This window comes from Podarcis gaigeae (assembly GCF_964106915.1).
Source record: "Podarcis gaigeae genome assembly, chromosome: 14".
Taxonomy (NCBI): Eukaryota; Metazoa; Chordata; class Lepidosauria; order Squamata; family Lacertidae; genus Podarcis; species Podarcis gaigeae.
Window position 1 is genome coordinate 11,677,494 of NC_139690.1, and position 51,475 is coordinate 11,728,968.

A 51,475-nucleotide genomic window follows, 5' to 3' on the forward strand; every position below is an offset into this window, starting at 1 on the left:
ATCCCAAAAATCAGCAAAACCTTTCACAGGAACTCATCACACCAAAGCAGTGTGAATTCAGCTTGAATTCAGAGCAAGAGCATGAAATCATACAAACAATCAGTTTAGGCATACATATTTGCATGCAGAATCAGGAAAAAAACACACCACAAGAATAAATCACAAGAACTAGAAATCAGTCCTGCAGAGCTCAGCAATAACTCTTTGAAATCATCTGGTATGGATGTGTTTGGTCCAGTTCATCAACAAAGAGCGAAAACCGCAAGGACCTCAGAGGACGGTGCCAGAGTTCTCCCAAGATTGGCCAGGTGGGGTCACTCAAGGGATGATCAGGCAAAAAAAAAAAAAAGCAAGTTCCATTGCTGTCAAGGCTGATGGATAAAGGTGAGGGAGAGGTTCAACTCTTGGACCGAGCAACTTGCTGTTCCTTGAGCTTCGTCCTGGAAGAAGGAGGTAAGCTGAGTTAAGACTCAACACATGGAGAGAAAAGGGGAGGCAGAGTTGAAGCCAAGAGTGAAGAGGCCGAGGCTTGAAGCGGAAACTCCTAGTTCTTCTCCCATTCTGAGGTATTCATGAACAGTGTCTTCTCAGTAGCTTGTATATCCCTTTTGAATTTGAGCCCTGAATGGCTGCTGCTGAGAACATAGCCCATGGGGGGTACCATGTTGACTAAGCTTGGCCGAAGGCTGTCATCACGAAAAGGTGGAAACTCCGAGCCAGGAATCAGACGTAGCAAATGCTTCTGTGACTGCCCAGAGAAGTCCCACCACAATCCAGAAACCTTCATAGTCCTTCTAGATGTGAGAGAGCCAATGGACAGCTGACCCAGAAATAGTTACTTTGGAGTCCTGGGGAAATTTGCTGCCCAGGGAATGTTCCAGCCTGCCATTTCAGTGGTGGACCAGAAAGGGCAGGAGAACACAGATCTGTGGCCTTCCAGTTAGCCCAGGCAGTTGCTGAATGCCCATGTTGCAGAATGTGGCAGCGTTTGGATTTTTCTCCCCCCCGGCCATTGGTCATGATGCTTTTAAAAGAGCAGTGGCAAAGAAAAGATGGCGGCCGTATGCTTCGCTGCAAGCAGACGCCCAGCTCGTATTCACCCAACTCATACTCTCAGCCTGGAAAAATAGTTCTGTGAAAGTAACCCGAACCCCCACCCCACATACATGCACCCCACAACGTACAAAACAAATTGGAGAAAGTCACCCATCGAGTCCAGAGAGAATATGGGTGCTCCTCTCTTTCAAATCAAACAGAAGTAGAAAACCAGTGCTTTGCTGTACCCCAAAGTGAATCAGGATGGCTTGCCATGATAAGACAGCAAGCACAGCCGTCAGTGAAATCTTCATGACTCCACAGTAGAGTTACATTGTTCTGTTGCTTTCAAAGAAGTCTTATCTGTGCATGTGCAGCTCAAAATTTGACTTCTGCTTCCTAATCAACAGTGGTGCGAGAATCCAGCTGCTGCCTCTTGCATATTTCTTATCTTATCTCATCTCCATGGACCTACATAAATGGGTTCTTCAGTGCTTCTTGCAGAACGGAATTTCCATCACACAATTTCAGCTGCCCAGAATAATTTGCAAAGATACTTGTAGGTCCTCCTTGAATGAATGTTAACTTCTTCTTTTTTTGGTATACCAAAAAAATGGTGCTCCATTCTGAATGGCAGCCAGAACCTGAGTTCTATCAAATGGCCACTTGCACCAGCAATTTATTCATTGGATGAGTGAATGGATGCTCCCCAGATGGATGAGAATTATTCATTTGAGCAGAGTAGTCCAACCAATCAGTTTTCATTAGGGTAGCCCAAACAATCAGTGTTTGGAGACTTCATGGGCTGTTTTATTAATCATGATGGTTGTTGCTCACATTATTTCTTGGCACGAAAAGCATCTGCAGCAATGGCTGGCTTTCATCTGGATGCATTGACAAGTCATTGTTTTTTGGAATGTGGTTAAGACCTTGGTCTTTTAGAGTCCGGATACTGCACCTTCTCAGGAAAGTCACCAGGATAGCCTTCATCATCACCATGGCAATAAACTTCCCAACACAACCACGGGGACCAAATCCAAAGGGCTGAAAGTAACGATGGGGGACCTTCACAAAAAAACAATTTTCGAAGAAAAGTCAGATTTTTAAAATTTCATAAACAACACCCCAAAACACTACACACCAAGGGAGATCTGTTCATCCTTATTCCACAACTTTATTTTCCTTTCAGTTCACTCTTCCCTGAGTTCCACTCCAAAATTCTGGAGAAATTAAATTGGGAAATTACTAAAAGCAATTCTGGAGCACATGCAGTTTGCTGCAGTTTTTGTGTGACTCCCTTCCCATTACGAATCAGTTTCTATACACTGATAAAACACTACAGAAAAAGAAATCTTGGGTCAAAATTCTTTTTGGACGGTGTTTTACTGGTGGGCACACGTGCTCTTGTGGCAAGGTTGAATTTGAACTCATATCTAAGTCTGCCTTTACCTATTAGACTTAATTTTATCGCCAATAACTTCCCTGTCCTATATAAGACAGGACCCAGATCATATGTCAGCGGTGAGGTCTCGGGGCCCTAGCAACTACTTGAAGAGACCAGACACCGATGCCAGTGAAGCAACAGCCTCAAACAATTAAAAACAAACAAACCCCAAACTTACGTTTTTCTCAAAGTTGTCAAGTGAGAATTCATTTGGCTTGGGGAAGAACTCAAGCTTATGTATGCGCCCGATGTTCAGAATGATGTTGGTTCCTTTCTTGACAGGATAGCCATCAATCACATCATCTTGCAAGGCTTTGCGCATGACCAAGTCCACGACTGGCTGGTATCTCATGCTCTCGAGAATAAAATTCTCCACCACTTTTAGCTTTGGGATGTCCTCACTTTGGATATCTCTGTCACCTTTAGAAAGCATGTAAGATAAAACAGCTGGTCTATGACATCACCACTGAGAAAGAGCTGAAATGACATTTCTGCACAGATTTGGAATACGGCAGAACTGTAGAATTCATTTGTACACTTTTAAAGCCAGCTTTTGAATTTTGCTTCAGTATAAAAACCTAAAACTTGAGTCTTGCTGATCACTTCTGAGAAACAGACTATCGAGACTACATCCTCGCTTGATGTCTCTGTTGTGGGACTGAACCGCTGCAGATAGCAGGTGGGAAACAAAACAAAACCAACTCCCTGCAAAGTCCAAACTAACAGAGCCATGGCGCTGAAGCCCTGAAGTTAAGCTGGCTGTTGGGGTTTCAAAGACCCATACATATCCCTCTGCAAGCACAAACAATCAGCGATCCTGTAGAGAGACCCTTGAAATGATGATCAGCTGGTGGTGCTTGCAGAGAGCAGCATTGAGCACTTCGAAGTTCCAACCATCAGCTTATTGTCAGGGCTCCAAAGTAGCAATAACTGATCACCCAATGTTGTTGTGATGTGAGGTGACCTACAGCTGTGTAGGAGACCATTCCCAGTTCCCCACTCCTGCTTTTGTTAGTTAGCTATAGGACAGCAACATTTCACACCAATGGACGTTTCCAGAGTGCTTTGAATGCCACAGAGAGATTATCACAATAAATAATCCAGTCTAATTTTTTGAACATCCAGCAGTTATCAAAGGCACAAGAGCTATTCTATTCCCTGTCTCCAAATTAAAGCGGCAAGCCTAGTGTTCAGTGGAGTTTTACAGAAAACTTTTGGATCATTATCTTTGGATCACTAATAGTTTGGACCCTTTTCAAAGAATATTTGAAATATAAATATAGTAGTTTAAACTCTGCTGCAGCATTCAAGGAACTTCAGTAATAGTTGCAAGACAGATATAAGGATTAAGATATATTAAGAAAAAGTTTAATTATGATAAAAGTGTGTGTTGGCAATAAGTAATATGAAATCGAAATATGGAATAGACGGGAGGTTGGGTCTTTAGTGTTAAGACCAATTTATGTTTTATTGTTTGTTAAGAAAATTCTGTGTCTATGGTTATTCCTGTGTGTAATTTGGTATTTGTGTTTTCTCTTTTTTCCTTTTTTTGCTGTATCATAATAAAAAAAAGAATGCCACAGAGAGAGTATCCCAATAAATAATCCAGTCTAATTTTTGAACATCCAGCAGTTATCAAAGGCACAAGAGCCATTCTATTCCCTGCCGCCAAATTAAAGCAGCAAGCCTAGTGTTCAGTGGGGTTTTACAGAAAACCTTTGGATCATTATCTTTGGATCACTAATAGTTTGGACCCTTCCTAGCTCAAAGTACATATTTGTTCATCATTCTCTTCCAGTGTCACTGAGTGCTTACCCATCACAGCCTCTATTTCCTTCACCATCTCCTTTTCCACCTGAGGGTGTTCTGCAATCAGCACCAGCATGAAGAACAGAGTCACCGAGAGAGTATCTGGAGCAGCTATCAGCATCTCCAAAACACACTGGTTGACCATCTCACCAGTTAGGTCCCCACGGCTCTGAAAGATTGAACGGGCAGATGATGGCTACTAGACTTGGTTGCCAACAACAGCATTAAATTCTACTCAGACCAGTGAGCAGTGAGAAAATAAACTCAGTAGGGCAGTGTGTCTAGGGCAATGCATCAATGCATCAGAGAACCAACAGCTGGTTGTGTTTTGGAAATGTGCAAATCACTCAATTTTGGTTTCTCTCAGGTTCTCATTTCCCCTTCAGTCTTAACTCTAGCTCCCCACATTTCCACATCAGCATGTGGACGTTTTTAAAAAGCTCTCGTGGAAATTTACCTGTAATTATGTGTAAGGTTCTCCTAATATACATGTGGCGTAATGGTTAGCGTATCGGACTAAGACCTGGGAGACTAGGGTTCGAATCCCCGCTCAGCTATGAAGCTCACTGGGTGACCTTGGACCAGTCACTGCCTCTCAGTCTAACCTACTGCACAGGATTGGTGTGAGGATGAATGGTGAGGTGGAGAACCATGTACACCACCTTAAGGTCCTTGGAAGAAAAAAGGTGTCATATATATGTCATAAAACAAATAAATAAACATTTCTAATATGCATACTCTTGCAAACCAGTTTCCCCAAATATAATGCATTTTTGCATGCAATTTCTGTGCACACTTTACCCTAGTATATGCCTTTTTGTACACATTACTTAGCAAGAGAAAAGTGCAAATAGCTGTCAACTTACAGATTTGAAAATAAGGGATCAGCAGCCAAAATAAGGGATTTTCAGAGCACAGGTATGTTCGACCTCTGAACCCCTCCGAGCCAAAGGCAGAAAGCCCAGCCAGCAGCCAAACGAACCCTCAAGCGGTGGTTCTCACAGTGCAGCAACCCGGCAAAGGGGATGCAGCAAGGAAAACCACCGTCATCTCTCCGCTGGGAAGCGCTGAGCAAAGGCGAGTCCCCAGGCAACCCGGCTGATTTGATCGGCACAAGGCATGCAAGCTCCACCTCCCAGTCGTTCTTAGACTCCTTATTGGAGCCTCCCTCCTCCCTGGCCGGCAGGGAGGGAGGGAGAGGAGCTGCTTCCTTTGAAACCCGGGAAATTAAAGGGACATCATCAATAAGGGACAGCAGCGGGACACGGCGCTAGGATAAGGGACTTTCCCGCCAAATAAGGGATGGTTGACAGCTATGCAGCTGTGTTTCAGTTTGCATACTGTTTCTGAAAGTGTGGATTGGGTAGGTTTGCCAGTTTTGCTGACGGAATCTCATCTCTCTCGCATCCCTACTGTGTTTGTGGTGGGAAAAGCCAGGAATAAATGAAGCAATTTGCTGATCACAGGTGGGGAGAAGTCATAAGTCCATGGCAGAACACATCCTTTGCATGCAGAAGGTCTCAGGTTTCATTCCCTGGTGCTTCCAGGCATGGCCATAGTCAATAGGGCAGGCCCCACTAGATCCACAGAAATTACTGAAAAGCATGCCCCCCACCACGATCCCTCCCCAAAGCTTACAACTTTGATGGGTCTCCTAAAGAAAGCTCAACAACTACCTCCCCCCAACAAAAATCCTGGCTACGCCCATGTTTCCAGGTAGCAGATGAGGGGAAAGCTCAGTACTTTGAGAGCTGCTGTATGTCAGAAGAGATAATACTGAGCCACAGGCCCATAGGATGTAGCGATGGCCACCAACTAATTCATGGAGGATCTGGCTATCATTGGCTACCAGCCATGGTGAGGAGCAGGACTCTTCATGTTCTCATCTAGCAGGATGCTTCTTAAGTTCTTAAGATACATGAACTATCTGTTCTATTACTTAAAAAGGCACTTTCTATAAAAGCAGCATTTTTTGTGCCCCAATGTGAGGTGATCAATTACAGTTCATGCGTTACTGATTTTTTAAAAAAAATCACCTGAGCAAAAATCAGCTGTGATGCAAAATCCATGTGGTCCTCCAGTTTCTCAAGTTTGAAAAGCTCTTGTCGTTTCTTCTCTATTAAGATTTCGATGACTTCTTTCAAATCCTTCCTAAAACAGAAGGAATCCAGTATATTGCTTAGTACCTGCAGTACCTTGGAGTAAGAATCAGACAGCCCTGTGTGTTTCAACCTACACTGCAGCTGAACAGGATGTGACATTTGTCTACTGCAGACACAGATGTGCACACCCAAACAGACACCCCCCAACCTTTCACAACCTGTGGAGACCATACCCTTCGATTGTCCTGATTTTCCAGGGACAGTCCTGGAATTACAGAAGCCATCCTGGTTTCTGATTTGATCCCAGAATATCCCACCTTCCCTTTTTCCTCCCCTCAACATCTCGGGGAACAATTAAAAGTGGTGTGTGTGTGTGTGTGCAGATGCAAAAACAGAGTCCTGTTTCTGCTGGAAATAAAATACCTGCACCAAAGGTAAGAAATGGTGATGCTGACGTTCAAAGCCTTTCCTATAATTTTGAAGGAAAAGGTCACCAATCTACTTTAAATTATTTAATTGCAATGCTTTCTTAGGAAACGTGGAGCATTTAGTCCTTGATTGTAAGTGGAGTCTTACACTGTCTACTCAGAAGTAAGTCCTGCTGTATTCAATTGAGCTTACTCCCAGGTAACTGTGTAAAGACGGTGCAGAATTACACTGCAATCCAAGCACTTTTTACTCCTCCCATAAACGAAAACTCTAGAGTAGATGTGTAGGCAAGGCAAACCCTGGCCCACTCTCAGTAAAATTGCTGCTGTTGCTGGTACTTACGCAGACTTCTCATATTTTTTATACAGCCAAGAAATCTTAAAGTAGATGTCAGGTTTCAGGAGCAGCGCTTGCCAAGCATCAAAGTAGTTTTGGATTTTAAGCACAACTTCGTTTTCTGAAATTACACACAAATGACAAAGGAAACAGAAACATAAATGGAAAGAAGCTCCAGCACCATGAACAGCAACCCATTGATGGGGCCAATCACAAAATTGTAAGGCTAGGTTCTGATTCATGTATTCTTTTCCCCCAGAAAGTCTGGATTAGGGAAGTTTGGTGAGAAGTGAATCTTAATTTCTCGACCATTCCAAGCAGGGAATTACATCCGGGCGTAGAGGGGGTCTCCTGTAGCTATCAATTCAGTCACTTATTTAGGAAAATTACATTGCTTCCTATCAGTGGAGAAGGGGAAAAACAACAACCCAGAAGTGGCAGCAATGAATAAAACAAATGAAGGAAAAGGACCTCATCAGGCAACTTGAAATGGTTAATTAGGAAGGAAAACTGAGACCCAACTCATTTCGGTGGGTTCAGCCAATCTAAGATCAGCCAGGTGATACGTTAAACCAGCTTTCCCCAACCTAGTGCCCTCCAAATATTTTGGACTACAACTCCCATCATCCCTAGCCAGCATGGCCCGTTGCCAGGGATGATGTGAACTGGAGCTCAAGACATCCACAGATCCCCAGGCTGTGGAAGTCTGTAGTAAACGCACAAGGATTAATTGACAATCTCACACATTAAGTGGGACATCAAGACTGTGCCCACCCACCCCAAAGGAGACAATGGGTTGTAGTGAACAGTCCTACTCAGAGTACACCCATTGAAACCAATTAACCTAAGTCATGTCTATTAAGTTCAATGGGTCTACTCAAAGTACTACTTCCAGTGCACTGGAAGAAGCAAAGATCATGAGTGTTAAAGCAATGATTCTTCAGCATCAACTTCGCTGGACTGGTCATGTTGTTCGGATGCCTGATGATCGTCTTCCAAAGCAACTACTCTATTCCAAACTGAAAAATGGAAAGTGTAATGCTGGTGGTCAACAAAAGAGGTTTAAAGACTCTCTCAAGGCAAATCTTAAAAATGTAGTATAAACACCGACAACTAGGAAACACTGGGCTGCGAGCGCTCCAGTTGGAGAACAGCCTTTACCAAAGGTGTCATGGGCTTTGAAGATGCTTGAACTCATGACGCAAGGGAGAAACGTACTAAGAGGAAGGCACGCTTGGCGAACCCTCACCATGATCAACTCCTGCCCAGAAACCTGTGTCCCCACTGTGGAAGGATGTGTGGATCCAGAATTGGCCTCCACAGTCACTTATGGACTCACCGTCAAAACTGTGTTCATGGAAGACAATCTTACTTGGCTATGAGTGATCGCCAGAGAAGAGGAGACTCTGAATAGGGCTTGCACTGAATGGCTTAAATGGGTGCATTCATATGTACATAGCCTGACATCCCCTCCCCCCACCAAAAAAAGATTTTGTACTTCTGCCTTCCTTGGGGTTCCACCACACCTCCCCAAATTTCCCTCTTATATGCAGATAGTGATGATTTGGCTAAATAAGCATCCACACTCATCAGTGGACTTTGGAAATAGAGGGGATGATTATGGAATCATGGCGAAGCCTAAGAAAGATAATTTCAGTACCGTCAAGAGGAATCCCAAGAAAAAGTCTGTTTGATGTGTCCAGCATGATACGTCTCATGAGATTCAGGCTGTTGAAGTATTCAGGCTTGGGAGCCGATTCCGTTAGCTGGTTCAAATGTTCAGCCGTTGAGTCAACACAAATAGATACCATCCGCATGAGACCCGGGCCAGAGAGAGCTGCAATTTCACAAATTTCCTTATAGTCTAGACAGTTTGGTACTGAGCTATATATTTCAAGGGGAAGTGCCCAAACAAGGAAGCAAAATGGAAGTCTCCAGGGCTAGCACTAGGCTCCACTAAGCCTTTAATTAATATCACACACAATTTTATACCCCCTCATGTAATAAAAATCTCTAAGAAGTCTCCAAGCAACCATATGAATACAACTGTGGCCTTCAATACACTTTCCTAAAAACTACCGTATTTTTTGCCCTATAGGGCGCACCGGCCCATAGGGCGCACCTAGTTTTTTTGGGGGGGGAATAAAGAACCCCCCCCCAGGGTTTTGAGCTGCAGGCTGTGGGCTCCCAAGGCTTGCGGACATTTGCCCAAAGCCCGGGGTGCGCTGCCTCGGGCTCTGCGGCTCCCGCTCCCTGCATGGCTTCTTCAGCGGGGGGCTCCCCGACGGCGCATCCTTGCTTCGTTGCACAGCGGCGCCCCACTTCCTGGGGCAGCAGGGCAGAGAGGGAGCCTCGGCCGGCTGCTTGCCGGTATCCCCCGTTGAAGAAGAGCAGCCGCAGCAGCGCTGCGCCAGCCGATTAGCTTCCCAATCTGGGGCAAGGTTCCGTGGCGACAGGGGAGGGGCGATTGAAGCTGCCAATTGAAGCCAGCCCAACCCGGAGTGCAGGAGTTCCCGCCAGGCTTCGGGCTGCAGGCTGCTGTCCGCAAGCCTTGGGAGCCCGGCGGGAACTCCTGCGGGCTCCCCAGGCTTGTGGATAGCTTCCTGAAGCCTGGAGAGCGAGAGGGGTCGGTGCGCACCGACCCCTCTCGCTCTCCAGGCTTCAGCGAAAGCTTGCATTCGCCCCATAGGACGCACACACATTTCCCCTTCATTTTTGGAGGGGGAAAAGTGTGTCCTATAGGGCGAAAAATACGGTAGGTAGAAACAAAGCACAACTGTCCAAATTGAACTAAGCAACAGGGGCAACAGGGGATTAAAAGCGAAGAGGCAAAGCCCAGGAAAACTTTGGAATATATACACAATTTTTAATTACTGTCTCTGCCTCATGAATTACCTAAGGGAAGGCACGCCAGAGGGAGGATGGTCTTGCCAAGAAGGAAGTCTTCTGCTTCCTCACCAAGTGACAATAAACAAGCCTTGGACTGACCAGAAGGGTTTCATCAGAAGATCATTAAAGATCAGCTTGGTCTGCACTAGGGGAGGCAGTCTGCTAGCTATAATGGTCCCAAGTTGTTTAGGGTGTCTAGTGTCAGCAGACAGAGCAAATCCTTCTGCACCAGTGTAATATTTGTAAAAATGGGTGACCCAGTAAGCACCATGGCAGCTGCATATGAAAGTTGCTGCATCTTCAGAACCTGGTGCAAAGGTGGACCCACACAGAGGACATTGCAGTAGTCTAGCAGTGAAGTTATCATCACATGGACCTCCATGGCAAGGCTATCCTGTGTACGAATGGGCATAGTTGGTACACAAACTGGAATGGGTAAAAGGTGCTCTGAGTCACTGAGGCACAGTGGCATCTGGGACTTCAGGTTGGCCCCAGTGGTTTGGCTGGGTTGGGCCAGTCAGTGAGGGTCTCTTCTGAGCCCCGAGACGCTGGGCAGGTCCTCATCCATGCTGAACCCTGAAACCAGGCCTGGAAGTATCTCAGTGGAGCTACTTGCCGTTGCTTGAGTTTGAGTTACTCTTGCTCATTTGGCATGGCAGTCATCCTCTCCTACTTATTTATTTAAATGACATAGACGACTGCACTTTCAAAACAGGAATAGATGCTGTGTCACTGCAGGGAGAACCAGAACTCCAGATCTTACCTTTGGTGAAGAAGGGTCGGATTTCTTTCCAGAGTTCTGGGTTATTGTTAAATATGATTCCATTCTCGTGCATGCCGATGCACTTTAAGCCCAGCTTGCTCCCAAATCGAGAGGTGTAATGACCGTATTTCATTACGTGGAACATACCTGAAGATCTAGCAAGCAGAAGGAAGACTATTAAGACCGCATTCACATGGCAATTCATTCTGTTTCCCTGATGTTTCCCTAACTGTTAACTTTGGCATTATATTCAAGATTCCAAACCATGTAAAATCCACTTCTGGAAAACAAATGGAATATTGCACAGGGTTAGCACTCACTTTCGTGTTTTTTAATCCTGGTGAAAAACCACATTTGCAGCCCCCTTAACATGGGAATAAAATGACAAAATTTAAAACAGTATCCCAGCATGCAGTTATTTCCTGCAGTTTTCATGGGGGGAAAGTGGGATAACAGAAGTGCACATGTGCAGAAATGATGGGGGAACAGCAACATCGCTGAATCAGTCTAAAAGTCACAGGGCTATGGCACAATAGGTACTGCAGTATGAAAGGAAGAGGAGCCCTAGCGTTATATTCTGGAAAAAGAATGCAATATTCCCCATGTCATCAAACGCCCCCAATGTCAGCAAATTGCTATCAGTTAGATCATCGCCACTGGCAAATCTCTTCCTCTGATGGAACAAAATAAAACCCACAGATTTTTTTATTTTATTTCTTAGCTCAGCACAGAAGAAGACATAACAAGTTGATTTGACGTTGTCTTTTATTACGACAGCTGTACACAACTCCTTCTGTGAGATTTTGGGTCACTTTGTAGCACAGACACTATCTTTGCAGCCCATCGCAGTCTTGTAAGATCCAAAACCAGAAGAGATGCTGAAAGCTAGGCAGGGATGTTGAGGCTGAAGACATGGGTGGGCTTGAACCTCAGCAGTTGGCATCACCAGAGGCGATGGCCTGGTTTGTTCCCACCCCTCAAGGATATCCCAGAGGGTACCACTTGGTTTTCTGCAAAGAAAGGGTGAGCTGCTATTGGGAGTACCTTCATCAGGCATCTGCTGAGGCCTCTGCCCTGCAAGGGGCAGTTTCTGATTTTTCCAATCTGATGTTCAGTTTTACACACTTCCACATCCGTTTGCAATTTTTATTTTTCCCAAGGGAAGACGTCATGAAAACTCTTCAGCATTTCTGTAAAGCATTTTTCTTCAATACAATGCATTTCCGCACGGTCTTTTCACAAACATATGCACTTACATGCACACATTTCCCATAGTGTTTACATGTTGTTTTTTTAAATTGAATTTAATTGTGACTACCAGGTTACAGAAAAAAGAAATGAAAGAAAAATTAGTTTCAAAGAAGATAAGTTGCCGCAATTGCTAATAAAGAGCCCACATTTGAGACCATTTGTTGAAAGATGGTTCACAAATAAATCATGCCAATAACAGAAATAAATTAATGTACGATTCAGGTTTTCATTATTTTTCTGTTTGTGCAGCTGCAGTGGTTTATCCTAAGACCAGCAACTGAAGCTGAATGTCCTCAAGAGGGAGCTAAAAGCTAAGGAATATCAGCGTGGTGTCAACAGCAAAGCTCCACAGTGCAAGGAATATGATGAGGCTGGGTTGTCACATGAGCAGGAAAATGCAACCAAGACAACGCTCAACTTCTGGCCTGGCCTTCTCCCATCTCTTAACAGAGGTGCGCTTTGCAGAAATTAGCGGGTGACTTTTTAATGGCAGAAAACTACATAGGACATGAGTCAAGGCATTTGCTTATGACGGCTGAGTTTTTCTGACAGCCTAGATAGCTCAGTGGGCTAGAGCATGGTGCTGATAATGCCAAGGTCACAGGTTCAATCCCCATGTGGGACAGCTGTATTTTCCTGCATTGCAGGTGGTTGGACTAGATGATCTTCATAGCTGTCAACTATTCCCTTTTCTCACGAGGAATTCTCTGATCTATGATGTGTTCTCTGATCTCTATCGGGGCTCCTAATCTAGATTAGGATCCTGGCATGTGGCTGGGGGGGAGGGGCTTCAGTTGCCCCACACTGAAGCCCTGATTCAGATTGCGCCCCTTACAACAAAAGCAGGAAGTGTTTTCTACTGCTCTTTATGAGCCTGGTCTTCTTTACACTGGGATGCGGGTGGCGCTGTGGGTTAAACCACTGAGCCTAGGACTTGCCGATCAGAAGGTTGGCAGTTCAAATCCCCGTGACGGGGTGAGCACCTGCCCACCTAGCAGTTTGAAAGTACATCAAAGTACAAGCAGATAAATAGGTACCACTCTGGCGGGAAGGTAAACGGTTTCCATGCTCTGCTCTGGTTCACCAGAAGCGGCTCAGTCATGCTGGCCACATGACCCGGAAGCTGTACGCCGGCTCCCTCGGCCAATAAAGCGAGATGAGACCACAACCCCAGAGTTGGCCAGAACTGGACCTAATGGTCAGGGGTCCCTTTACCTTTATTCTTTACACAGAGAAAGATTCCGTTTCAAAATTTCCTCTTTAGATTCTCCTCTCACTGCCATGGAAAGTCAGCAGGAAAAAGAGTGCAGTCAGCTCCATAAAACTAGTGAAGAAGGATCTAGCCAGGGTTGTGCCAGTATTGGATTAAGGGCGATGTGGGTGGTTCCCCCACGAAGGGGTGCAAGATTGAGAAGATCCATTTTGGGGTACCAGATTTTGACCTCACCCAGGGCACTATATTAAAAAGATTGCCCAACCGGTTGTGCCCTGGCAATCAGACCTATGATGTCATTGTAATTAATCAGTATATACGTTCTCTCAAAATGCACAATAAATAAATTAGAGTAACCAGATGCAAACACTAAGAAGTCTCAAATGTTGCACGCTTTGCTTGTAGAAATTATGCCAACCAGATCGCCTTATGCTCTCCACTGTTTACACTCTCAACAGACTCTGAAAAGTTCAGGAGACAGGCTGTGCTTCAGCAAGGCTTGTTCTACCTGCTTGGTTATTTTATCTTTAATGGTACTTCCCACCTGTTTTTTCAGGACAGATATCAAGAAATTTCCTCTTACATCTGGACACTCTAATAGCAATAGTCACTCTCCACCCAGACTTTCAGAAATCAAAGATTTACTTGCTAATAATGAGGGTCTCTTCTCCGTTGATCCAGACTCTCATAAATTCACCGTACATCTTGTTGTAGTAGTTACAGGCACTGCCGATACCCATCCATAGAAATCTCCAATGAGAAATAAGGGGACCAATCCCCATACAGTAGCCAGGGCCTAAAAGAAGAGGGAAGGGGGGAGAGATGGATTTTATCAGTAGCCTCCATTCATATATAATATTTTGTTTGTTACTATGTTATGTGTGTTTGTGACGTTATATTGTAAACCACCATGTGGTCCCTGGGTGAAGGGCGCAATAGAAATGGAACAATAAATAAATAAATAAATTGAACAATGGGGTGCTTCAAAATTTCCCATATTGTGAGGATAAAAATGGGGAAGGGTGAACAATGTATGCCACATTGAGCTCTGGGGAGGGTGTGTGTGTGTAAAAGTGGCACTTTGATGTGTTTTCGAACTGCTAGGTCGGCAGGAGCGGGGACTGAGCAACGGGAGCTCACCCTATTGCAGGGATTCAAACTGCCAACATTCTGATCAGCAAGCCCTAGGCTCTGTGGTTTAACCCACAGCACCACCCATGCCCCAAAAGTGGCCTAAGGTAAAGGTAAAGGGACCCCTGACCATTAGGTCCAGTCGTGTCCAACTCTGGGGTTGCGGCGCTCATCTCGCTTTATTGGCCGAGGGAGCCAGCATACAGCTTCCGGGTCATGTGGCCAGCATGACTAAGCTGCTTCTGGAGAACCAGAGCAACGCACGGAAACGCCATTTACCTTCCCGCCAGAGCGGTACCTATTTATCTACTTGCACTTTGATGTGTTTTCGAACTGCTAGGTTGGCAGGAGCAGGGACCGAGCAACGGGAGCTCACCCCGGGTTGCGGGGATTCGAACCGCCGACCATCCGATCAGCAAGTCCTAGGCTCTGTGGTTTAACCCACAGTGCCACCCACGCCCCAAATGTGGCATACACATGGCTTATTTCTCCTGCCAAAACTCGGTGGAACTCAGAATTCAGCCCAGACAGCTTGTCGTGTACAATAGGAGTTGTAGTCCTGCAACACAGGTTCCCCAATCCTGATACTATCCGTAAGGCTGTTACAGTACTTGAAAGGATATGAGAGGGCTAGTTTAATCCAGCCTGGCGTTTGTTTCACTGCTTTGTTTATTTTGAGAGTATGCCGCAACCTTTTACGCCAAATGATCTCTCAAGGTTGCCCCAGTCATATGCTCCAAATGCGGTTTGAAAAAATGCAGACAATGTTTTGAAAACAGAGCGAGGCAAATGTGTAAGATATTGGCTCTTCTCCAGGTTGTGGAGAATGGAAAAGACCAAATGCATTTCAGCATGAAATTGCTCCACTGAGATCAATGAAGTGATGCTCTCACACGAACTTCTACAGTGTCAAGCTTCCTGATTTCTCTTACTTTACATTTTTACAAGGCAGATTTAAAATAGCTTCTTGGCAAGTATGCATGTTTAGAGTTTTTGATATATCCTGTGCTTCTTGTAGGTAGATTTAATAAATGATAACATCCAGTGGCGTAGCCTGGGTTGTCAGCACCCGGGGCAAGGCAAGTAATTTGCGCCCCCTAACCCATGGATTTTAGTAGGGGCAGAGAGCTGCGAGTGCGAGTGCCCACCCAGATGTTGCGCCCGGTGCGGCCGGCCCCCCCTGCACCCCCCACACTATGCCACTGATAACATCCCATTCTAAACATCCCATGCTAAATTTGCTTGCGTAGAAGCAAATGCTGGGATCACAACACTGGACTGGTATCTTAAGTCTTGTTTCCCTGAGAAATAAATGCAGCTAATTCAGTCTGGCTCCCACCCAGAGCTTCCAGTAGGCAGAATCATCTTGCTGGATGTGACAGAGTGGGAGCAGTGCTATTTTCTTTCTAGAAAAAGAGGTGCTGGAACTCACCACGAACACCTCCCTTGTTCTCTTCAAATGGCAATGGCACCCACCTGAGAGTTCTGGCTGAAAAAAGCCCTGGCTGTGGCCAAGGTCACTCAGTGATTTTCACTGGCTGAATAGGGTATCCAACCCTGGAATGACCAAGGTGTGTGTTGAGAACACAGGGGGGGCTAGCCTAGTCCTCCTGGTCCACTGACTGCATGCCACTGGTGTTTAGGATTCCAAATTTGAAGAACCAGGCACTTTGAGAAAGGGAATTTCTCCCATCGATGGGCTGACGGGAGATGAGAATCCAGCAACCCCGATTCATGGAATCATCTGCTACAAGGTCCCACTCACTTGTATGGCTTTCAGGGGGAGTTAAACACCAGGTCAGAAGGGACCTCACAGGAACAAAGGATATGTCTTATGCAGAGTCACACCATTAGGTCATCTAGCTCATGGCTGTCTATATCATGGGTAGACAGGGCAGATCCGGCCCCATCGCCTTCTAAATCCGGCTCGCAGACGGTCCGGGTATTAGCGTGTTTTTACATTAGGGCCTTCTGGCGGTTCCCTCACTGCGAGAAGCCAAGTTACAGGGAACCAGGCAGAAGGGCTTCTCGGTAGTGGCGCCCTCCCTGTGGAATGCCCTCCCACCAGATGTCAAAGAGAACAACAACTACCAGACTTTTCTAAAAGACATCTGAAGGCAGCCCTCTTTAGGGAAGCTTTTAATGTTTGATGTATTACAGTATTTTAATATTTTTTTGGAAGCCATCCACAGTGGCTGGGGAAGCCCAGCCAGATGGGAGGGGTATAAATAATAAATTATTATTATTATTATTATTAGTAGTAGTAGTAGTAGTAGTAGTAGTAGAAGAAGAACATGTCCTTTTATTTAAAATGCATCTCTGGGTTATTTGTGGGGCATAGGAATTCGTTCACCCCCCCAAAAAAATTTAGTCTGGCCCCTCACAAGGTCTGAGGGATAGTGGACCGGCCCCCTGCTGAAAAAGTTTGCTGACCCCTGATATTGACTGACAGCCCCTCGTCAGGATTTCAGACAGGTACCTTCTGAAAGCAGAGTACAGTGGTACCTCGGGTTAAGAACTTAATTCGTTCTGGAGGTTCGTTCTTAACCTGAAACTGTTCTTAACCTGAGGTACTACTTTAACTAATGGGGCCTCCTGCTACTGCCAGGCCGCCGCCATGCGATTTCTGCTCTCATCCTGAAGCAAAGTTCTTAACCCGAGGTACTATTTCTGGGTTAGCGGAGTCTGTAACTTGAAGCGTCTGTAACCTGAGTTACCATGGTAGATACTGGAACTGACGTCTGGTGAGTTCCAACTGGGAAAAAAAAACAGCCCGGCTGGGGACAGTGACCGAGCCAAGGTCACTCAGTGATTTTCATTGGCTGAATAGGGCATTGAACCATGCCGCTGACTGACTATCTATGACCAGTTTATCCCGGTGGCACAAAGGATCGGTCCATCTGGCTCTTAACCAGAAGGTTGGTGGTTCGGGCCCAATCAGGGCAGTTGTGAGCAGGAACCCTGCATTTCAGGGTGTTCGACTAAATGACCCTCTGGATGTCTTCCAGCTCCACAATTCTGTGATTCAGTAATATGCAAAATCCTGTCTGAACATGGGAAATAAGCAAACAATTAAAGTGACACCAATGCCAATAGATTTGTATTAGGAGCGAGGCACTAACAGCAGCAGCCTACAGAGGTCTACTCGGAAATGTGGCTGAGTTCATCCAGAGTTCAGGCTGCAGTCCTAACACTGAACGCAAGAGGACTTGCTTATGAGGAGACAAGGTTAGGATAGCACTCTGCTCATGCCTCAGATCAGGGGTCAGCAAACGTTTCAAGCCGGGGTCTGGTCCACTGTCCCTCAGACCTTGTGGGGTACTGGACCATATTTTGAGAGGAAAAACAAGGAACGGATTCCTATGCCCCACAAATAACCCAGAGATGCGTTTTAAATAAAAGCACACATTCTACTCATGTAAAACACTCTGGTTCCTGGACCGTCCGAGGGCTGGATTTATCAGGTGATTGGGCTGGATCCGGACCCCAGGCCTTAGTTTGTCTACCCATGCCTCAGATGAATCAGGGACAAGTAACACGAGGAGATTAGTTCTAATGGGATGAAGTGTGAAGGGGAAGATTCAAATTGCAATGTGCTTTCAGCTCCTGAGAGAGGCCATGTACTTTTTTAAAATTGCAAATAAAATAGAAGATAGCCCAGATTATAATATGATTGCTTTCATTTGCCATTTCTAATTCTCCTTGAAGGAGAGTCCCCCCCCCCCCGTCTTCTGCATATATTTAAAAGTGGAAATTATAGGCCATCTCATGCACAATGGGTTGCATTCAATTTTAGTCAGAGTAGTGTGACGCAGGATGTTGGACTAAGACCTGGGAGACCTGGGCTCAAATTCCTACTTTGTGCCCTTCACCACCATTCAGCCTGGCCTACCTGCTAGGGTTGTTGTGAAGCTCATATGAAGAAAGGAAGATCCATGGATACAATATTGAGATCCTTAGAGGAAAGGCAGGATATAAATGCAGTAACCGGTGAATGAATTGAAATTCATGAACATGGTTAGGAACATATGACTTATCCTAGGTCAGACCATGGTTCCATCAAGTTCAGTATTGTCTACACTGACTGCCAGCAACCCTCCAGCAATTTAGGCAGTGATCTCTCCCAACCCTGCCTGGAGATGAACCTGGGGTCTTTTGCATGCAAAGCTTCAGCCCCTTTCCCAATTATCTCAGATCCTTTACTTGCAATGGCTCTTCTCTGAGTAAAAGTTGGATGCAAGCCTCTGCTTTGAAAGAACTTACCTGGTATGGTTGTTGCTTCTTCACAAGTCCACATCAGGAACAGGAAGCCTATGAGGAGCAAGACTGGGACTGTGGCAATTGGCATCGTCTCTGAGACCACGCTGGTGATATTGTACTGCATCGGATTGAAGGCTTCCATGATCGTCTTTGCCCCAAGGCCCGAGCCAATCGATAGTCCTGCAAGAGCAAAATGAAAATCCAGCGTGTTGGGAGAGCACTGACAAAACACTCCGTCACTTTGGGTTGTTATCGTGGCTCCAACTGATGCCTTGCAACGCCCCCCTTCTCCATCCCATAAACTGAGAAAGCCTGTCCCACTACCAGCTTTACTTTATGACAAGGCCAGTGGTTTAGATTAGACAACGGCAGCAACAAGTCAAAACAAGAGAAGATACGCTCTTTCTTTCCCCCCACCAAACAAAAGGGTCTCTGACCTTGGAATTGGCGCGCAGGTTTGTTCGTGGCATTTCAAGCCAAGGGAGTTACTATCTCCCAAGCTTCCCTCGAGTAAGTTGGTCGGCCGGCCGGCCAGGATGCAGACCTGGGACCCTGTGCCAAATTTCTAATCAAAGGAAAAGGAAATTAAAAACCCTGGGCTGTGTGCAGAGCCCCGGAAAGCCTTTCATCCTCATCACCTTCCGACAACCATTGCAAGGAGTGACAGGAGCGTCCTTGAATTTCAAAGACCATTGAACATATTTCCCCGGCCATACTGGGAAGGCTGGGTGATGCCTGTGAACGAAGAATTGGCAGGGTCTGCAACTAGAATATCTCTGCGCGGATTGTGCAAAGCTTTGATTTGCAATGGCCATCCGTTCGGCTGTCAAGGCTGGCCCAAGGAACTTTGCTTATAATAATAATAATAATAATAATTTATTATTTGTACCCCGCCCATCTGGCTGGGTTTCCCCAGCCACTCTGGGTGGCTTCCAACAGAGATAAAAAATACACTAAAATGTCACATATTAAAAACTTCCCTGAACAGGGCTGCCTTCAGATGTCTTCTGAATGTCAGGTAGTTGTCCATCGCCTTGACATCCGATGGGAGGGCATTCCACAGGGCGGGCGCCACCACCGAGAAGGCCCTCTGCCTGGTTCCCTGCAACTTGGCCTCTCGCAGTGAGGGAACCGCCAGAAGGCCCTCGGAGCTGGACCTCAGTGTCCGGGCAGAACGATGGGGGAGGAGACGCTCCTTCAGATATACTGGACCGAGGCCATTTAGGGCTTTAAAGGTCAGCACCAACACTTTGAATTGTGCTCGGAAACGTCCTGGGAGCCAATGTAGGTCTTTCAAGACCGGTGTTATATGGTCTCGGCGGCCGCTCCCAGTCACCAGTCTAGCTGCCGCATTGCTTCCGTGGCAAAGAACAAAATGGTGCCACGCGAATGCCCATTCTGCGTAGAGTAGCCGACAGGACTGGCTGCTGAATCCTACTTTCGTGCTGGCAACGGGGCAATGCCCTGCCCTGAGGGAGATTGTCAAGGTAGTTATAAAAATAGAGGGCAACACACAGGTCTCTTGTCCAACAGAAGGGCCTAGTTCAGGGAGATTGGGAGCAAGGGCTGAGGGGCAATAAGACCTACGCCAGCAGCTGATACTTCCAGGAGGCTGGGGAAAATACCCTCCAAGTGTCCTGATTTTCTAGGGACAGTCCCATGGCCGCTGCTGCCAGCCTCCTCCCTTGGGCAGCTCATAGCAGCTGTTGGATAGTGAGGAAGAAGGAGAGGCTGTGTGGCACACTGGCTCTGGGGGCAGGTAGAGGGCAGGGCTGCCCTGAGAAGGAATAGAATCATAGAATGACAGAATCATAGAGTTGGAAGAGACCACAAGGGCCATCGAGTCCAACCCCCTGCCAAGCAGGAAACACCATCAGAGCACTCCTGACATATGGTTGTCAAGCCTCTGCTTAAAGACCTCCAAAGAAGGAGACTCCACCACACTCCTTGGCAGCAAATTCCACAAAGGAGGAGCAGAATGGAGTGCAAGGAGACTTGATATTATTATTATTATTATTATTATTATTATTATTATTATTATTATTATTATTATGTGTGTCTAATCTTGCCTCTTTCTAAAATGCATTTATTGGTGTGTGTTTTAATTTTTGAAAATCTACCCGAGAAAAAAATAAAATGAAACCGGGATTAAGGAGTTTTCTCAGGATGTTATAGGGCATGGCAAGTGTACTGTCCCCATTGGGGTGGTGGTGGCACTCGCCCTCCTTCTCATAGGAAATGCTCTGCATGGGGGGGTTGGTTGGTTGGGGACAAAAATCGGGAGGCCAAGGAGAGCCATTAGCAGGGGACTGAGAATGTTGGAGGGTATGTGGGAAGAGACGGACCATCACTGCCATTCCCACCATTTGCCTTTTGCTGTGGACAGCCTCCTCTGGAGTAAGGATATGAGACCCTGCTCTATTCCACCTAGCTTGGCAAGAGGACCCCCGCCCTCTGAAGTGTATTTAAGCCAGGATCCTTGCAGACCAAGAAGACAAGTACAGTGGTACCACGGGTTAAGTACTTAATTCGTTCCGGAGGTCCGTTCTTAACCTGAAACGGTTCTTAACCTGAAGCACCACTTTAGCTAATGGGGCCTCCCACTGCTGCTGTACAGCCGGCACACTATTTCTGTTCTCATCCTGGGGCAAAGTTCTTAACCTGAGGTACTATTTCTGGGTTAGCGGAGTCTGTAACCTGAAGCGTATGTAACCTGAAGCGTATGTAACCTGAAGCGTATGTAACCCGAGGTGCCACTGTACCGGAAACTTTATTGTCAGTTAACTCTTGTTTTGTTTTGCTTTGCATTTGTGTACTTAAACCGAGTTTGAGCATTTGTTTTTTGTTAGGTAATGATTGAAATTACCCTGTGTTTGACATGCTCTATATTTCATATAAGGGACGCGGGTGGCGCTGTGGGTTAAACCACAGAGCCTAGGGCTTGCTGATCAGAAGGTCGTCGGCAGTTCGAATTCCCGCAACGGGGTGAGCTCCCGTTGCTCAGTCCCTGCTCCTGCCTACCTAGCAGTTTGAAAGCACGTCAAAGTGCAAGTAGATAAATAGGTACCGCTCTGGCAGGAAGGTAAACGGTGTTTCCGTGTGCTGCTCTGGTTCACCAGATGCGGCTTGGTCATGCTGGCCACATTCCTCAGAAGCTGTATGCCGGCTCCCTAGGTCAATAAAGCGAGATGAGCGCTGCAACCCCAGAGTCGGTCACGACTGGTCAGGGGTCCCTTTACCTTATATTTCATATATTTTGATGTTTTGAATGTATGCTGTAAGATAAAGTACTTTAAGAGTAGATAAGGACAGACGATTTTACTATTTTGTTGAGATACATCTGGCATGAAGCCAGTGACAGAGTTTTGGTTAACGAAAATTGTTCCTGGACCAGAAAAAACACATCACAATTCCCCCCCCCCCCACATTGTTGCAACAATAGGAAAGAAGCATGTTTCATCCTCTCCTGGGATGGACTGACTATTGTCAGGTTAAGTTTAGACAGCCAGGAGCAATTGCCCCCTGTAAAATGGGGGGGGGGACCCATTTGGGACGGCCCACTCTCAGGGATTAATGGAACCTGATGTTTCCTAAATGCTCTGGGGGAATTTCCAGTGGAGAAGGTTGGCAATCTGGTTGAAGCCTTTGTCTCGCTATGCAATTGTAAGATTAAGTGAGTGGTTGACACAATCTCTCCTGAATGCCCTCTATGGCGTTTTGGAGCTTGAGCAGCCGCTTAGTATTCTGAGTAGCTCTGGGTTATAAAACATGCCTGATGAAATGATGCATGATTTCCCGCTTGGACTACTGCAATGCACTCTACGTGGGGCTGCGTGTGAAGGTGACCCGGAAACTACAACTAATCGAGAAGGTGGCAGCTAGACTGGTGACTGGGAGTGGCCACCAGGACCACATAACACCTGTCGTGAGAGATCTGCATTGGCTCCCAGTACGTTTACGAGCACAATTCAAAGTGTTGGTGCTGACCTTTAAAGCCCTCAACGGTCTCGGCTCAGTATACCTGAAGGAGCATCTCCACCCCCATTGTTCAGCCCAGACACTGAGGTCCAGCTGCGAGGGACTTCTGGCGGTTCCCTTACTGTGAGAATAGAAGCTACAGGGAACCAGGCAGAGGGCCTTCTCAGTAGTGGCACCCACCCTGTGGAACGCCCTCCCACCAGATGTCAAAGAGAAAAATAACTACCAAACGTTTAGAAGACATCTGAAGGCAGCCCTGTTTAGGGAAGTTTTTAATGTTTGATGTACAGTGGTACCTCAGGTTACATACACTTCAGGTTACAGACTCCACTAACCCAGAAATATTACCTCAGGTTAAGAACTTTGCTTCAGGATGAGAACAGAAATTATGCAGCGGCGGCACGGCAGCAGCAGGAGGCCCCATTAGCTAAAGTGGTGCATCAGGTTAAGAACAGTTTCAGGTTAAGAACGGACCTCCAGAACGAATTAAGTACTTAACCCGAGGTACCACTGTATTTATAGTGTTTTTAATATTCTATTGAGAGCCTCCCTGAGTGGCTGAGGAAACCCAGCCAGATGGGCGGGGTATAATTTTTTATATATTATGATTATGATTATTAGTATTATTACTACTTATATTACTACATCTAAGTGGTGTGTGTCTCCCTCAGAAGCAGAGGTGTACCTAGGGGCTGACCAGGTTGGCCCCCATCAAGGGTACAGGACCAGGGAAGCCCAAAAATTGCATCTCTGCACTCTGCCTGTGTGGTGTAGTGGCTAAGAGCGGTAGTCTCATAATCTGAGGAACCAGGTTCACATCTCCGCTCCTCCACATGCAGCTGCTGGGTGACCTTGGGCCAGTCACACTCCTTTGAAGTATCTCAGCCCCACTCACATCACAGAGTGTTTGTTGTGGGGGAGGAAGGGAAAGGAGAATGTTAGCTGCTTTGAGACTCCTTCGGGTAGTGATAAAGCGGGGTATCGAATCCAAACTCTTCTTCTTCTTCTTCTTCTTCTTCTTCTTCTTCTTCTTCTTCTTCTTCTTCTTCTTCTTCTTCTTCTTCTTCTTCTTCTGTCTCAGAGTGGCTAGGAGCCTGTTGGCCCATCTGCGCATTCCCTAGGCTGCTCCTCCACTGTTTGGGTGGCCGGGCGAGGTGCGCAGGCTCCTCCTCTGGGCATCTCAGCAAAGGAGTCTGGTTCCTGGCATGGGCCATTGCAACAGCCCTGTGGGGACCCTACCCAGTCAGTCAGCGGTACTATTAGAAGTGTGAGTGGAGCATTCAGTGGGGCTTGCAGGGAAGAAAGACGGAGAGTGTAGGTGAGAGTTGCAGGAGGAGGGAAAAGGAAGAGAGGGAGGAGGCAGAAGGGAAAGCAGTGTGCAGAGGGAGGGAGGAAAGTAGGGCGGCAGGCAGGCGGATGGACCAATAGAGGAGGAGAAGGAGGAGATTGGGAGGTGGAGCAGAGCAGACCTGACCCCAATGACTGCTGAGGAAGACACTGGTGGAGAGTGGAAGAAGAAGAAGAGGAGGAGGAGGAGGAGGAGGAGGAGGAGGAGGAGGAGGAGTTTGGATTTAATATCCCGCTTTATCAGTCTCAAAGCGGCTAACAATCTCCTTTCCCTTCCTCCCCCACAACAAACACTCTGTGAAGTGAGTGGGGCTGAGAGACTTCACAGAAGTGTGACTAACCCAAGGTCACCCAGCAGCTGCATGTGGAGGAGTGGGGAAGCAAACCCGGTTCACCAGATTACGAGTCTACCACTCTTAACCACTACACCACATTGGCTCACAGGCAACCAAAAGCAAACTTTTTGCACTTCTGGTCCATGGTCTTTCTTGGTTTCAGAGGTGCCGATACATCTCCTTGCCAAGAGTCCAAGGGATGTGGGTGGGTGCCAATACAGCTCCTTGCATGGGTGCATGGCAGCCTAAGTACACCTTTGCTCAGAAAGCAGTTGAACACTGGCTAGAGCCCAGAATCGTGCCTGCCATGTGGCTATATGAGCTGCAAAAAAAGGGCTGATTTCGCAGCTTGCATGGCATCCTCTAGTAGCTGGCTGGCAGAAGAACATCACCTGGAGTCCATTATTCCATATTCTAGTGCTTTACCAGTTGCACTGGCTCCCAGTGGAGTATTGGGTCAGGTTTAAGGTGTTGGTTTTGACCTTTAAAGTCCTATGTGGCTTAGGGCCCTCATATTTACGGAACCTCCTCTCCTGGCGCCGCAGAGGACCTTAAGGTCCGTGAATAATCATAGTTTAGAGGTCCCAGGCCCTAAGGAAGTCAGATTATCCTCCACCAGGGCCAGGGCCTTCTCAGTGATGGCTCCGACCTGGTGGGATTCTCTGTCCCATGAGACCAGGGCCCTACAGAATTTAACCTCCTTCCAGGTGACAGGCCTGTAAGACAGAGCTATTCTGCCTGGCTTTCAATTTGAACTTAGCCTGATTTTTTATCCCCCTTCCTTCCCTCCCCCTCCCCTTTTTATGAAGATTACCCGCTCTGGGATCCCACAGCTAATTCTCCCCTGGTCTCCTCACTGGCTCAAATAGGACTAATTTAGCCAGCTAGCCCTGGTGATCATCTAATGTTTATTGGATGGATTTACCCCCTAAATTGATTTTTTGAATTCTGAATTTATTATTATTCATATTTTATGTTGTATTTTATGTTGTTTTTTGTTGCCTCAATTAAGTGTTTTAATTTTGTTGTTAGCCACCCTAAGCCCGGTTTTTCTGAACCGGGAAGGGCGGGGTATAAATAAATATTTATTATTTATTATTAGTAGTAGTAGCTATTGTGACCTTATCTCTGAACTGACTCTCTTCAGCTAGTTATGCATTATATGTGTGCGTATCTTCAGTAAAATGAAATCTCCTTTTATCTATGGATTGTTCCCCCCGGCCACCCTTGCAAATTGCAAAGCAAGTGTGCGGAGGGTGATTTCCATCAGGATTATAATTTGGGAGCTATGCTCCTAATGGAAATTGCCCCCTCCCCCACCGCGCCCAAGATTGCATTTTAAAGCCCATTGACAGGGTTGCAAGCGATGCAATTAACATAGCGTGTAAGTAAGGCTGAGAGATTGTGACTTGAATTTGAACCCATTTCTCCTTGTGTTTAGTCTGATACTCACAGGTGGACTACAATTCTCATCATCTCCATCCATTGGTCATGTTGGCTGGGGCAGATGGAAGTTGAAGTCCAACAATCATTGGGAGGCGACAGACCACCCCACCCACTCCTGCTCTAACCACTGAACCACACTGGCTCTCATCCTTATGCCAACGCTGCAAAGTAGATCAGTATTGTTGCAAGTGTGGGCCCAACACGGCCAGCCTCAGATGGTGCCCCCTTCACAGAAGTTGATGTCAACACTCTGGGGCCCCATGTAATTTAGTTTGCCAAAGCCCCATCTAGCAAGTTGGTGGTTGAGGTACAATTTGAACAGAGGAATTGCCAGATATTATTTTTAGCCAATGCGCTATGTCAATGGTTCCTAAGTATATAACTACTGTGGACTCCCTGTTTTATAAAAGCTAAACTATGGACCTGCTGCTTTTGATTTTTATTACTGTATATCTCTATGGTAGTTTTTGTTATGTACATGGTGCCATGGACCCCGCTGTGGTCTGAACCACTGAGCCTCTTGGGCTTGCTGATCGGAAGGTCGGTGATTCAAATCCCTGTGATGGGGTGAGAGCTCCCGTTGCTCTGTCCCAGCTCCTGCCAACCTAGCAGTTCAAAAGCACGCCAGTGCAAGTAGATAAGTAGGCACCCCTGCGGTGGGAAGGTAAACGGTGTTTCCATGTGCTCTGGTTTCCATCACGGTGTCCCATTGTGTCAGAAGCGGTTTAGTCATGCTGGCCACATGACCCAGAAAGCTGTATGTGGACAAACGCCGACTCCCTCGGCCTGAAAGCGAGATGAGTGACACAACCCCATAGTTGCCTTTGACTGGACTTAACTGTCCAGGGGACCTTTACCTTACCTTGGTGGGTTACTCTGCGAAGTACCAATTGGGAACCAATGCCCTGTAACATCCTTCCTGTGTGTTAAAGCACATTTTTCTTAATCTCTGTCTTCCTTTGCTGTCTAAGATGATGCAGCAATTCAGAGATTTTCATTGTCCTTGAATCCAGGCCAGATGAGATTTTGCTGAGTAAGAATTGCAGAAAGTTTTCAGATATAGGGAGAATCCATTTATCCCTTAAGTCTCTGCGCAAATCACATTCCAGGACACAGTGTTCTACATTTTCAATGACAGAATACGAAGACCGACAATCTCTGTATCTGTGGTCTATTAATTTACTTAAATCTGAACGGTGACAGGCAAATAACTATTGACTGAAACCCCCCGGCTCCTATTAGATACTGAAACCGACCTCTTATTGCTTCCAGAATGAAGGAAACATTCAGTTGCTACCTGTAAGCTGTGTATTTGGGCTGTGCCATGGATCTTGGGTTGAGACGGGGGAGAATTTTGACTCGGTTCACATTTAAAGGTGTACCTACCCAATTCACACTTCCTGAAGCGACTGAAGAACTGATACACAGCCATCCTTTGAAATTTGCAAGGATCTGACTTTTGCATTGTAGTTCCCCAACTGAAACACATTTACAAAAATTGTTTCTTTTCTTTTCTTCTTGTTCATAAATAGTGGGCAAGGTACTCTATATCCCTGGTCTCTCAGGCACAAGAGGGCAAGAGGGCACATGGGGACTCATTGAAAGTGGGCCAATATATGAGGCACAGGATCCATGTGATAATATGAATCTCTAAATGCATAGGAGCAAGGTGATAACAATATTATGTTGGCAGATACTTTCCTCGATTTGCCTTGTACAAGCTTGCAAGTGTGCATAGTTTAATGAAAATTCATGCTTAATGGGAATATAAAAATTGTTTAAAATGTATTTATTAGGGATAATCTGCACAAATACGAATAAACCAATGGAAATAAGATGCAAACATTTGTTAAGGGAAAACAGCTTGCAAAAATGGATCCACTAGTCAAAATGGCATTGTGAAAAATGTGTTGGGAGAAATTTGCGCTAAAGAGCATAGCTGTTGTGGCTAGTAGCCATTGAGAGCATTATCCTCCCCCCTTGTCCCTTAATATTTTTTGAATGCCGTCTCTTTTTATTGTAGTTGATGGAAAAAAACAACAACAGCAACAACACACACACACCAAATGCAATTTTGCCATGGCATTCATTGGAGCCGTACTTCTTTGAAAAGACACATTTAATGGGTTCTCCAAACATGAGGACACCTGTCCACAAGTATTTAGACTTCCCTGTTGGTTTGCCCATCACATTTTTTAAAAAATGTACCACTTCTTTAGTTCTTGTTGTTGTTTAGTTGTTTAGTCGTGTCCGACTCTCTGTGACCCCATGGAACAGAGCACGCCAGGCACTCCTGTCTTCCACTGCCTCCCGCAGTGTGGTCAAACTCATGCTGGTAGCTTTGAGAACACTGTCCAACCATCTCGTCCTCTGCGGTCCCCTTCTCCTTGTGCCCTCCATCTTTCCCAACATCAGGGTCTTTTCCAGGGAGTCTTCTCTTCTCATGAGGTGGCCAAAGTATTGGAGCCTCAGCTTCAGGATCTGTCCTTCCAGTGAGCACTCAGGGCTGATTTCCTTCAGAATGGATAGGTTTGATCTTCTTGCAGTCCATGGGACTCTCAAGAGTCTCCTCCAGCACCATAATTCAAAAGCATCAATTCTTCGGCAATCAGCCTTCTTTATGGTCCAGCTCTCACTTCCATACATCACTACTGGGAAAACCATAGCTTTAACTATACAGACCTTTGTTGGCAAGGTGATGTCTCTGCTTTTTAAGAGGCTGTCTAGGTTTGTCATTGCTTTTCTCCCAAGAAGCAGGCATCTTTAAAGACTTCTTTAGTACATTTATATAAAAAAGAAAAGGTAAAGGACTCCTGGACAGTTAAGTCCAGTCAAAGGCACTATGGGATTGCGGTGCTCATCTCGCTTTCAGGCTGAGGGAGCTGGCGTTTGTCCACAGACAGCTTTCCGGGTCATGTGGCCATCATGACGAAACCACTTCTGGCACAACGGGACACCGTGACAGAAACCAGAGCGCGTGGAAGTTCCATTTACCTTCCCGCCACAGCGGTACCTATTTATCTACTTGCACTGGCATGCTTTTGAACTGCTAGGTTGGCAGGAGCTGGGACAGAGCTTTGGAAGCTCACTCAGCCACAGGATTCAAACTGCCGACCTTCTAATTGGCAAGCCCAAGAGGCTCAGTGGTTTAGACCACAGTGCCACCCGTGTCCCATAGTACTTTTATGCCCAAGATTTCTCACCACCACCAAGCAACTCAGTGCAGCAGACCAGGGAGATGGGTTGTCCAATCTGGGCACTGACCTGCCTCCGATCTGCTTAGCTAAAGCAAGGCAATTGCGCCACATGTTTCTTGTGAAAGCCATTGGCTAGAAGCATTAATGTTCGTACACAGTGCACTTCAGCACATGTACCAGTTGTAGCAAAAGAATAGCAGCGGCAATGAACCGTTAAGCTTCCAGCAATGGTGCTGTGCTACTTCTATAGCTGTGCAACTTCTGAAACTGTAACAGCTGACATTCACTTTACAAATGGTTCCTGCAAACCTGATGTTCTGACTGTGAGAGATACCGGTGTAGCCACAACAATAATTGCCCTAAAATCAGCAGCTGCACTGTGGCTGCAATCTGAAATATCATACGAAGTAAATCCCATTGAAATCAGAAAGGCCAGGGTGATTGTGAAGGTTAGATAGCAAGATAGCAAGAAGTCCAGAGACCAATAGCCCTCTAGCTATTCTGGCTTTTGGATAGCCCCCCCGCGAAGCCTCCGTAGAGCAGCGGGAGGAAGGCTCCCCGCTGCCCTGCGGAGGCTTTGTGTGGCTCTTGTGGGATGTGGGGGGCTCTGTCACTTCCCCCACCTCCCAGAAAAGCTCCCTTTAAAGAGTGTGCGGTTCTTGCGGGAGATGGGGGAAGGTACAGAGGGCAGCTTACCCGCACGCAGCCTCTTCCAGGCAAGGGGAGCCTTCATCCCATTGCCCAGGAGAGGCTTCAGCGGCTATCCCAGAAGCCAGAACAGCAAGAGGCTATCCCAGAAGCCAGATCCCTCTTGCTGTTCTGGCTTCTGGGATTCAGAATTTTTTTTCTTCTTGTTTCCACCCCCACCCCCACAAACTAGGTGCGTCTTATCGTCTGGTGCGTCCTATAGAGTGAAAAATACGGTAGGTTTTTTTTGCTCTAAAGCAGGGGTGGCCCTCCAGATATTGCTGCCCCACAATGCTCACCAGCTCCAGCAAGCATGGTCAATGGCTAGGGCTGATGGGAGTTGTAGTTCAACAACAACAACAAACCTATGGTTACGTAAAACATACTCGATAAACACATAAGACGTAACCGGCTGTACTTTTGAATAAACAAGGTATACTATTCATTGTATCAAATTGTAGATTTCAACGGAAGTTTCATAAAGTTCAACGAAAAAAGCAGAAGAACCAGTAGATCAGTTCCACCCGTCTGTTCATAGAGTCCAATAATCCACATGTAGGGTTGTTTACAGTTCCACAGAATCCTTTCACAGAGGCTTCATCAGTAGAATAGGCTCATATGTAATATTACAGGATAGTGTGGTTGCAGTAAGAAACGACTGTTACCAGTCTGTTCTACTGATGAAACCTAGGATGGCGAAACAAGGCTGTAACAACCTTTCATGTGGATTATTGGACTCTATGAACAGACAGGTGGAATAGACACTTATACATGTATGGACCTTATGCATGAACTGCCTAGAGAATGAACTGATCTACTGGGTCTTCTGCTTTTCCCGTTGAACTTTATGAAACTTCCGTTGAACTCTACAATTTGATACAATGAATAATATACCTTATTTATTCAAAAGTACAGCCGGTTATGTCTTGTGTGTTTATTGGGAGCTGTAGTTCTGCAACATCTGGAGTTCCAAAGGTGCTCCAGAGCACAGTGGAGAGCGATGACGACGCCAGCGCCATAAAACACAGCAGGAAAGCCGACATTGCTAGGCACTGCAAAGTATCACTGCCAAATCAGGCGTGTGCACCTTGTGGCGTACTGACAGGCCACCTGAGCCACCCAAAAAGGCAATGGCTCACAGTCATGGAATGAGGAAAAAGTGAATGTTTTACCCATCAGAAACAGTGAGAGGCGGATGTTTTTCAGGTGGGTGGGGGGTCAGGAACCAAGCAGAAGTGGTGGTGGGACAACAATGGGTGGTCAGAAGAAGAAGACTGGGAAGAAGAGGGGTCAGAAGCTGAAGGGGTTAGTGAGCTGGGAAAGTCGTGGAAGAGAGACGGCCAGAATCAGAGACAGAACAACAACAACAACTTATTTATACCCTGCCCATCTGGCTGGGTCCCCCCAACCACTCTGGGCGGCTTCCAACAAAACACTAAAATACAATAACCTAGTAAACATTAAAAGCTTCAGATGTCTGCCTTCAGATGTCTTCTAAAAGTTTGGTAGTTATTTTTCTCTTTGACATCTGGTGGGAGGGCGTTCCACAGGGCGGGGGCCACTACCGAGAAGGCTCTCTGCCTGGTTGAAGTTGAAGCTGGTGAGTGGGAGGAGGAAGGCCAAAAGCCAGAGATGTGTCAGGGTGGGTAAGAGTCACAGGGTGGTGAGAAGCTCCCCTCCGCCTTGTTTCTCAGAACCAGAAGAGGCATGAAAAGGGTGGAGAAGAGGTTGGCTGCACAGAGGCACAGTCTCTGACTGCTTGGGGAAAACCCTTTGCTCAGCGCTTGCCAGCAGAGTGGTGACGGTGGTTTTCCTTGCTGCATCACCTTTGCTGGGTTGCTGCGCTGTGGGAACCACCGCTTGAGGCTTTGTTTGGCTGCTGGCTGGACTTTCTGTGTTTGGCTCAGAGGGGCTCAGAAGTCGAACATACCTGTGCTCTGAAAATCCCTTATTTTGGCTGCTGATCCCTTATTTTCGAGGCTGCTGGTCCCTTATTTTCAAATCTGTAAGTTGTCAGCTATGCTACTGACTGTGAGGCATAGGTGACAAGTCTCTGGGGCTCTGGGTGCCTGAGCACCCACAAATTTCCCCATGAAGGGGCCGGATACCCACAGATTTTGGTGCCAGGGCCATGCACGCTGCATGGCACCCATGGCTCCGGGCATCCATGGTCATGGAGCCAGGTTGGCGCTCCTGCTGGGCGAGATGCCTGCCTGAAACAATGGAAAGGCACTGCTAGTCTGTGTAGACAATACTTGGCCAGATGGACCAATGGTCTGACTCTGTATAAGGCAGCTTCCTATGTTTCCACTTCTCCCAAAGTTTCCTGGGAACTGTAGTTTGTCCAGGGTGCTGGGAATGGTAGTTCAGGGAGTAAAGTACAATTTCCAGGATTCTTTTTTTGACTGGGGAAATTGTTTTAGATGTATGGTGTGTACAGAGCTTTGGTTCATCCCTGCTCTTTATATTGGGCTACCTTTGAAGGTGACCCGGAAACTGCAACTAATCCAGAATGCGGCAGCTAGACTGGTAACTGGGAGTGGCCACTGAGACCACATAACACTGGTCCTTAAAGACCTACATTGGCTCCCAGTACGTTTCCGAGCACAATTCAAAGTGTTGGTTAAAAAAAAGGTAAAGGACCCCTGACTGTTAAGTCCAGTTGCGAACGACTCTGGGGTAGTGGCGCTCATCTCGCTTTACTGGCTGAGGGAGCTGATGTTTGTTCACAGACAGTTTTTCCGGGTCATGTGTCCAGCATGACTAAGCTGCTTCTGGCAAAACCAGAGCAGCGCACAGAAGCGCCGTTTACCTTCCCGCCTGAGAGGTACCTATTTATCTACTTGCACTTTGATGTGCTTTCAAACTGCTAGGTTGGCAGGAGCAGGGACCAAACAATGGGAGCTCACCCCATCGCGGGGATTCAAACCGCTGAACTTCCAATTGGCAAGCCCAAGGCTCAGTGGTTTACACCACAGCGCCACCCCTAAATGGCCTCGGTCCAGTATACCTGAAGGGGCAGCTCCACCCCCATCGTTCAGCCCGAACTCCGAGGTCCAGCTCCGAGGGCCTTCTGGCAGTTCCCTCACTGTGAGAAGCGAAGTTACAGGGAACCAGGCAGAGGGCCTTCTCGGTGGTGGTGCCTGCCCTGTGGAACGCCCTCCCTTCAGATGTCTAGGAAATAAACAACTACCTGACTTCTGGAAGACATCTGAAAGCAGCCCTGTTTAGGGAAGTTTTAAATGTTTGATGTTTTATCGTGTTTTTATTATTCTGTTGGGAGCTGTCCTTCCCGCTATAAAGCGGTACCTATTTATCTACTTGCACTTAGAAGTGCTTTCGAACTGCTAGGTTCACAGTAAAAGCACAGTAAACGGTGTTTCTGTGTGCTGCACTGGTGCTGGCTCGCCAGAGCAGCTTTGTCACGCTGGCCACGTGACCCGGAAGTGTCTCCGGACAGCGCTGGCCCCCGGCCTCTTAAGTGAGATGGGCGCACAACCCTAGAGTTGGACACGACTGGCCCGTATGGGCAGGGGTATCTTTACCTTTACCTGGGAGCTGTCCAGAGTGGCTGGGGAAACCCAGCCAGATGGGTGGACTATAAATAATAAAATATTATTATTATTATTATTATTATTATTATTATTATTATTCCTCCCCTCTTTCCTCAATCTTTCTCTTTGACTTATTTTCTTGCAGCTGTTACTTTTCCTTCCTGCCTCAGCAGACGAGTCAGAAGGTGCAGTTTGCAGACACAGTCTTACGGAATGATCATGTTGCAGCAACAAACAACAGCAACAACCCTGAAAATAAGGTCATGACTGGAGTCCCTGTCACTCTCTTAGGTACCATTGTACTCCTGCCTGTATTTCATTCAGCACACTGGACAAAATATTGGACTGAGTCATACGTTCAATTAGAGTAAAAAAAAGTGTGGCTTTTTACTATATTTCCTTTCAAAACACTCTCAGCAAAGTTCAATCAACAAGTCTAGCTGTACCTTGGACAGAGCTGTTGTGTGTCCCCATGGGGAATAATTTTTCCCTGCTGATATTTTTGAGGTTATTTGCAATAACCTGAAGTCACAAGAGTGAAGCTCCACACACACCCCGTCCTGTTTGAATGGGAGTTAAAATAGTTCAGACCCAACCTAATCTAGCTAACCCAAGGAGCGGCCAAAAAACGAAAGGGAAAGTTTGACGGAGAGGGAAAACAGGAAGGAAAAAAAGTGGGTCTAAGTCCGCTGAATCAAACTTCTCTTCTTTCTCTAGCCCCACTGCTCTGGCCGCTACGGTTTCCAAACTTTTATTTATTATTTATTTATTCCATACAATTTATACCCTGCTTGATTGTAAAAAGAAAAGGGGGGGGGCTGGAGAAAGCAACAAAATTATCAATAAGAAAAATTAGCAACAACAATGTGAGGAATAAGTGGGATATAAATGTAATAAATAAATGCAACCATTGGCTTCTAATGAGATGTGCATTTTTACAAACCAGCCCTCCTTTTGAGATATATATATAGACACAAAGACTTTAGCAACTAATCCACACCTAATGACCCACCTAAGTGGTACTCAGGATATCACTCAAGAAATCACTCAAGGTATCTCTCAAGTAATTAAGGAACAAAAGAAGAAAAGGCACACTAGCCTGGGAACTTCCTCTCTGCCCAGAACATTGGAGGCTAGACACCACACCCCCTCTACAGTATTTATAGGAACTCAAACATTGAGATCCCGCTCTGTTCCAGTAACAAGAAGCCGAAAGCACCAGCCTGAAGATGACGAGTGAGACCTCGTCGAAACGTCGCCTAGACACCCCAACTTTTACACGGGAAGACACCCGAGGACACCAAAACCTGCATTCCTGTACCCGTGAAAATCTACGAAAGCAAATATATATATATATATCTATATTTGCTTTCGTATCTATATATATATATCGTTATATGATTAAACCCTGAATGCTCTGCCTGAAAAGTTCTTCAAATTGTTACTACCATTATTATCAATGAATGCAGTATTATGAGCTCATCAAATGGCAAATTTACCAAATTCATCTCCAGCTAAGTTCCACCCAGACTAAACCCCCTGAAATTTACTGATCTAAGCTTCTTGGGCCTATTCATTTCAGAGTGTATATAACCCATAACAATGTTCTTTGCTGAGAGAGGTGTGGGGGTTGGATTTATGGCACCAGGTGGCAAATCATAGAATTGTAGAGTTGGAAGGGACCCTGAAGATCATCTAGTCCAACCCCCTGCAATCCCATACAGGGATCGAACCTGCAACCTTGGCATTATCAGCACCATGCTCTAACCAACTGAGCTATCCTAACATTACTCTAAAAACAGATTAAAACTCGCGGCAACTTTCTTAACATCTGGACAGGCTTGTCTAAAGACTATATATATATCTATATTTTAGCAGGTGCTGAAAAGTGTACAGTGATATCAATAGGCAGGTAGTTCCAAAGATGCTGCGGCACGAAACGATCAAGTTATTACAAATTTGAAACAGGTGTTTCTGTGGTACTTGTAGCACTGCCAGTTCTGCCAATCAAAGCGGTTGAGTGAGTGTATATCTACTAAGGCAGTCTTCATTCATACCTCTGTCTATTGGCCTGGAATCTTTTGTTGAAGGTCTAGCTGAGAAACATTTTTAAATTAAAATAATACGACTGCATCCTAAGGACATGTAGCTGGGCTACAGACAGGAAGGGAAAGGGGTGGAGTATAAATTTTCAAGTACCACCCAACAATCACGATAGCTTAAGTGGCTATTATTTACAGAACACAGAGCTGTTAAGTGAGGGACACAACATGCCGCTCAGATACCTAGGAAAATATAGGGGTAATTGCTTCCCTTTTAAAGGAGAATGGGACAAAATGAGGATTTGCAGGATGTTCTGTCTTGAGTTGTTAATTCCACTGTGATATATTTCCACCTCTCCTCTCCCAAAGCACATCTTACAAAGCCAGCTTTGTTACTTTTCAGAAAAAGAAGACCAAAAACAGCAATCATCAAAAGTAGCTTCCAGAATAGATGGTAATTTCACATTGCACCTTTCGCCCTCCATTCAGCAGCTTTTTGAAGGAGAACAGTGGGGACATCAGCTCAAAATAGCCATCAAAAGGAGCAATTGGTACCCTGCATCTCTGTTTATTGTGGTTTTTTTGGAGAGGGAGAAAATCTGTCCTGTGTGACCCTCCCTTTGCACACTGTATCATTATTTTGCAAAATCTCATTCATCCCTGTTGCTTCCAAGGGCTGCCTTAAAAGTTAGAAAAGCTAAATAAAATGGTACTTAAGTTTTCAAAGGTGCTTGGTGGGGGTGGGGGAGAGAATGAAATATTTTATTAAATTTCGCTTAGGCTCAAGCTACACTTTCCATAGAATTGAATGGTCCTTTAATGTGTTGGAATGCTGCATGGAGAAAAAGGCTGACTAACTCTCTGCTTTCTCTGCTATAAATCACCCTCCCAAATATGCTCTATCTCACTGTCCCAAAATGACTGGTTAATCACGGAATCAGAGAGCTGGGAGGAACTTCAGAGGTCTTCTAGCCTAACCTTCAGGGTGTGGAGGAAATCTACATGGAATCATAAAAATACAGTGTTGGAAAGGGTACCAAAGAAACCATTAATGGCTAGGCAGTGTCTCATTATGGGGAATCATTGCTGCAGAATGGCTTGCTTTTGAATCAATCTGCAGTCAATCTACAAAACTGCATTTCAGAAGTGAATTTATTAACCATGGTCTCATTCCCTTCATTTTTAACTAGACCGTTATTTTGTATTTTATTAGTTTCTGTAAAGGCAGATGCTTCCAAGCCTACTCCATCACAACAAAGGGTAGCACAACTTTTGTCACGCTTTCAGTTTCTTTAGTTGCCTGGTTAGGAATTTGAGGGACCAAATGGATGGAACGGAACGTCAGTCCAATCGCCAAGAAAATCTCCACAAGAACCAGTACAAAATCTGCGGTAGAGCACACTAGCCAAACGTTCAAATGTGTCACCATCTGTTAACCCCCCCAAATCAGGGAATTTTTCTCACTTACCAGGGACCAGTTTCCTAACTAAAAATGAAAATGGACTGGTCATTTATTTGTCAGAGGGCAAATGGGCAAAGTTAGCAGAGGATCAAATACTTCCCCCCCTCACTGTATATGTAAATTCCCCCCCTCTCTCTGGGGTAGGGGTGGGCAACCTTCAGAGCTTACCTGTTGAGGGCTGCATGGTGCTGGTGTGCAGGGCAAGAGCTAATGATGGGCAGAAACAAGAGTGTCGTGGATGAACTAAAACAAAAAAAAATCCTTCCAGTAGCACCTTAAAGACCAACTAAGTTAGTTCTTGGTATGAGCTTTCGTGTGCATGCACACTTCTTCAGATACACTGAAACAGAAGTTACCAGACCCTTCTATATAGTGAGAATTCCTTTTTACTACAAAGGAATTTCAGAAATAGACTGGAAAGAGAAGCTGCTGAATTGCAAATTATCACCAAACTTAAAACCATGGAGAGACCTGGTCTGAACAAAGACATTGGATTCCTATCTCATTATGCATGACAAAGCCATTTTTCACCTTCGCACCCCTTGCTTTTTCCTGTAAGACCTATTGCAGTCGTTAAGAGTCGTCAACAGGCTCATCACAGCTATCTGCCAATCACCCATTCCCACCACCCTTCTGAGTAATACCCCTCCCCACCTTCTCACTATATAGAAGGGTCTGGTAACTTCTGTTTCAGTGTATCTGAAGAAGTGTACATGCACACGAAAGCTCATACCAAGAACTAACTTAGTTGGTCTTTAAGGTGCTACTGGAAGGAATTTTTTTTTGTTTTGACTATGGCAGACCAACACGGCTACCTATCTGTAAGTGGATGAACTAGTCTGTTATAATGGCCACTTGCTAATCCCTGATCTCTGTGACTATCTGAAATTAGAATTCAAAATCCTATGCAGAAATGAGCCTCACTGGGATTTCTGGGATTAATCTCAAAATAAAAATTCAATGCACTTTTTTTTTTTTTAAACTGCAGCAGACCCATGCATTTGCTGTCCTGGAAACCGAGGGAAAGTAATTCCTTTCTGACTTTCATGTGCTATACAGACACACTTGGTATAGAAGGCTACCCCAGTTTGTCCTCATGCAGCTGAGCAGTCTGTTCCCCAAGCCATGCAACCAGAAAAGAAGGTTTTGTTTAAATTATGTTTATGAAATAAATTACTCTTTGAAAGTACATAAGAAGATAAACACTTCTGAAAGCCAGGAAAAATAAGGAGGGAAGGAATTTGGGTGGAAGGGGGAAATGGGGCAACTTTGGGTAGTTCAGGGGCAACAACAAAAAAACGAAGCTTTTCTTCTTCTTTTGGCAAACCAAGGTTTCCTAATAAAATGCATTTTTAAATGTTATTTTCACAAATATATGCATTTTTGTGCACACAACCCCCAGTATACGCATTCTTGTATGCATTCCTTGGCTGGAGAACTGCATTGCAAAATTCGGAGAAGTGTGACTTCTGAAGAGTGGCTGCATTTCGATTTGTGTATTGTTTTCGAAAATGTGAATGATGTATGGTAGGTTTGTTGTTAAATGCCATCTGAATTGAATTCGCCCTCCATCCCTACCTGCCCTCTAGGGAATTATTGTGGGTCTGTTGATTTGCTGCTTCTTAGGACGTGTCTTCCTCTAGTTAGACTCACTTTTATACTTGTAAATAAAACTCACAGATTGCAGAGCTACCTTAAGTCCACCTTAGAAGAAACCCTGGGAAGTGCTACCTCTCTAGACTACATTGCTGGTCGGAGAAGTGGAGAAGAACACATTAACAATACAACAGAGTTTATATCTCATGTACATGGCTGGTTTTCCAAATAGCAAAAAATATTGCCAAGGCATTTAATAATCCACAAAGTGCTCCCCCCACTCTCTCTCCCATCTGAATCTGGGTTCTGTCACTATATCTGAAAACTTCTTTTTCTTTGTTCAAAACAGATGATCATCAACACCTCTCCTTCCTTCCCCAAATAAACATAGAACAGTATCAACAGAATGCAAAGCAACTCAGGGATTGAATGCAATTTTTTTTTTTGCAACATTCTAGGGAGCTATTAGGCATTGTAGCCCTTGACAGAATTATTTCTTTTAAAAGAATAACCTTTGGGTTCACCCCTTGGTATTTAAATGAATATCTAGGGTGTGAAACCCATGGAAACATATGAAAACAAGGAGAGAGAACATACATTTCGGAACAACGAAACAAACTTATTTTTAAAACAACAAAAAGAGAAGAGCAAATTTAATTTAGGGGGCTGATTGAGGAATTTGTCTTTTCCAGTAAGCTGACTCAAAGGGTTCAAAAAGAATATCAAATTAAAAATAGGCTTGTAGGTCTTGCCAATGTCATCAGTGGAGAGTCACCAGATCATTCATCCCTCCAGTTCAGCTACAGGTAATTCTTTTGTATGAAGGTCTTTTAAATTTATCAGTTTGGTCAATTAAGTTCTCCTTGCAGAAGCTGAACTCCTCACCCCCCTGTCTAATTTGGAGTAACAAAAACCAACCCAAATTTCAACACAATCAACAAAGAAAAGCTTCTTCCTTTTGGGTGATGGAAATAATGGAAAAAGTAATGAAGTAGAGAAGCAAGTTTGCCTTGGGAAGCAGTCACCCTGTTGCTCTAGCATGCCACACCATTAAAAGTTACAGAAATAGCCTTCTTTTTTGCTGCTACTCTCAGCTCAAGAAGATTTAAGCCCAAAGCAAGTTTGGAGGGAAATTCTGATCTTCACTGAGTTACAATAACTACAGTTGTTCAGGCAGGGGGGAAAGGTATCTCCCCCCACAAAAAAACACACCCCACCCCTGGATACATTGAGATGAAGGCAACTCAATAAATAACCCACAATCAAAACTCCAATACTTTTTCCATATTAGTTTTTCATCCCACTATAACACATGTTAAAATAGAAAAGTTTAATAAAGTTACCTGGCTGTTTTCTCACTTCCGTTTTCTAGGTTCTGCTCTGGAAGTCAGCTGCAATAGTTAAATGATGTGTGTGGTCTTTCTAAAGATCAGAAAAGATTTCCTGGTGATCACTCTTTTTGTAGCATCTTTTCCTGTCTCTCCTTTTTTTTAAACTAAAGGTACTCCTTGTTGCTAAGAGATGGGTTGCTAAGAGATTTTTGTGTATGAGGAGGTGGCAGGTCAGGGGCTTTGCAACCCCAAAGAGAATTTTGTAAATTAACCTCTCTAGCAGGATGTACTTAAGCCCCTGCCCCAAAATCCACTGGCGGTGGATTAAAAAAGGAATCCAACTGAAAAGAAATTAACCTGTTTGAATGCTCAGTGGCTTGACGAATGGGTGAGGGAGCTACAAGAGATAGTTTGGCGAAGAGCAACGATACGCTGTTAGTTAGGCAAAAACTTTGATGCTAGGCATCGCAATGTGAAGATGAAGGTGAAATGAGACTTAGGATTCACGTGGCAATTGCAAACTTGAATGTAGCAATCCTGGCCATCGCCCCCTGTCTAGTTATATAGCCTGGAAGATGTGCAATCATTACATGGGGCATTTCCTTGCCCTGTGAAGGGGAAATGGAATGGAGAGTAGCATCCCAACATGACAGTTTGGTACCTCAGGTTACAGATGCTTCAGGTTACAGACACTTCAGGTTACAGACTCTGCTAAGCCAGAAATAGTACCTCGGGTTAAGAACTTTGCTTCAGGATGAGAACAGAAATCACGTGGTGGCGGTGTGGTGGCAAGCGGGAGGCCCCATTAGCTAAAGTGGTAAGGTAAAGGTAAAGGTACCCCTGCCCGTACGGGCCAGTCTTGCCAGACTCTGGGGTTGTGCGCCCATCTCACTCAAGAGGCCGGGGGCCAGCGCTGTCCGGAGACACTTCCGGGTCACGTGGCCAGCGTGACAAAGTTGCATCTGGCGAGCCAGAGCCGCACACGGAAACGCCGTTTACCTTCCCGCTGGTAAGCGGTCCCTATTTATCTACTTGCACCCGGAGGTGCTTTCGAACTGCTAGGTTGGCAGACGCTGGGACCGAGCAGCGGGAGCGCACCCCGCCACAGGGTTTCGAACCGCCGACCTTTCGATCGGCAAGTCCTAGGCGCTGAGGCTTTAACCCACAGCGCCACCTGCGTCCCTTAGCTAAAGTGGTACCTTGGGTTAAGAACAGTTTCCGGTTAAGAACGGACCTCCAGTGTTCAACGAGCATTTGACAACAAACCACAGAGCAATGGAAGCTTAAAACTCTTTAAACTAGCTCATAATCTGTCCAGAAGAGCACTCCTATCTTTTGCATGTGTCAGGCAGACAAAACATAACTGCCAGCCCTAATGTGCATAATGCATAACTGGGGGAAACACACAAGGACATGAAGTAGGGCTGCTGTTTGTGTGGCCTGGGGAGGGGTCACAAGGGCCAGATGGAAAAGTACAAAGGGCCTGCACTAGATTCTCAATTGTTGTTGTTGTTTATACAGTAGTGGGACACGGGTGGTGCTGTGGTCTAAACCACTGAGCCTCTTGGGCTTGCTGATCGGAAGGTCGGCGGTTCGAATCCCCGTGGAGGGGCAAGCTCCCATTGCTCTGTCCCAGCTCCTGCCAACCTAACAGTTCGAAAGCACACCAGTGCAAGTAGATAAATAGGTACCGCTGTGGCGGGAAAATAAACGGCATTTCCGTGCACTCTGGTTTCCGTCATGGTGTCCCCTTGTGCCAGAAGTGGTTTAGTCCCTCTGGCCACATGACTCAGAAAGCTATCTGTGGACAAACACCAGCTCCCTAGGAATGAAAGTGAGATGAGCGCTGCAACCCCATAGTTGCCTTTGACCAGACATACCCGTCCAGGGGTCCTTTAAAGGGACCCCTGACCATTAGGTCCAGTCGTGACCGACTCTGGGGTTGCAGCGCTCATCTCGCTTTATTGGCTGAGGGAGCCGACGTACAGCTTCCGGGTCATGTGGCCAGCATAACTAAGCCGCTTCTGGCAAACCAGAGCAGTGCATGGAAACGCCATTTACCTTCCCACCTATTTATCTACTTGTACTTTGACATGCTTTCGAACTGCTAGGTTGGCAGGAGAGGGGTCCTTTACCTTTACCTTATACTGAGCACTGTGCATGCTCGGAATGCACACATCTGATGTGATCCAGGGCATGATCCTGCACTTTGGACTGACCCCAACGCAGGCCAATCTGGGATCGTCCTGACCTGCACCAAGGTCCTGAATAGATTTGGGGTCTGACCCTAATGCTAAATTAGGATTTAACTAAGCATGCAGTCAGGAGATGGGAGGAGGAAGAGGGAGATGCTGGGTTTCCTCTCCCCACCCATGGCTGCACTGCAGGGAACAGGATTGAATCTTGTGCTCACCAGCTGGTGAACGGAGAATTCAGTCCTGCCAAGTGCCGCTCTGCCAGGGAGTTCTCTGCTGGGAATGAGCTGGGGAAGCAGAACTTGCGGACGCTGCTTGTCTCTCCTTCTCCACCCCCTCCCTCCCTGACCACCCCACTTTTGTCTGCCCCGAATCACTCTGGTTGGGCATTCTATCTCAAACTGATTTGGCTGAAGCCCGCTTCAGCCCAAACTGGTTTGGGATTCAGGCTTCAGTTCATCTCCATGTACAGCCTACTATTATTTCACTGCTCTTGCGCAAATATTTGTAGAAAAACCCTTCACCGCTGCTGTACTGCAGCAATCATTCCCGGGATCCACACACAGCGGTAGCAGCCGAGACAAACTTTTCTAAAAATAGGCAGCACGGCAGCTGTAGAAAAATTGTTTGGTGGCCCAGGACAATTGTTGGTCTTGCATTCCCTTTGTAGAATTTCTTCATTTACAAACTCTTTTGCATTCAAACCACTATGCCACAACAAGAATGCGAATGCGTCTCGTAAGGTCAGCATCAAAGCGGTTAAATAATGCGAAACATTTTATTTCTTTATTTTCATAATGAAACTTGAGTCAGTGAAGACTTCTTTCATGCCAAAAGAATTCCTGGAACTTTGTATAATGAAATCGGAATAACTGGCACTGTTGTTTGTGACAATGATCTCTAGGTTGGACGCTAAACATTCTTCACCCTGTGTAGGCTTTTGAATGAATTAACAAAGTTCTTTTTTATGCCATTTAAAATGAGGTACGTCTTGTCAAAATTGACAATGGACCTTTGTGGAGGGAGGATGCAAAATGCTTTGTAGAGCAGCAAGCAGAGTATTTTCCTTTTCCATGACACCCCACAATTCTTTATAACTGCATCTAAAAAGAAACCTCTTTTTCTGCATGACTACTGTGGGGTGTCTTGGGTGTTAGGGAAGAGGTAGTACCTCTGGTGGGCGAGATGCCATACTCCTTTTGGGGGTAATTTATCCACCTTCCGTCCCCACCCTGCACTCAGCTCTCACCTGTGATTCCTAGAAGCTTTAAGCATGTGACATAGGCCACATCCTGGGAAATGGCTTTGGCTGGCTGGCTAAACCAGGTGAGAGTAGCCGGTGTATCTCAAAACCTTTCAGTTAGGGACTTCGCTTGCATGTGAAGGCAGGCTCTGGTGAATTGAGCAGGCAAGACCAATAGTGGAGCCAAAAGTCAAGAAGACGGTTTCTGCACATGCTGTAGAGGGAAGCGAGGGGCAGATGGGGCTCGCCAACGAAGGGAAACTCTTATCCTAAACCTCCACTGCCTTGTGGGTTATCTTTAGGAGAAGAAATCCTACACAGAGCATAGTCCCTAAGATGGTTGGATGGTACCTTCTATGCCTAATTCCAGCAACTGCTGTAGCTAAACTGCTGCCAAACATATTGCTCTGCTTTCCTTTGGACCATATCAGTGAGGCCGAGAGAGGGGTCTTGTCCTCTGGGCAGCCCAGGACCTCCAGACACACTGCCCAGGTTTGCATTCACTTCGGTGCTGCTAACAAGCAGAGCGGGCTGGGAACATGGCGTATTTTGCTTGTTTATCTACAAATATACAAATAAAGCATGGAATCTCCAGCCAGCGGGCCAGTCTTGGCCCATCGGGAGGTCCATGCCCACCTGCCCATCAGATGACATCACTGGGTGCCATCCATCAGTCAATGGTCAGGAGCGTGATATTCAACCCTGCTGGGTCCTGCTTTGCCAGTGTGTTTCCTGAGAGTGTTAATCTCATGTTGGCAGTTCCACTGCACTTAGAAGTTCAGATTGTGGTGACCTGGAAAAGGGCAATCTCTGTGACAGCCCCTACACTGTGACCTTCCCTTCCCACTTTCATTATGGAGTTTCCATTGCACGCTGAAGATCTGCCTCTTTACCCAGGCCTTTCTCCCCTGAGATAGATGCTTTCAAGACCCGCTCTATGCTCTTGAGTGTAATTGAGTTTCAAACTGATTTTTAATACCTTTAAGTTGTTGTCGCCCGCCTTGGGACCTCAGGGTAAATAGTGAGTAAGGAACTGAATCAATCACAACAGCAGCAACTTCAGTGGGATGAAATTGGCACCCATCAAAGTGGTCTGGGAAAGCTGGAGAGAGGATTAATTTGTTTGGCACCTCCACCAAGGTAAGCCATGCAAAAAGTCCAGTGGGTTGATTTGAGTTCTCAAGCATGCATTTGCAATCCTACTGCATGCCCTTCCCACACAGCTATAATTCTCACGCAACCATAACTAGGCTGAAGCCAAGGAGCTCACTCACTGTCACATTTTCATATTTTCTAGTTGGTGAAGCCAAGTGGAAGGGTTTGCGGCAGGAAAGCTGAAGGTGGAACTGATGGAGTGAGAGTTCAAAGGTAATGCAGCTGAGACATCTGGTTTGGAAGTCTGCAAAAGAACAGCTTAGGACAAGGATGTGCAGAAGGAAACAGCTGTGGTTTCCTAAAGCCGGGGACCAATCAGGAGAAATCTTGAACCAGGAATGCATCAGGGCATACCTGCCCTACAATGTCTCAGCTGAGATTTCTATTTGAGATGAGTACCCCTGCATCCCCTTTTTCAGAGCTACAGTTCCTAGATTTGATGGGAAAAGGAAAGGGCTATTAATCCTAGTCTAGAGATGGAAGGATCTGTCACTCTGGGCTCTTCCTTACTTTCCCACTCATAAATTCAGTTCTCCACATTTCCACATTAGTGATTCCCCCCCCCCCCACTTTTTAAAGAGCAATCATGAAAGTTCATCAACATTTTAGTGCGAATTCTCCTAAATTTCTCCTAATATTCTTTTGTGCATGATTTTGCCTAATGTACACATATTTGCAAAGCAATTTATCCTAACGAAATGCATTCTTGTATGTCATTTTCACTAAGATATGCTTTTCGATGCATGTTTTACTCTAGTAAATGCCTTTTTGCAAACATTGCTTGGCTGGAGAACTATATTGCAAAATTCAGAGGAGCAATTAATTTTAAAGAGGCAGCTGTGTTTCAGTTCACGTATTCTTTCAGTAAGTGTGATTTAGGTAAGTTCATCTTTCAATGCCAACTGAATCGAATTCCTCCCCCATCCCTATCCTAATCTGAAGAGCAGATACGCCCTGAGAATATATTTTGATTTATTGGTGGAAGTTTTATAACTGCAGTTCCTGCTCTTGGCTGAAGACCATGCCGAAAGGATGAGCTGTGAAACCAGCTGGTAACCTTTACCTTAAACCCAGTAGTTTCACTGTGTAAGGGATGGAATTAAAATTGGCATTATTGCTTTCTCTTAAAAAGAGAGAGAAAAAAGAAACATGTTGTTCAGTTCAAGAGGTGTTCTCCAATGCCTAATTCAAAGCATAATAGGACCCCATCAGTGCCAGGAAAAGCGAATTGGGTTAAATTGGCCTCTTTTATGGCTTTCTTCCCTGTATCACAGTTAAATGCTTCCTTTCAGCAGAGAAGTTAATATATCACATCATTATGACATATTGTATTATTATGTACTCCCTGCACCCTCTGATGGACACCCAAGCCAACCTCATACTGAGTTAACAAGTCTGTGCTTTCAGACCGCAGGATCAAATGCTCCATACAATTTTCCCCTGCACATAGAAAAGTAGGGTATCAGGAAGGCCCACCCAGACATGTGACATCCCCACACACTTGCAGATTGAATGTCAAATTAAATGTGAAAAAAGAAATATCTGCGGCTGGATCCATGATGGGCTCTTCTGACATCTTTCTTTTATAAGCTTAAAAGCCGCCATCTTTGCAAGCACTCGGATTTGGCTCAGTGCAGCAGCACAGGGGTAGGGTGGGGTGTTGTGGGGTGGGTGGAGGGTTTTTTTAACCCTCTTTTCTTTCATTTTCCTGATAGGCAGCAGGTACCTCCAGGTTGTCAGTATTTTGCAGGAGGGATTCAGACACATTCCGGGAAGTTTAGGTAAAGGTAAAGGGACCCCTGACTATCAGGTCCAGTCGTGACCAACTCTGGGGTTGCGGCGCTCATCTTGCTTTATTGGCCGAGGGAGCCGGTGTACAGCTTCCGGGTCATGTGGCCAGCATGACTAAGCTGCTTCTGGCGAACCAGAGCAGCACACCCCGTCACAGGGATTCGAACCACCAACCTTCTGATCAGCAAGCCCTAGGCTCTGTGGTTTAACGCACAACGCCACCCATGTCCAGGAAGTTTAGGTCTGGGCAATTAAAGTGGAAAAAGGCGCTCTAAGTTAAGCTGCTTTAAAATAAGAAACAGACTGCAGTTAGGAAAGTGACAACTGAATGCATTGAAATACGAGTGTGGGGTGAATGAAAGATCAACTGTATAAACACCCCAGAAGCAAATGCCCATTGTAATCTAACTTTTCTGCAAACAAATCAGAACAAACGTTGAATAAAAAACAGGGTATCACCTAACCTTCCTGCAAACCTTGGGTAAGCAAGTCAAGATGAATGCTCTATAAAAACTGGACGTAGTCTAGGCTGGTTTATAAATAGTAATAATAACAACAAGGGACGCGGGTGGCGCTGTGGTCTAAACCACTGGGCCTCTTGGGCTTGCTGATCAGAAGGTTGGCTGTTTGAATCCGCGCGACAGAGTGAGCTCCTGTTGCTCTGTCCCAGCTCCTGCCAACCTAGCAGTTCGAAAGCATGCCAGTGCAAGTAGATAAATAGGTACTGCTGTGGCGGGAAGGTAAACAGCGTTTCTGTGCACTCTGGTTTCTGTCACGGTGTTCTGTTGCGCCAGAAGTGGTTTAGTCATGCTGGCCACACGACATGGAAAACTGTCTGTGGACAAACAGTGGCTCCCTTGGCCTGAAACGAGATGAGCGCCGCACCCCATAGTCACCTTCGACGGGACTTAACCATCCAGGGGTCCTTTACCATTACCAATAATAGCAAACAAACTTCATGTTGAGTTCCCCCACCTTTCCCCCCCCCCCAGAAAAGAAGTACTGGGGTTAAGCAATAATAATCATTCCTAGTCATTACTGAGAGAGGTTACTCAGGGCTGTAGCTTTTGACAACAGCCACATATTATCTCTTTGAGTTGGTTCAGCCACAAAATATACTATTAATTCCTGTACACTTGAATATTTTGTGCACTGAAAAAAAAAATCTGCATTAGACTTGTTCCCTAATAAAAAGCCTAGAGCTAGATTGGATATATCTTGGGATTATTTATTAAAGAGGTCAAATATTTCTCAGGCAGAAGCAATTTTCTTCCTAGTATTGTGTGAACACCACTTGGAGAACAAGAAGGACCTCTTTGAGATCTCAGCCAAATGCAGTTAGATCTCATGCACTTGCAAAGACTCCACTTGTCCCAATCTGCCCCCTCTCCAATCAACAGTTGTAAGATTCAGACGTACTTCATGTGACTTTTATGGTACCAAAATTCAGGAGTTCACACTCCTGAATATTTGGGCCTTAAGTGATTTTGTGCTTCTTGTTGTAAAAAACACACAACAGAAAACAAAACAAAACCATCATTACCTCTCCTGTTCAATGTGTGTTTGAAGTTTCCACTGTTCAGCAATTGTTGTTTTCTCACTTTGCCCCCTTCTTGTTGCAAATTACTTTCAAACTTCGTTGGCACAAAGGAGGTCAAAATGACCCATGCCAAAACTTCATACTGAAGCACCAGGTGCATCTTATCCATTCTGTTCCTCTATTATATGCATGGTTTCTTCTTTTTAATCCAAATTCAAGCTCTGATTTACTTCTATGGCCAATAGGTTGACTCAAGATTGGATCTCCTCCCTCTGGACTAATTGTACGTAATTTCTCCTGAAATTAACTCATACCAGGATTATTATTGGGCACTCAGTGGGATGAAATGAATTATCTAGACCAGGGATGAGGAAACTTTGGCCCTCCAGGGGTAGATGGACTCCAGCTCCCATCAGTCTTAGCCAGCATAGCCAATGTCCCATTACCAACATTGGGAGAGCCAACAATATTAGCCACCCATGATCTAGATCACCAATGAACAGACTTGGAGGGTTCCATGGAGGTCAGCATCTGGTGGGACTGGTAGGGGAGAAAGCAGGGACCCCCAGGGTGCAATCATGTTGGTGGCCCTAGAAGTCCCATGATTCCAGAGGGTCCTCGTTGATGCTGTGGGGCATTCAGGAAGGTCTGCAGAAAGGTCACAAGCAGTGAAAATCACTTGACCAAATGCAGGTAAGAGATCATTTCTGCACCTACGATGTGGCAGTGATTATTGTAGATGCCCCCAATGGATCAACCTTAACTGATCACGTATACAATGAACTCTCAAAGAGGGATGTATGCCAGCCTTGTAATGGTCATCAGAATGGTAAAATCTGGATTCTGAAAGGATAGAACTGCAAGATTTGCCAGAGAGAGAGAGAGGGAGGGAGGGAGGGAGTTAAGTGGCAGCCTAGGAGATGAGGTTTTAGTGGTCAGCATAGATGAAAATGCACAAAGATGGATCCTTGATTTTACATCCCCGTCCATTTTCCATCTCAGACTCTCTGGCACAGGAAGACTCTGAGCAATTTTAATGGGTTGGACCACCTGTTGTCTGTTCCCTCACAAAACAAATGCATGAGGCCTCCAGTACAGTGGTACCTCGGGTTACATACGCTTCAGGTTACATACGCTTCAGGTTACAGACTCTGCTAACCCAGAAATAGTACCTCGGGTTAAGAACTTTGCTTCAGGATGAGAACAGAAATCGTGCTCCGGCGGCGCGGCAGCAGCAGGAGGTCCCATTAGCTAAAGTGCTGCTTCAGGTTAAGAACAGTTTCAGGTTAAGTATGGACCTCCAGAATGAATTAAGTACTTAACCCGAGGTACCACTGTATTAGGGTTGCCATATTTCAAAAAGTAAAATTCCCGACCAAAAAGGTTGAGCTTTTTTAGGGAAACCTAACCCAAAAATACTGAATTTAAGCTTTTTGACTTCTTTGTGCTGCTCTTTCTGCTGCTTTGTCCATTGCGTTGCCATACATCCAGGACTTCCCTGATATTTTTTGCAGATTCGGCAAAATCCCCCCCCCCCCCATGCCATTTTTACAGCCGAAAACCAGGACATGTCAGGATTAGCAAGCTTATCCCCTATGCTCATAGAATTGGAAGGAGAAATGTCATTTCCCCTCTAGTGATACATTTTATGAGGCAGCAGCTACTGTGCGGCTGAGTTTTTCTTTTTTTATTATTTATTAAATTTGAATACTGCCCTATACCCACAGATCTTAGGGCAGTTCACAACATGAAATCACAAAATTCACAGCAAAGAGATAGGGCCCTTTAGACAGGTGGGTTATCGGCTGAGTATATAAGAGGTGAGACCGTATTTTAGTTGTCCTGGTCCCAAGCAGTGCGGGGCTTAATGCACCAGAACCAGCATGTTCCACTTGGCCCAGCAGTTAATTGGCAGCCAGTGCAATTCTTTCAGCAAGAATGTAACCTGAAAGCAATACCAGACCCTCCAAGTATTCCCATTTTCCAGGGACAATCCCGGATTTACAGAAGCCATTCTGGTTTCTGATTTGATCCCGGAATGCCCCACTCTTCCTCACGACATCCCTATTTTCATTGAAGAAATGATGGAAGGTATGGAGTTATCCAGCTCCTGAGCCATCTGATGGCAGTCCTGTATAGGGAAGGGTTTTTTTTACAGTGGTGCCTCACAAGACGAAAATAATCCGTTCCGCAAGTCTCTTCGTCTAGCGGTTTTTTCGTCTTGCGAAGCAACCCTATTAGCGGCTTAGCGGATTAACGCTATTAGCGGCTTAGCGGCTATTAAAGGCTTAGCGGCTAAAAGGCTATTAGTGGCTTAGCGGCTTAGAAAAAGGGGGGGAAGCGGGGAAAATCGCAAGACTCGCAAGACGTTTTCGTCTTGCGAAGCAAGCCCATAGGGAAATTCATCTTGCAATGCGCATAGAAAAATGGAAAACCCTTTCGTCTAGTGGGTTTTTCGTCTTGTGAGGCATTCGTCTTGCGGGGCACCACTGTAATGTTAAATGTTTTATTATGTTTTTATATATGTTGGAAGCCACACAGAGTTGCTGGGGCAACACCATTAGATGGACAGGGTAAAGGTAAAGGTACCCCTGACAGTTAGGTCCAGTCGTGGACGACTCTGGGGTTGCGTGCTCTATAGGCCGAGGGAGCTGGTGTTTGTCTGCAGACAGCTTCTGGGTCATGTAGCCAGCATGACTGCTTCTGGTGAACCAGAGCAGCACATGGAAACACCCTTTACCTTCCTGCCGGAGCGGTACCTATTTATCTACTTACACTTGGACTTGCTTTCGAACTGCTAGGTTGGCAGGAGCAGGGACTGAACAAGGGGAGCTCACCCCATTGCAGGGATACGAACCGTTGACTTTCTGATTGGCAAGCCCTAGGCTCTGTGGCGTAGACCACAGTGCCACCCACGTCCCTATATAAATAATTATAAATATTATTATTATTATTATGGAATAGGACATCCCTATTTTCATCCGAGAAATGTTGGAGGGTATGCAGTATCTTGCCCCAGTGAGCAGTTGAGCTGCAGCTTTCAGACCAACCTCAAAGGCAGTCCCACATCATGAATGTACATTAAAGGGGCAGGTTAAGGCCCTCACAGTAAAAATTGTTGTGGCATCCACATCAAACAAAATTCTGATTCTTGGAGAATCCTGTCCCTGGGGTTGCGCTGCATCTTGCTTAACTGGATCGGGACCAATAGAAACCCTGTGCTTTCGATTTTGTGCCGGCTGAGGCACCTGCCCATTTGAAGCTCTGCTAAAATGCCTGGCTCCCTTCCCACAGCTTGCCAAACAGATGCACACCAGTGAGGCTATCTTGGTTCGAGCCCAAACTCCGCAGCATTTTTTGTTGGTGACCCAGAGTTGAAAGGCTCTCTATCTCATTGTCATCCCTTGGACATTCCCCACCATTGCTCTTCGCATGCAGGAATGTTGACATTTTGATTTCCGTCTCCTACTCCTGCCTCTTCCTTGCTGAACTGGCACACGAGAGGAAAATGCAACTTACAAGCTGCCTTTATCACCCTTTGCCTGCAGAGAAGGGGCTGCTGCTGTTAACTTTGCAGCTGCAAAGAATATCCTGGTTTGAGCCAAACAGCTGCAGAACCATCTGCAGAACAAATAAGCGGTCCTTTCACAAGCTTCCTCTCTTCGGTACTCCCTCGCTGAACATTTCTTCAAAACATGTTCCAGTGGCGTGGAAGAGGAAAGACGAGTGTCAGGCTTATCTCCTTGGGTACTGAGCAAACAAAGCATGACCTGTCTCCATCTTCCCTGAATCATTAATCTTGAGATGCAAACAAGGCTTGAGTTTGTGTCATCCAGAGGAAGGTGTTTCAACCACTTACAGACAGATCTCTTAGAAAGTTTCTTTGAATGCCTACATTTCCAACCCCAAATGGG

The 51,475-nt window shown here is 45.7% G+C and overlaps 1 protein-coding gene across 2 annotated transcripts; it reads right to left on the bottom strand.

Moving 5' to 3' along the window:
• Window positions 1-1,040: 1,040 nt before the first annotated feature.
• Window positions 1,041-40,022, bottom strand: CYP19A1 (cytochrome P450 family 19 subfamily A member 1). 2 transcript variants are annotated; one of them, XM_083712746.1, is made up of 10 exons: window positions 39,650-40,022; window positions 18,666-18,842; window positions 13,917-14,067; window positions 10,808-10,962; window positions 8,816-8,992; window positions 7,162-7,276; window positions 6,325-6,439; window positions 4,295-4,457; window positions 2,658-2,899; window positions 1,041-2,100 (listed from the first exon to the last, which is right to left on the bottom strand). In XM_083712746.1, the coding sequence occupies exons 2-10, from the start codon at window positions 18,802-18,804 to the stop codon at window positions 1,849-1,851; spliced, it is 1,509 nt and encodes a 502-aa protein (XP_083568872.1). In that variant the 5' UTR covers window positions 18,805-18,842; window positions 39,650-40,022; the 3' UTR covers window positions 1,041-1,848. The 2 variants fall into 2 exon arrangements, with proteins under 2 accessions (XP_083568872.1, XP_083568873.1); XM_083712747.1 differs by lacking the exon at window positions 39,650-40,022 and adding an exon at window positions 19,100-19,191.
• Between the last annotated feature and the right edge of the window lie 11,453 nt (window positions 40,023-51,475).

What these genes read in the sequence shown, in the direction of transcription:
- CYP19A1 (XM_083712746.1), bottom strand. Translation starts at nt 18,804, where the DNA reads ATGGAAGCCTTCAATCCGATGCAGTACAATATCACCAGCGTGGTCTCA. An exon ending in GAGACCCTCATTATTAGCAA is followed by an intron (nt 10,963 to 13,916) that starts GTAAATCTTTGA and finishes TCTGCTTGCTAG; the next exon opens with ATCTTCAGGTATGTTCCACG. An exon ending in TCTTGGGATTCCTCTTGACG is followed by an intron (nt 7,277 to 8,815) that starts GTACTGAAATTA and finishes GTGTAATTTCAG; the next exon opens with AAAACGAAGTTGTGCTTAAA.